Here is a 70564-nt window from a genome sequence, read left to right as displayed (position 1 = left end):
AGTACCTTGATTGGAAGAAAATGAAGAATTTAAAGCCCGAAGGTTCGTTGCATGACTACGTCCAATAATTGTTAGCTTGATGCTTGAGATCTCCAACGTGTTTGACAAGGATCTCTTGTTCAACTTCTCAACTTCGTGGACTGTGGCAGAGCAACATGTTGACTTAAAGAAGCTTGATGAAGCAGACCACTAGCCTAGTAGCCCCCATTCCAATGGCTTGAGTCGGGGAGAGTCATAATTGACTCCCATTCGAAAAGTAGCCAGCCCAAATAGTCTAGTTAATCAGTAACAAGGAAGGAAGAATGAAATGCATTAAACCAACAACTGTCCCATGTTAAAGAAAGTCAATGCCCTCGTTGCCATGAGTAGGTGCTTTACTACTCATAAATGCTATGGTAAAAATATAAGTCCATCTACATGGCTTAGGAAAGCCCACAAGGGATTTAAATAGGTAGACATCACCTTCACTGGGAGGCTAACTTAAGCCTTGGTGGATAATAGGACAACTCAGAAATTTATCTTCTTTGCCAAGGCAAAGCGACTCGACTTGACCACCAGTAAACAAACATATTGTTTCAAGGTCATCAACTCGAGGGCCGAGACGTTGGAAGGCATGGCCCATGGAGTCCAACCAGCCTGTTCGTGACGCCCATCTCAGCTTGGAGGGGCGAACAGAAGAGTCCAAGTGATCCACTCAGCGATTGTGACACCTATCACATCTTATATACGCCGTAGCACACTCCTACTTGTTATGTATATCTCTTTGTAAACTTATCTTTTAAACTCCCTGTAAATTAAGTTATTATAAATATATCAACCAGCCCAACCGTAAGGATCACTTGGGCTTTTCTTCAAACTCTATGTTTTTGTTTTAAGTAGTTACACACTTCCATTTAGCTTGAGCTATATATTTCCAAAATAGGTTCTGATAAAAATAAAAAATGTGATGCTGCCATTTTTGCACATTAACCAATTTTAATGAACATCACACGAGCATTTTAATTACAAAAAAAAAAAAATTAACAATTCATGTAGCTAACCCGATATAGTTGGGGCGGCAAGGTTTAATAGGTGGAGCTTCAACCTCTATATTAGTTCATATTTTCACTATGAGAGTGCAAAAGGTGCAGAGAAGTGTTTTTCATAAAACAACTTATCTTCTTATTAATTATTTATTATGATCTATGAGAATATTTTGTTGCTGCGGACAGCAATTAAAATACATGTTTTCTTATTTTGTTGCTGTGGACAGCAATAAAATTACTTTCCGAATAATCCATAAAAAGCCAATGTTCAAAGGGATTTTTGCATTATTGTATAAAGAGAATCAGGGTGAAATAGTCCAATGACTTTCTCAAGGTTCAAGCTGAGTGGGTTACACTTGCTTGAAGGACATCGCCACCTAGAACCTGCCCTGATCAAATTTATTACTATGTGTTCACACAATACTGTAGTGACGACATGCATGGTGTGGTGAGTGCCTGAACAGCCTCACTGTGATCACCTGAAAGGTGTCAAACACTAATCCATTTATTCCCACTATAAATACCCAACCATTCCTCTCGCCGCTTCACCTCAATTCATCTCTTTCCCGTCTCAACAACTTGTACACAATGGCCAAGTCTTCTCTGTTTACTATTTGTCTTTGCCTTTGCCTTCTTGTATTGTGTCATGTTTGTTTAGCTCAGACCTGGCAGCGACAATGGCAAGGCCATCCCCCAACACACCGCCGCTTCCGGGGCGGAGAACAAAACAGGTGCCAGGTCGACAACTTGGACGCCCTCGAACCTTCTCGCCGGAGAGAGGCCGAGGCTGGTTTCGTTGAGGAATGGGACGAAAACAACAACCAATTTCAGTGTGCGGGTGTTGCTGCTTCTCGTGTTACTATCCAACCCAGGGGCCTCTCTTTGCCCTCGTATTACAATGCACACAGGCTCATATATATTGTTGAAGGCAAGCTATCTCCTTCTCTTCCTGCTGATCTAAAACCATGCATCTTCATTCGTTACTATATATTCCAGTTTCGAATCCATACATGCATGTGCTGTGACTAATGAGCCTCTGATCCATGCACAGGGAAGGGAGTTTTAGGGTTATCCATTCCTGGTTGCCCCGAAACATATCAATCCTTCCTGCAATCTCAACATTCCGAAGAAGAAGAAGAAAACAGAAGCCGGAGATTCCAGGATCAGCATCAGAAGATCAGATTCGTGAAACAAGGAGACATGATTGCTGTGCCAGACGGGGTTCCACATTGGATGTACAACAATGGCGATGCACCCCTTGTTGCTGTTAGCATCTTTGACATTGCCAACAGCATCGACCGGCTTGATGATAGAAAAAGAGTAAAAATTCTAACTCATTCATTCAGCCTTATAATCATAAATTGGTTGCTTATTCATCCAAAAAACAAATAATAAAAAAAAGTAGAATAATATCATTTGCTTACAACTGACCATTTGATGTGTATGTTTAGCAATTTTACCTTGCTGGTAACTCACAACAACAACAAGAAGAAGAGCAGCAGCAACAGCAGCAACAACAAGGTGGTGAATCCTTCTCCAGGCGTGAGAAGGCTGGGCAGCAGAGCTCTTCACAAGAACAAAGACAACAACAAAAAGGAGGCAAGTCGTCATACCAACATGATCAGAAGGCCAGACAAGAGAACTCTGCTAACATCTTCAGCGGTTTTGACACTGAGACGTTGGCCCAAGCTTTCGGTGTAAGCACGGAGACGGCAAGAAAGCTACAAGGTGAAAATGATCAGAGGGGAGGAATTGTTAATGTTGAGAAAGAGCTTCGGATGATTATGCCAACTTCTAGCGAAGAGGACGAAGAATATGAGCAGGAACAACAAATGGGTGCAAATGGTGTAGAGGAGGCGATTTGCAACATGAGATTTAGACAGAACATTGAAAAACCCAAGCATGCTGATTTCTACAGTCCATATGGAGGACGCGTCACCATCCTCAATAGTCAAAGCCTCCCAATTCTGCAGACCCTCCAACTCAGTGCTGAGAGAGGAACTCTCTACCAGGTTACAATAAGCTTCTCTCTCTCTCTCTCTCTCTCCCTCTCTCTTTCTCTCTCTTTCTCTCTCTCTCCTTACTGATCAGTCTCTCGTATCTTTGTATGTGTGTTTCTCTTCTTCTTTGTTGCATTAATTAATTGTTGAATTTATATAATTGTGGCCTCGATCTATAATTTGCACAGAATGCTATGTTGTCCCCTCACTGGAACATCAATGCACACGGCATCATCTATGTTCTTAGTGGAGATGCTCGGGTTCAAGTTGTTGATAACTCTGGACAAGCAGTCTACAATGGCCAGCTTCGTCGTGATCAACTCTTGATCCTTCCACAAAACTTTGCCATAGCTATAGAAGCTGGAGAGAAGGGGTTCGAATGGGTATCATTCAAGACCAACGACAATGCAATGGTAAGCACTCTTGCCGGGAGAAATTCAGTCATTCGTGCCATGCCTGAAGAGGTCCTCACCAACTCATACCAGATTTCCAGAGAGGAAGCTAGGAGGTTGAAGTTCAATAGACAGGAAACACGGGTCTTGTCTTCAAGGTCGAGTTCGGCTAATTTGATGTGAAATAAGAGTCCAACTGTCCAACAAAAGGCAGGTAGGTTAGGAATAATATAAGCCGGCCCTGTGCGTGAGCTTTAATTATGTTAAGAACCATAATAAATAAAGTACAAATTCCTCAACTTTGAACATGGGATTCAGTGTCCCTTCCAGATGGCTTTCCTGCATTGGTTTATGGCGTTGCAAGGTATAGGCTCCATAAAAGAAATAGAAGCTATGTTCGATGAAAATTCCGAAAAGCCAATTAAGAAAAAACCATCCAAATCGAACTCTCAACTTGGATGCAATTGGGCCCTAAGGCGAGCAATAAGAGAAAGAATTAATGTAGAAAAACTGACTTTTGTTGGGTTGTTAACGCTTCTGCTTTGTCTCTACTACACCCAATTGATATGAGTTGCATCAACACGTAAAACAGAACAAATATGCCTGTTGAATTTGGATTTTTGAAAGTTCAAGTTGTTAAAGGGTCAACTTTAGATTAGCGGATTCGGGCCCCTCAAAGCTAATGGGGTAGGGGTGAGAATGAGTGAGTCATTAGGGTCCGTTTACTTTATAGCCGGAATTGGAATCAAAATGGGAGTGGTCTATTCCCATATTGTCTGTTTGGTTGAGACAGGGAATTAGAATAAAAAATGAGATTTTATTTCAGAGGGAGGGGCCGGGAATTCTCAATTGGGAAACGACTCCTATTCTAAAAACCTATATATATATATATATATATATATATTATTTGATGATTTTTTATTTATAATTAAAACGTTTTAATATGATCGCAAGGAGATGCATCTGCTTCATGTCTTAATTTATTTTATTTGTACTGCAATCAAACAAAATAAGCTAATAGGTTAGAAGTTACATTCAAATCATCACTGCCATACAAGTTTATTTGCATTGCCACCAAACAGTCTTAAGTAGCACAATATCACTAAATCTAGTGCAGTGAGATTATCCACCTGTTAAGTAAAAGTGACTACTTATTTTCTCGACTGACAGAATGTTAAAAGGAGGGGGAGGGGGGACGAGGGTGGCACAAAATGAAGTTGATAGTTAAATTAGGGGTGGTTATTTTCCCCAATCCCTCCCGAAACAACCGGTATGTAAATAAGGCGATGGCGGAACTAGGCATTTTCGAGGAAGGTGCCACGGCGGTGTGAGTGCAGAAAGGTTTGATTAAGGTCTTCATGGAGGAAGACGAGGTCCAAGAACGTGAGAGGTTCCTACGAAGGTGTTTGGTTCTTCGATTCTCTGGTGACACCCCTTCCAACGAAGAGGTCGAAACCTGGTCTTCCTTGCGATGGAGGAACCTGCAGAAGCCGGCGGTGAGAAGGTTGGACGGGAATAAGTGGCTCATCGTCTTTGCATCCAAGGAAGAAGCTAGCGGGTCCCTATTTTTCGATTTATCCTCGCTTAATGACATGCAAGTCTAGCTATTGTGTTGGTCCCAACTAGGTTGTTCGGTGAGACAAGCGAACGAATTTGGAAAATGGTGGATTAGAATCTTCTGCTTTCAAAGCCCTTCGTTTGCTGGTCTGGAGTAGGGTAGTGAAAGATATCCTTAAATCCTTAGAGCTGGTGGTGGGGGGCATTAGATACCTCTATGTGGAATGCCCTATAGGGCGTTCTTTTTTTTTTTTTTTTTTTGGATTTTGAGAGGGGGAGGTTGGTTAATGGTATATTTGATTTCCATTGTTCAAAAAACCCATGTTCATTTTTCAGAGTTATGTGGGAACTAGTGAAAGTTTATTTTCCTGGGTAAGTGATACTTATCTCTTAGGTGGTCATTGCCTATACTTGGATGTAATAAAAATGCCCATTTTAATAATGGAACTTTTATGGCTAAGATGGTCATTGCCTTATTTACATGGGAAATAGAAGAACATGGGTAAATGTACTTATCCGAATAAGTCTTTCCTGAGAAACAGTTCCCCAGGTAAGTGCATTTACCCGGGTAAGTGACTTACTCAAAAGCCAATGAGGCATAAATTTACCAACGAAGCCAAGTTGAATAATTCACGGGATGTTCCCAGTATTTTGTTAGACTTTGATTGAGAGACTAACTTCTCTTGGTCAGACTGCTCTTTTAATCTGGTGGGATTCCCTTTTAGAAGAAAGAAATCCAAACTTCTAGTTGATTGTTATGATGTAAAGTTGGTAGACCCCTTCCCATGGGGTACGAGGCTCCAGAGGGAGGGGCGGAAGAGGTTGAGGCGGGAAAATTGTGACTAAGTAGGGGGTCTTTCTAAGACTTACATGTTTTGTTGGTCGTGGTTCTTAGCTGTTGTGAGTTGTTTATAGGGTGGTTTTGTTTAAGCCATTCGAGAGGAGGTTTGGTGGTCTTTGATCGTGGCCTTTCTTGGCACCGGCCACAACACCGAGGAATGCTGCAAGTTGAATAACGAGATACCAGCAACAGTAGCAGCAGCACCATCAACAACAACTAGCTAGCGTCATCAACGTCATAGCCGAGAGCTTGAACTCGGGTGGAGCCTTGTCCTCGGCTCGCAAGGCTTACGCCTGGCAACTGAACATCTAGGGGACGGCTCCCAAAAAGCCGAAGCAACAACAAGACCTCACCTTCATGGACGAGGACTTAAAGGGGGTTATCGTCCCCCATGATAACGCGCTCGTAGTCTCGGTCTTCATAACGAACTTTATGGTAAAGAGGATACTAGTTGACAGTGGCTCTTTGGCCGACATCCTCTTCTATGACGCATTTGAGAAAATGAAACTGGTGCCTGAGTGCCTTCAGCTAGCCGACGTCCCCCTCGTTGGCTTCTCCAGCAACGTAGTTTGGCCGGAGGGAAGGATTACCCTACCTATCACAGTAAGGACAGGGCTTCGGCAAGTGATGAGGATAAATGAGTTCCTGATCGTAAGGATCGACTCCCTCTACAATGCCATCATCGAGAGGCCGACCCTCCATGCACTCAAGGCATCCATATCCTCCTACAACCTCATCCTCAAGTTCCCCACTGAGCATGGTATTGGAGTCGTTCGTGGGGATCAGCAAGCAGCCCGCTAGTGTTCTAGGATTATCGTATCATTTTTATGAAAATACTTTTATGAAAGCACTTTTATGAAAGTATATTTATGAAAACACTTTTACGAAAGTATTTTTATGAAAGCACTTTTAAGGTACTTTTATAAAGTGCTTTCATAAAAGTACTTTCGTAAAAGTGCTTTCATAAAAGTACTTCTATAAAAGTGATTTTGTAAAAATGCTTTCATAAAAGTACTTTTATAAAAGTGCTTTCGTAAAAGTGCATTCATAAAAGTGCTTTTGTTAAAATGCTTTCGTAAAAGTGCTTTCATAAAAGTACTTTTATAAAGTTCAACTAGGGATAATTTTATGTGGTATTTTAAAATTCAATTAGAGATAATTTTGAAAGTAAAAATTGAGTGTGTTTAATTGTTTATTGTATAAGCACTTGAAAAAAAGTTGGAAATTTGGGCTTAGAAAATAAGTTCTTATTTTTAAAATAAATAGTTATTTTAGGCTTATTTCTCAAATACCAATAAGTGCTTAATGTCCCAAATAAATACTTATTTTAAATAAACACTTATCTTTAAGCACTCCCAAATATGGCCTTAGTTTGGAAATACTATGAATTCTCGGAGAGGGTGTCCTCTGAAATTTTGTGTGGGTTTATTAATTATATGTATTTGGAAGGGGTGGAGAAGAAATGGATTTTTTTGCAACAACAAGGGATTCAAATAACTGTTGTTCTAGGTAAGGTTCAAAGTATCGATACGTATCAGCCCGTATCAGCCCATATTGGCTGATACGTATCGTACCGATGGCTTATGGATACGCCCCTCTAGGGGTTGTATCGGGTCAGCCACCGGTTCAGAGGGTAATCGAACCTGAAACCGATCCCTCTGAGCCAATTTAAAAAATAAATAAATAAAACTTAAAAAATTATACCAACACAGGCCGGCGTTTAGAACCTTGGTTCCAGGTACACTAGAGTAAGATTGTCTCTCCTAAAGGAATTGAAACTGTTAGTGAGAATGCAAATTTGATCTCTGTCTTTATTATTTATTCATGTATTATCATTGCTGCCTCAAGGATAGCAGCAGAGCTGAGAATCTCGTTGACCCATCGTGGTGTTGCAAATAATGTTCGGTTTCTAATAGGGCACTCAAGGAAGGGAAGTACTGATCCACTTTTTGTAGCAGACTATACAGCCGATCTTGATTCCACTCTGGTTGTCTAGATGGGCTTGGCGACTCTACCTTCTCTCACCTAAAAATTGTAATGGACTACTGCACAATACACCTGCTTTTCCAATAGAGCGAGGGACTACACCTCTGCAATAAATGGTGAGCAAACATGGTAACATTGCCTTGTCCAAATATGTTTCTATCACTCTCACCATTTTGGTCATGTTCTGAAGAATCACCCCTTATGGTGGAGACCAGTTAGTCACAAAGTTTTGTTTCAATGGATGAGGCTCCCTTCAATCATTAGTAATCCCATCCTTCAACAAGGAATAATTAGTTTTAGAGTAAATTATAGATAGGCACCCTGTACTTTGGGGATAGTGACAAATACGTATTCTGAACTTTCAATTGCAACACTTGAGTATCCTGAACTTTCAAAAATAGACATATACGTCCATCTGTTAGTATACCGACAGTTAAACATTACATAATGCAAAAAATACTCTTTTCGTGTATTTTTTAGATCATTCTTAGGTAATTGAATGTTGCCCCGATGACATTCTCACATGGACAGCAAATAACATATTCAAATTTTCCGATGACGGCATTCTTTAGTGATGATTTCACTCACTAAATCTGTAGAATGATCTTAAAAATACACAAGAAGGGTATTTTTGACATTATATAATGTTTAACTGACGGAATACTAACAGATGGACCCAAGTGCCTATTTTTGGGAGTTCAAGGCACTTGAATGTTGCAATTAAAAGTTCAGGATACCTATCTGTCACTAACATCAAAGTACAGGATACCTATATGTAATTTACCCTTAGTTTTATCCCTTGTTTTCAAGATGGCTGGACGCTTAGCTACTGCTAACAACATTTGGTTCGGTTACTAAACAGAAGATGTGGCCCTCAAGGCCTACACAGTGGAATGGCAGAGTATTCTTTAAGCTGATTCCAATGAGTTTGACATAGTTTTATTCATTATGATTACTAATATCAAATTGTTGTATGGTCCGATTCCGATTACCTTTGCTGGTTTTGTAATATAAACTATCAATTACTAATAAATTTGATTTGATTCTTCCATAAGGGAAGCACTTTTTGCATTTGTATTTTTCAACCTTGCACTATTTGTTTCTTTGACATGCAAATCTAAACTGGATATTAATTGTATCTGGTTCAGATTTGCATATGTTTGTTTATAACTATCATTAATTTGCAATCTTGCCTCTTGCTGCAAAATTTACATTTTTGATCATTTGTTGCCAATGGTAGTAGAAATTTTACATATAAAAAACTGATGCAAAATTTTCTTCTCTTAATTGGAGATTACATCACACACACACACACACACACACACACATACTAAAGTAGAGTTTGCCATGTCAGCAGCCCTCTCCTTGCTCCATTACCCATACCGAGTAATTCTAGAGGGTGCAAGATTCCCTCTAGAAGCACTAGGAAACTAACTATCCCTCACTTGCTCCTAAATTATCTCTATCTCTCCCAAACTCCTATTTATCTTCTAAATTATCTCTAATTCCTATTTATCATTTTCCTCACTTTTCATCTATATCTATCTAAAGAAAGTTTTAATTAAAACATTTAACAATTATTTAAATATTATAATAAAATTATGTAATAACTTTAAAATATTTATTAAAAACACAAAATGTAATTATAATAGGTTTAATAATATAACAATATAAATTATAATTTTATGGATTATTCAATGTAATAAATAAATAATATTTAAAAAAAATAAATAACATTTAAATAACAAAATATTAAAAATGGATAAATAATTATTTAACAAAATATTTAAAATTACATAATAACTTTAAATTAAATAAAAAGATTAAATATTTTACATATTATTTAAATATCAAAATAATGAAAAATTTAACATAGCTAAATTTTAAATAGTTAAAATAACAAAATTATGTAAAAATTAAAAAAAAAAGAGTAGAATAATAATAATTATTATAGATTTCATAACTTTTGAATTAATAACAATTTTATATTTTATAGAATCAAAAACAAAATTATGAAAGAATAGTATAAATTATAATTTCATGGATTACTAAATTTAATAAATAAATAATATTTTGTAATTTTAAATAATGGTATTATTTAAATAATTAAATAATATTGTAAACAACTAATCTTTAAATACTTTAAATATCAAAATATTAATAAATAAATCATATCTTTTATATTATTTCAAGAACAAAAAAAAGATTAAATAACAAAATCATGTTATATAACTTTTAAAAAATTATCAAAAGTACAAAAGTAACTAGCGGGGTCCCATGTGATGCACGAGATGTGCTACCCGATCCCCAGTGGCGGGGCAGGTTAGAGGAGAGGCACCCATTCCCATTAGAGATGGGGAATCCTGAAATTGTCCCCACCTCAAGGCAATCACATAAAAATAATATAATTTGTGAATATTTTACAAATAGGATTATGAGAATTTTGGGTGTTTTAGGAATTGGATTATGACAATTTGGGGGTATTTTATAAATGGAATTGTGGGATCCTAGGATTATAAGAATATGAGGAAAAACTTAGAGATATTTTAAAAGTCGATAATTATTGGAGACTAAACTATTGTTATTTGTTAGAAATTAGACTACTAATTTAGCAGAATTAGGAGTGTTCACTAGACAATTCAGTTTGGTTGGACATCATTTAGCTAATCAAATGATTTGGTCGATCAGGTTAGGGAGTTGGTCACTCAAAACTCACCAACGATTACTGAAAACTAACCTTTGGTTAGTTAATAAATGTTCAATTTTTTAATGTTTAGCATAATTTAAAATAATCATTGTAATTTAATAAATTTTCATTAAATTTGTACAACAATTATTTATTCAGAAAAGATATTACTAATTGGCGTATTTTACTAATTTCTACAAAATCAAGAGTTATAGTTAACAATTATCACAAAATTCAGGGAAACTCATTAGCTAATAATCCGTAATTTTTTAAATAAATAATAACTAAAAAATTAGGAAATTAATCTATGAAAACAATTATCCAAAACTATTTAAATAATAGTCCATTATTATTATTCAACTAAATAATTATTAAAAATTTTAGGAAAATAATCTATCAAAAATTGTTTCATATTTATTCAAATAGCAAACCATTGTTATTATTTTAATAAATAACTATAAAATAATTTATAAAATTTATTAAATCTATTCACACTGGTCTAGACCACTTGGTTGACTTTAGTAATACTTGGTTTTACATTAATTAACAACAAATGATTTACTTTTAATTAAAATTAAGGTAATTTACCATAATTACATTACTTTGATTAATAGTAAATAATTTAGGCTTAAAAAGTAAATAATATACATTAACTCACATTAATTTATTGTTATTATAAATACTAATTTATTGTACATTTTTTTTTCTAATCAACAACAATTTCAATAATTTTTGGAAATTATCATAACATGTTGTAATTTATTGTTATTTAATGTTCTGTTAGTTAATTATTTATAGAAAATTATTATAATTATAGGGATGGAAATTTTCTCTATAAAACTAGGGCCTTACCTTGCCCCACCCCGAATGAGGCAAGTTTTCTCAAATTTTAATTAGGAATGAGAAGAGACTGGGTGGGACGGGGAAAATAGTTTTGCTCCAAATAAAGGATGGGGTTTGCATATAATTCCCCAAACCTGATAGTAAATTAGTAATTAAAATGTTAGTAGATTTAATATTGATTTTTTGAACATTTTTATGTTTTATTCATACTCTTATAATCCTAGGATCACAAAATTCCATTTATAAAATACCCCCAAATTGTCATAATTCAATTCCTAAAATACCTCCAAATTCCCATAATCCTATTTGTAGAATATCCACAAATTAAATTATTTTTAGGTTGTTGCATCAAGATGGGGAAATTTTGGGGATTCCCCGTTCCCGACAAGGAATGGGTGCCTCGCCTCGAACCCGCCCCACCACCGAGGATGGGGCAGGGATGGGGTAGAGTGTCTTGACTACGGGTGCAAGTAGGGGTGGCCACGAGCTATTTGAGCTTAGCTCGTGAAAAGCTCAACTCGGTTTAATCTAAGCTTTGAGCTGAATTCAAGCCCGATACATAGGCTCGTTTGCGAATCGAGCTGAGCTCGAGGCCAATGAAGCTCGTCTCGTGAGGCTCGCAAGCCTCGTATTAAATAAATAATTTTTATTATATACATACATACACACGCATACATACATACATACATATAAATATATATAAATAATTTTATAATTATTTTTTGTATATAAAATATAAAATATTTTTATAATTCTTAATTATTTGTTTAAAAATTAAAAATATAATTTTATACATATAATTTTTATGTTTCAAAAAAAAATAAATTTATACATATTCGAACTCGACTCGTGAAAACCTCGGCTTGAGCTCGAACTTGCGAGCTATGAACCAAGTCGAGCTCAAGTCTCTAGCTTGAATTAAGCTCAAGCTCAAGCTATAGCTTGATACTATTCCTATGAGCTGGCTCGACTCAGCTCAAATCTACCCCTAGGTGCAAGGGAAATGGATGAGTGCTCCATTATGTGCATCTCATGGGACCCACTAGTATGAAATAAAATTGGATGGTTCATGTTAGCATGTCTTTGCTTTGAGATAAGCTATTTATTTATTTTTTGAACTTTTTGCATTTTTTGCATTTTCTTTTGTTTTAAAAATATAAAAAAAAAAATCATTACTTATCTTGATTAGATTAATAAAGCTGCACACTATTAGAGAGAAAAGACCTTTGGGTTTTCCAAGGTCCATTTCTATCTTTTGGTGCTTTGCTTTTATTTGCTTGGTGTCTTCGGGTTTACTGACGCCAACTTTGTTGCAGGTCCCATGGACGAGAAAGAAAGGATTATGGCTCCTAGGCTCCTCAACCAAATGAAAAAGAGGAAGAAGCGGGCTGCCAAGAAGGTTCTGTGGAGTCGCCGATGGCTCCTTCCCTCAAGCCCGATCATCCTCGGGTTCCCACCCCTGAGCCCCCTCCAGTGATAGATCTGGAGGGTAATTTTCCACCCCAAAAGCCTGAGGCTGCGGAGGGGTTGGTGGACGAGCCAGCCGGGGCTGCCGCTAAGGCTCCGAGTTTTGCTGGGGCAGCTGCTGAGGCCACCGAAGAGTCGGCTCACCGTGCTACAGATGTGACGACGTCTAGTTCCGGGACTGGAGAGGAGGAGGAGTCCATCTTGGATCCCGAGGTTAGCCTCGACCGAAGTAAGAGGGGCGTCATCAATGCAGAGGTTGTGAGTTGGGCCGAACTCTCCCCAGGTCAACTCGGGGGCTGCGCTGCAAACCACATCATGGTAGTAAGTTCGTATTCCGTGAGCCAACACTCTATCCTTTTTTTTTTGTACTGACCAGTTTCCTTCTGCTAGGCGAACACTACTGTGCACGCCTTGACTTTCCAATCTGACAAACACCTGAGGCGTGCTTTGGCTGCTGAGGAGTCATCCCACGTGGCTCATGCCGAGTTGAAGGCAACACAGGACAAGGTCCATTAGTTGGAGAGTGTTGTCGCCGCTTAGAGGAGCCTGAATGATGCCTTGGCATTAGAGAGGTAGGAGCTGGCCCGTGAATGAGACAGGCTAAAGGCCAAGGTGAATAGGCTCCGAGTTGGTCAGGAATCCCTGAAGCTCGAGGTGGAAAGCCTCAAAATGGCCCAGAAGGCTTCGTAGCTCGAGATGCAGGCCCTCAAGGGAACCAAGGAGGCCTTGGAGCACGAGGTGGAGCCTCTTAAGGCCGATATTAAGGAGAAGATGGAGATCTTCGACGATGCTCTGAAGCAAACCAAGGTTCAGTCCATCATCAACTACGTCAAGTCGTCGAGGTTTGATAACGTAATGTCAAAGGCCTACCGTAGGGGGTTCAAGCTCAGCCGGTGGTGGATAAGGCATGCCTATCCTAACCTGGATATAAGTGCCTTCACTTCTTTCAACATCACGGATGACATGGCATGCCAGGCCGTGGATGACCCAGACTCTGAAGATGATGGCGGCAATGGGGAGGTTGACGCTACCAATCTGACTGATTCTTCCGAGGGGACCCCTGAAGAAGCCCCGAGTAAGGTTGATGAGCCTCCCAAATAGTCAGGTGCTCCTTGTATTCTGAGCCTGTGAGCTCGAATTCCTTCTCCTTTGTACTGGGCCTGTGTGCTCAATTTTCTTCTCTTTTGTACTGAACATAGTTAGGTAATGAAATTTATGTAATGGAGCTTATGTAATGAAGGAATATTTTTTGCCAAGTGTTTGTGCAATTTACTTTTTCCGAAATGATTGTCTCACCCCAAGCTGTTAACTTATCGAGTTTAATTCCCGAAGTGGGTGTTCCTTAACTGCCATCACCCCGAATTGTTTCCTAATACTTAGTATGGGTGATGTGATAGGGAACAACGAGGTGCGTGACATAGTAGGGCATATGCCCGACCTGTCTTCATCTGGGTTAGGTGGACATCTATTGTCCCTATCGAGTTCAACCTATGATACACCAGGGCGGACTACACGCCGTAGGGTTTACACCTGAGCTGCCTATGCCTTGGGTATTTAGGGTACTTAGCCTATGCTGTTAAGGAGGCTAGATTTTATGTAGTGTCGAGGTGTTGGTTAGCTCGTTGCCTTAGCCCGTAAGCTGGGAGGTGACTTGTGGTCTGCCCTTGAAGTTCGCCCATGTCATGGAGACGACTGGGTCTTATTGCGCCGAGTCATGTTAGCTCGGTATTTTGGACCTTAGGCTTGGGGAGTGGCTCGTGGCCTACTTAGTTGTTACAGATAGTATTGTCTTAAGTTGACAATATTCCATGCCCGAGGTACTTGTTTTGTTTCGAGGGTCTCGAGCTCGTACGTTCCTTCCCCGAGCACTCGTTTCACTTGGTAAGGCCCTTCCCAGTTGGACCTGATCTTGCCAATGCCGGGCTCAGGTACCATGACTTTATGAAAGACCAGGTCACCAACGCGGAGGTTACGCTTCTTGACCCTGGCATTATAGTACCAAGCTACTCTCTGCTGGTAGGCTGCGGTCCTGATGTACGTGAGGTCCCTTACTTCGTTGAGTAGATCGAGGTTGGTACGCAACTCATCTTCGTTCGTTTGATCACTGTATACTTCTAGTCACAGCGTAGGACTATTTCGGCTCCGCTGCCCTATTGGTTCGAGGAGCCATCTACGTGAAGGATCCAGGGCTCCTCATCCCAGCTCGCTCTTGGCCGAACTAGGAGAGATGCCACACTGGCTGCTACCTCATGGGGCTCGGACTCAACCGGCCTGGGAGCTTCGGGCTCGGCCGAACTGGGGACCTTGTGCTCAACCAGCCTGGCAATTTCGGAATTGAATGTGCACTTGGCGATGAAATCTACTAAGGCTTCAGCATTAATGGCAGTTCACGGCTTGTACTGGAGGTCGTACTCGCTGAGCTCAATGGCCCACTTCGTCAACCGACCAGAGACCTCAGGCTTAAGTAAGACTTGCCTCAGAGGTTTATCGATGAGGACGATAACAGTGTGAGCTTGAAAGTACGGGTGGAGCTTCTGAGCTACAATTACTAGTGCGTATGCTAGCTTCTCTATCTCCGGTAGACCTATTCATGGGCCAGGTTGGACCGGGTTCGGGCCGGGCTTTTACTCTTCATTAACAGAAATATGTTAGGCCCGAGCCCAAGCCCGACTTTAATAAAAAGCCCAAAGCCCGAGCCTGAGCCCGAAGCCCGACCTAATAAAAAAAATTAGAAAATTTCCCTATTCAATAATCAATATAAATCAGAATTTATTTACATTAAAAATATATATAAATTCAAAATTTATTTATATTAAAAATATATATAAATAAGGGAAAGAGGATGTGGAGAAGAAGAATTTGGTTGGAGAAAGAAGGGAAAGAGGTGAAAAAAAGAGGGGTATTCAACTAGGGTTTTTAGGTTTATTTATAGGTCGGGTTGGGCTATTTTGGCAAATCCCGAGCTCGGCTCAAATTTATTACAGGCCGGGCTTTTTGGCCCGAGGTTAAGCCCACGGGCCTATATACCTGTTCAAGCCCGTCCGGTGACTGGGCCGGCCCGTCGGGCCACCCGACCCATGAACAGGTCTAATCTCCGGATATCTCATCTTTGCTCCTTGCAATACTTTACTTACATAATAGATGGGTTGCTGGACCCGATCTACTTCCTTTATTAGTACCGAACTGACCACTTCGTCGCTCACCGAGAGGTACAGTTCTAAAACATCGCCCTCCTCGGGCCGGGTTAAGATTGGCATACTTGCGAGGTATTTCTTGAGCTCGTAAAATGCGAGCTGACAGTCTTGGGTCCACTCGAACCCTTTGCTCTTAATTACCTTAAAGAATGGCAGGCAGCGGTCCGCTGATTTGGACATGAAGTGGCTTAGGGCGGCTATGCGGCCATTCAACCTCTGAACCTCCTTCAACTTCCGGGGTGGTCTCATATCTAAGATGACCTTAATCTTATCTGGGTTGGCTTTAATGCCGCGCCGGTTAACGATGTATCGTAGGAATTTACTCGAGGTCACACCGAATACACACTTGTTTGGGTTCAATCTCATATTGAACTTACGCAAAATTTCAAAAACAGAATGCAAGTCTTGTATTAATTCATGCAAAAATTGAGTTTTGACGACCATGTCGTCTACATAGCATTCTACTTTTTTGCCAATTAGTGGCACAAGCAACTTATTTACAAGCCTTTGAAAGGTTGCCCCTACGTTTTTCAACCTGAAGGGCATTACCTTGTAACAGTATAGACTGAACTCCGTGATGAAGGCAGTTTTTTCTTCGTCCGCCGGGTCCATCTTGATTTGGTTATAGCCCGAATAGGGATCTAAGAAACTCATCAATTTGTGCCCTGAGGTTGCATCCACCAAACGATCAATTCTAGGGAGCGGGAAGCAGTCTTTCGGGCAGGCTCGGTTTAGGTCGGTGTATTCGACGCACATGCGCCACTTGCCGTTAGCCTTCTTTACCAGAACAGGGTTAGCTACCCAGCTCGGGTAGTGGACTTCTCTTATGAAGTCAGCTACGAGGAGCTTCTCGACTTCCTCGTTGACCGCTTTCCAGTGCTTCGGGGCTAGGTTGCGTTTCTTCTATCTAACGGGCCTAACTATAGGATCAGTATTCAGCTTGTGAGTTATAAGGTTAGGGTCTATACCGGGCATCTCCGTCGCAGACCATGCAAAAACATCTAAATTTTGAAGCAAAAAACTTACTAGCTCAGATCGTAAAGGTTCTTGGATGGAAGCACCAATCTGAAGCATCCGAGCTAGGTCTGCGGCTGAGGTTGGAACAACGACTGTTTCTTTCGTGGGTGCAGCTCGTTCTTCGCCTTGCTCTGTGGACCGCTCCAGTTTGAGGTCGTCGGCCACCTTGGTCTTTCCCTTTATGGCGGTGACATAGCACTTATGGGACTCGAGCTGGTCGCCCCGCGCTACCCCCACACCGAAGTCTGTAGAGAACTTCAGTGCCAAACGATAAGTGGAGACCACCGCCCGTAGGACATGGGTCATAGGGTAGGAGAAAAGTAGAAGAAGAGGCGGCTACTCTTGTTCTAGACATAGAGAAAAGGGGGCAGCGGTGCGTGAATTTTGTTGATAGAGAACCAAAGGCCAAAAGTTTTGTGTATAATCTAGTCGAGTGAGAAATCCAACTGGCAATGACTTGTGCGCTATTCTTTATAGGTGGTGAAGCCCAGGTAAGAGAAGCGCTGTGAAGTTTATAATTAGCGTCGAGGAAAGATAGGGAAAGGGAAAAGGAAGGGAGTGTTACAAAAGGATGACCAAGAGGAAAACGCTTTGCTCGAATAGGATGACATAGTGTTCAAGTTCGATGGCCTCCCTAGAAGAAGAAAGCTGAGAAGTTTGGTACATTATTAGGTCAATGCTTCAATTAAAGAAGATTTGAGGAAGGGTAAGTCGATTAGAGGCAAAAGCATGGGTGATAGAGGTCGGGTTTCGTGCTAGAATGTCAGTCGCTACAAGGTGTGTAGGCTAGAGTCTTAATCCTAGGGAGAGCACAAGAAATTTTTCTTGATGTTGGTTTTCTTCTTCATGAGCAGTTTGTTTTGTTGTGTGGAGTTGGGTGAGATTTTGAGTCTCGTTTTACCTGGTTTTGTTTTCAGGTTTTTGAGTCTCCTTTTCTCTAGGGCAGAATTTTGATCCCCATTGTATTTCTCCTTTCTCTCTTTGTTTTGTTTTATTTAAGTCATTTATAAAAAATTAGACTACAAGATAAAGAAGGGCATGACACTTCACATGATGCTTCATCAGAAGTAGATGATGATCAAGATCAAGGAGATGGAGGTGTTACTTAAAGAAAATAGTGAAGTCAATAATTTTCTTGTATACTCAATGATTGTATTTAAAGCTATTGTAAATTTTGCTTTTCAATTTTATTTAATTATTTGTTTATTTAATACCAGCGTGATTTTTTATTTTTATTTTTATATTTTATTCCATTTCCAATATTCCATTGTATTGTTTAAATTCAAATGAAATAAAATTTCTTAATTTTCCTTTCCAATTTGCTGTCTACTTTGTATTTTGTTAAGTATGTGTTGTTAAATTTTTATTTTTACTAAAATTTGTATCACTTAGAAAAAAATGAAAAAGAAAAAGTAATAGAAATGCCAAAAAAAGACTGGCTTGGATTGACACAAGTCCATAAACCAGCCTATAGCCTACCCGGCCCAGGCCCATCTAGGCTCGTGTCATTGATCGTGCCAGGTCTGACCTATGAAGGATCCCCGAGGAGGCAAGCACAACCCATGAAGGGCCGTGGACCAATACAGCACGACTCGCTAAAGGATGGGTGGCCCATAAAATCGTGTCAGGTTGGCCCGACACATTCCGATTTGCACCTCCATAGGCGAGTCTCAGATTTGATTTGGGCCCATCAAATGTTCACTGCACAATCATATGGGCTTGTGTGAAGGAATTTTCAAGCAAGATGAATTAATAATCACTTGCAAGTGGTCTTTTGTGAAGATGTAGTGGTTACGATTCAGAAGTTAATTGCTTATGATGCAGCCATAGTTAGTTTGATGGTTGGAGGTGATGTGAGCTTACAAACAGATTATAATAATTTAGTGTTTGTGCGGAATCGTCAATGATGAAAAGTTCTGATGAGATACCAGTCTGGTCCAAAAGGAACCCTGATCTTGAACGTAGAGGGCTTATGATCTCAGACCTATTGTGGATATCAGGGAAGAACTTAATGATCATAACCCTAGTTTCATTAAAAAAAGGGTGGAATTTGGGAAATTCCTTGGAGTTACATTTAGGATGGGAAGGACAATGCTTGAGAATGGCTTAGTGTCACAAGTGAACTCTTCACCTCGCCATCAAGTGCTCTCCATCGTGCCTACAGCTTGTTGTTTATGTCTTCGGTGGGGCTATGCATGTAATTCTTATGGGGGAAATGTCAATGGCATTTTTTTAATTATTAATATAATTTTTCAACATCCTTGATGTATCCTTTTGTCTCTCCCCCAAAAGTTAAAGTTACTATATGAGGGGAGGTAGGTAGTTGAGAGGATTTCAGAACGTGTAAAGGTTACACATGAGGTCCTTTCGACACGAATTTGTGTACTTATGCTTGCCATTGCAAGTGACATACAAAGAGCCTTTTGACTAATTTGTGTGCCATTTTTTTTGCATTTTCTTGTGTTGTTGATTTGTCGATTAGGCTTACTTGACACATTTGGGTGCCACACGGGGCCTTGATGACTAGCACCGTGATAGTTGGTATTAGAGCAGGAACTCCTCAACCCCCTTGGACCTTGCTGATCATCCCTCAACTAGCATGAGGCATGGAAGAGAAACTCCGACATTTCCGACAAGATACTACATCTGTTGTCCCAAGCCCACGACACCGATAAGCGATGAGGCTCCAATTGATGAATCCTCCAAGAGCCACTCCCCAAAGGGCCGTATAACCAAAACAAACAAGCAACATAAATCAATCGATCAGATGGAATGCATGGACATACATGTCTTGCGTTGCGAGGTAATTGTAGGTGGAAATAGAAAGCCTTTTCAATGGAGCCCTGAGGGAGATTCATGACACGCTGCAACATTGAGTAGCTAGTTCCTCCCAAAGTAGCCTTTAATGTATGGTGTTGTTTACAAGCACAATTAGACGAGATAAGTGGTGAAAGTTAACACTCAATAAAAAGGGTAATGGCCAACTTTGCTGGCCCCTTGTCTACTCCAAGTCCTACACATGTTAAGATACGATAACCGATGCCATACTCGGGTGCTTGAGACACTTGAGAGCTTGACAACTTCTTGTTGCAACTTAAGCAGTATTTTTCTACAACTGGCCTCCATGATGACCAAATTCAGGTATGTATACCCTCCATGTATTTAAATAATATTGCAATGTTATGGTCGTGTAAGAGTTGTTAGGACATTGAGCACAACACACGTACCCTCACCACTTGGGCTGATTTCAAGTGTGAGATCAAGTGACAATTTTACCCTGAGAACATTGAGTACCTTGATTGGAAGAAAATGAAGAATTTAAAGCCCGAAGGTTCGTTGCATGACTACGTCCAATAATTGTTAGCTTGATGCTTGAGATCTCCAACGTGTTTGACAAGGATCTCTTGTTCAACTTCTCAACTTCGTGGACTGTGGCAGAGCAACATGTTGACTTAAAGAAGCTTGATGAAGCAGACCACTAGCCTAGTAGCCCCCATTCCAATGGCTTGAGTCGGGGAGAGTCATAATTGACTCCCATTCGAAAAGTAGCCAGCCCAAATAGTCTAGTTAATCAGTAACAAGGAAGGAAGAATGAAATGCATTAAACCAACAACTGTCCCATGTTAAAGAAAGTCAATGCCCTCGTTGCCATGAGTAGGTGCTTTACTACTCATAAATGCTATGGTAAAAATATAAGTCCATCTACATGGCTTAGGAAAGCCCACAAGGGATTTAAATAGGTAGACATCACCTTCACTGGGAGGCTAACTTAAGCCTTGGTGGATAATAGGACAACTCAGAAATTTATCTTCTTTGCCAAGGCAAAGCGACTCGACTTGACCACCAGTAAACAAACATATTGTTTCAAGGTCATCAACTCGAGGGCCGAGACGTTGGAAGGCATGGCCCATGGAGTCCAACCAGCCTGTTCGTGACGCCCATCTCAGCTTGGAGGGGCGAACAGAAGAGTCCAAGTGATCCACTCAGCGATTGTGACACCTATCACATCTTATATACGCCGTAGCACACTCCTACTTGTTATGTATATCTCTTTGTAAACTTATCTTTTAAACTCCCTGTAAATTAAGTTATTATAAATATATCAACCAGCCCAACCGTAAGGATCACTTGGGCTTTTCTTCAAACTCTATGTTTTTGTTTTAAGTAGTTACACACTTCCATTTAGCTTGAGCTATATATTTCCAAAATAGGTTCTGATAAAAATAAAAAATGTGATGCTGCCATTTTTGCACATTAACCAATTTTAATGAACATCACACGAGCATTTTAATTACAAAAAAAAAAAAAATTAACAATTCATGTAGCTAACCCGATATAGTTGGGGCGGCAAGGTTTAATAGGTGGAGCTTCAACCTCTATATTAGTTCATATTTTCACTATGAGAGTGCAAAAGGTGCAGAGAAGTGTTTTTCATAAAACAACTTATCTTCTTATTAATTATTTATTATGATCTATGAGAATATTTTGTTGCTGCGGACAGCAATTAAAATACATGTTTTCTTATTTTGTTGCTGTGGACAGCAATAAAATTACTTTCCGAATAATCCATAAAAAGCCAATGTTCAAAGGGATTTTTGCATTATTGTATAAAGAGAATCAGGGTGAAATAGTCCAATGACTTTCTCAAGGTTCAAGCTGAGTGGGTTACACTTGCTTGAAGGACATCGCCACCTAGAACCTGCCCTGATCAAATTTATTACTATGTGTTCACACAATACTGTAGTGACGACATGCATGGTGTGGTGAGTGCCTGAACAGCCTCACTGTGATCACCTGAAAGGTGTCAAACACTAATCCATTTATTCCCACTATAAATACCCAACCATTCCTCTCGCCGCTTCACCTCAATTCATCTCTTTCCCGTCTCAACAACTTGTACACAATGGCCAAGTCTTCTCTGTTTTCTATTTGTCTTTGCCTTTGCCTTCTTGTATTGTGTCATGTTTGTTTAGCTCAGACCTGGCAGCGACAATGGCAAGGCCATCCCCCAACACACCGCCGCTTCCGGGGCGGAGAACAAAACAGGTGCCAGGTCGACAACTTGGACGCCCTCGAACCTTCTCGCCGGAGAGAGGCCGAGGCTGGTTTCGTTGAGGAATGGGACGAAAACAACAACCAATTTCAGTGTGCGGGTGTTGCTGCTTCTCGTGTTACTATCCAACCCAGGGGCCTCTCTTTGCCCTCGTATTACAATGCACACAGGCTCATATATATTGTTGAAGGCAAGCTATCTCCTTCTCTTCCTGCTGATCTAAAACCATGCATCTTCATTCGTTACTATATATTCCAGTTTCGAATCCATACATGCATGTGCTGTGACTAATGAGCCTCTGATCCATGCACAGGGAAGGGAGTTTTAGGGTTATCCATTCCTGGTTGCCCCGAAACATATCAATCCTTCCTGCAATCTCAACATTCCGAAGAAGAAGAAGAAAACAGAAGCCGGAGATTCCAGGATCAGCATCAGAAGATCAGATTCGTGAAACAAGGAGACATGATTGCTGTGCCAGACGGGGTTCCACATTGGATGTACAACAATGGCGATGCACCCCTTGTTGCTGTTAGCATCTTTGACATTGCCAACAGCATCGACCGGCTTGATGATAGAAAAAGAGTAAAAATTCTAACTCATTCATTCAGCCTTATAATCATAAATTGGTTGCTTATTCATCCAAAAAACAAATAATAAAAAAAAGTAGAATAATATCATTTGCTTACAACTGACCATTTGATGTGTATGTTTAGCAATTTTACCTTGCTGGTAACTCACAACAACAACAAGAAGAAGAGCAGCAGCAACAGCAGCAACAACAAGGTGGTGAATCCTTCTCCAGGCGTGAGAAGGCTGGGCAGCAGAGCTCTTCACAAGAACAAAGACAACAACAAAAAGGAGGCAAGTCGTCATACCAACATGATCAGAAGGCCAGACAAGAGAACTCTGCTAACATCTTCAGCGGTTTTGACACTGAGACGTTGGCCCAAGCTTTCGGTGTAAGCACGGAGACGGCAAGAAAGCTACAAGGTGAAAATGATCAGAGGGGAGGAATTGTTAATGTTGAGAAAGAGCTTCGGATGATTATGCCAACTTCTAGCGAAGAGGACGAAGAATATGAGCAGGAACAACAAATGGGTGCAAATGGTGTAGAGGAGGCGATTTGCAACATGAGATTTAGACAGAACATTGAAAAACCCAAGCATGCTGATTTCTACAGTCCATATGGAGGACGCGTCACCATCCTCAATAGTCAAAGCCTCCCAATTCTGCAGACCCTCCAACTCAGTGCTGAGAGAGGAACTCTCTACCAGGTTACAATAAGCTTCTCTCTCTCTCTCTCTCTCTCCCTCTCTCTTTCTCTCTCTTTCTCTCTCTCTCCTTACTGATCAGTCTCTCGTATCTTTGTATGTGTGTTTCTCTTCTTCTTTGTTGCATTAATTAATTGTTGAATTTATATAATTGTGGCCTCGATCTATAATTTGCACAGAATGCTATGTTGTCCCCTCACTGGAACATCAATGCACACGGCATCATCTATGTTCTTAGTGGAGATGCTCGGGTTCAAGTTGTTGATAACTCTGGACAAGCAGTCTACAATGGCCAGCTTCGTCGTGATCAACTCTTGATCCTTCCACAAAACTTTGCCATAGCTATAGAAGCTGGAGAGAAGGGGTTCGAATGGGTATCATTCAAGACCAACGACAATGCAATGGTAAGCACTCTTGCCGGGAGAAATTCAGTCATTCGTGCCATGCCTGAAGAGGTCCTCACCAACTCATACCAGATTTCCAGAGAGGAAGCTAGGAGGTTGAAGTTCAATAGACAGGAAACACGGGTCTTGTCTTCAAGGTCGAGTTCGGCTAATTTGATGTGAAATAAGAGTCCAACTGTCCAACAAAAGGCAGGTAGGTTAGGAATAATATAAGCCGGCCCTGTGCGTGAGCTTTAATTATGTTAAGAACCATAATAAATAAAGTACAAATTCCTCAACTTTGAACATGGGATTCAGTGTCCCTTCCAGATGGCTTTCCTGCATTGGTTTATGGCGTTGCAAGGTATAGGCTCCATAAAAGAAATAGAAGCTATGTTCGATGAAAATTCCGAAAAGCCAATTAAGAAAAAACCATCCAAATCGAACTCTCAACTTGGATGCAATTGGGCCCTAAGGCGAGCAATAAGAGAAAGAATTAATGTAGAAAAACTGACTTTTGTTGGGTTGTTAACGCTTCTGCTTTGTCTCTACTACACCCAATTGATATGAGTTGCATCAACACGTAAAACAGAACAAATATGCCTGTTGAATTTGGATTTTTGAAAGTTCAAGTTGTTAAAGGGTCAACTTTAGATTAGCGGATTCGGGCCCCTCAAAGCTAATGGGGTAGGGGTGAGAATGAGTGAGTCATTAGGGTCCGTTTACTTTATAGCCGGAATTGGAATCAAAATGGGAGTGGTCTATTCCCATATTGTCTGTTTGGTTGAGACAGGGAATTAGAATAAAAAATGAGATTTTATTTCAGAGGGAGGGGCCGGGAATTCTCAATTGGGAAACGACTCCTATTCTAAAAACCTATATATATATATATATATATATATATATTATTTGATGATTTTTTATTTATAATTAAAACGTTTTAATATGATCGCAAGGAGATGCATCTGCTTCATGTCTTAATTTATTTTATTTGTACTGCAATCAAACAAAATAAGCTAATAGGTTAGAAGTTACATTCAAATCATCACTGCCATACAAGTTTATTTGCATTGCCACCAAACAGTCTTAAGTAGCACAATATCACTAAATCTAGTGCAGTGAGATTATCCACCTGTTAAGTAAAAGTGACTACTTATTTTCTCGACTGACAGAATGTTAAAAGGAGGGGGAGGGGGGACGAGGGTGGCACAAAATGAAGTTGATAGTTAAATTAGGGGTGGTTATTTTCCCCAATCCCTCCCGAAACAACCGGTATGTAAATAAGGCGATGGCGGAACTAGGCATTTTCGAGGAAGGTGCCACGGCGGTGTGAGTGCAGAAAGGTTTGATTAAGGTCTTCATGGAGGAAGACGAGGTCCAAGAACGTGAGAGGTTCCTACGAAGGTGTTTGGTTCTTCGATTCTCTGGTGACACCCCTTCCAACGAAGAGGTCGAAACCTGGTCTTCCTTGCGATGGAGGAACCTGCAGAAGCCGGCGGTGAGAAGGTTGGACGGGAATAAGTGGCTCATCGTCTTTGCATCCAAGGAAGAAGCTAGCGGGTCCCTATTTTTCGATTTATCCTCGCTTAATGACATGCAAGTCTCGCTATTGTGTTGGTCCCAACTAGGTTGTTCGGTGAGACAAGCGAACGAATTTGGAAAATGGTGGATTAGAATCTTCTGCTTTCAAAGCCCTTCGTTTGCTGGTCTGGAGTAGGGTAGTGAAAGATATCCTTAAATCCTTAGAGCTGGTGGTGGGGGGCATTAGATACCTCTATGTGGAATGCCCTATAGGGCGTTCTTCTTTTTTTTTTTTTTTTTTGGATTTTGAGAGGGGGAGGTTGGTTAATGGTATATTTGATTTCCATTGTTCAAAAAACCCATGTTCATTTTTCAGAGTTATGTGGGAACTAGTGAAAGTTTATTTTCCTGGGTAAGTGATACTTATCTCTTAGGTGGTCATTGCCTATACTTGGATGTAATAAAAATGCCCATTTTAATAATGGAACTTTTATGGCTAAGATGGTCATTGCCTTATTTACATGGGAAATAGAAGAACATGGGTAAATGTACTTATCCGAATAAGTCTTTCCTGAGAAACAGTTCCCCAGGTAAGTGCATTTACCCGGGTAAGTGACTTACTCAAAAGCCAATGAGGCATAAATTTACCAACGAAGCCAAGTTGAATAATTCACGGGATGTTCCCAGTATTTTGTTAGACTTTGATTGAGAGACTAACTTCTCTTGGTCAGACTGCTCTTTTAATCTGGTGGGATTCCCTTTTAGAAGAAAGAAATCCAAACTTCTAGTTGATTGTTATGATGTAAAGTTGGTAGACCCCTTCCCATGGGGTACGAGGCTCCAGAGGGAGGGGCGGAAGAGGTTGAGGCGGGAAAATTGTGACTAAGTAGGGGGTCTTTCTAAGACTTACATGTTTTGTTGGTCGTGGTTCTTAGCTGTTGTGAGTTGTTTATAGGGTGGTTTTGTTTAAGCCATTCGAGAGGAGGTTTGGTGGTCTTTGATCGTGGCCTTTCTTGGCACCGGCCACAACACCGAGGAATGCTGCAAGTTGAATAACGAGATACCAGCAACAGTAGCAGCAGCACCATCAACAACAACTAGCTAGCGTCATCAACGTCATAGCCGAGAGCTTGAACTCGGGTGGAGCCTTGTCCTCGGCTCGCAAGGCTTACGCCTGGCAACTGAACATCTAGGGGACGGCTCCCAAAAAGCCGAAGCAACAACAAGACCTCACCTTCATGGACGAGGACTTAAAGGGGGTTATCGTCCCCCATGATAACGCGCTCGTAGTCTCGGTCTTCATAACGAACTTTATGGTAAAGAGGATACTAGTTGACAGTGGCTCTTTGGCCGACATCCTCTTCTATGACGCATTTGAGAAAATGAAACTGGTGCCTGAGTGCCTTCAGCTAGCCGACGTCCCCCTCGTTGGCTTCTCCAGCAACGTAGTTTGGCCGGAGGGAAGGATTACCCTACCTATCACAGTAAGGACAGGGCTTCGGCAAGTGATGAGGATAAATGAGTTCCTGATCGTAAGGATCGACTCCCTCTACAATGCCATCATCGAGAGGCCGACCCTCCATGCACTCAAGGCATCCATATCCTCCTACAACCTCATCCTCAAGTTCCCCACTGAGCATGGTATTGGAGTCGTTCGTGGGGATCAGCAAGCAGCCCGCTAGTGTTCTAGGATTATCGTATCATTTTTATGAAAATACTTTTATGAAAGCACTTTTATGAAAGTATATTTATGAAAACACTTTTACGAAAGTATTTTTATGAAAGCACTTTTAAGGTACTTTTATAAAGTGCTTTCATAAAAGTACTTTCGTAAAAGTGCTTTCATAAAAGTACTTCTATAAAAGTGATTTTGTAAAAATGCTTTCATAAAAGTACTTTTATAAAAGTGCTTTCGTAAAAGTGCATTCATAAAAGTGCTTTTGTTAAAATGCTTTCGTAAAAGTGCTTTCATAAAAGTACTTTTATAAAGTTCAACTAGGGATAATTTTATGTGGTATTTTAAAATTCAATTAGAGATAATTTTGAAAGTAAAAATTGAGTGTGTTTAATTGTTTATTGTATAAGCACTTGAAAAAAAGTTGGAAATTTGGGCTTAGAAAATAAGTTCTTATTTTTAAAATAAATAGTTATTTTAGGCTTATTTCTCAAATACCAATAAGTGCTTAATGGCCCAAATAAATACTTATTTTAAATAAACACTTATCTTTAAGCACTCCCAAATATGGCCTTAGTTTGGAAATACTATGAATTCTCGGAGAGGGTGTCCTCTGAAATTTTGTGTGGGTTTATTAATTATATGTATTTGGAAGGGGTGGAGAAGAAATGGATTTTTTTGCAACAACAAGGGATTCAAATAACTGTTGTTCTAGGTAAGGTTCAAAGTATCGATACGTATCAGCCCGTATCAGCCCATATTGGCTGATACGTATCGTACCGATGGCTTATGGATACGCCCCTCTAGGGGTTGTATCGGGTCAGCCACCGGTTCAGAGGGTAATCGAACCTGAAACCGATCCCTCTGAGCCAATTTAAAAAATAAATAAATAAAACTTAAAAAATTATACCAACACAGGCCGGCGTTTAGAACCTTGGTTCCAGGTACACTAGAGTAAGATTGTCTCTCCTAAAGGAATTGAAACTGTTAGTGAGAATGCAAATTTGATCTCTGTCTTTATTATTTATTCATGTATTATCATTGCTGCCTCAAGGATAGCAGCAGAGCTGAGAATCTCGTTGACCCATCGTGGTGTTGCAAATAATGTTCGGTTTCTAATAGGGCACTCAAGGAAGGGAAGTACTGATCCACTTTTTGTAGCAGACTATACAGCCGATCTTGATTCCACTCTGGTTGTCTAGATGGGCTTGGCGACTCTACCTTCTCTCACCTAAAAATTGTAATGGACTACTGCACAATACACCTGCTTTTCCAATAGAGCGAGGGACTACACCTCTGCAATAAATGGTGAGCAAACATGGTAACATTGCCTTGTCCAAATATGTTTCTATCACTCTCACCATTTTGGTCATGTTCTGAAGAATCACCCCTTATGGTGGAGACCAGTTAGTCACAAAGTTTTGTTTCAATGGATGAGGCTCCCTTCAATCATTAGTAATCCCATCCTTCAACAAGGAATAATTAGTTTTAGAGTAAATTATAGATAGGCACCCTGTACTTTGGGGATAGTGACAAATACGTATTCTGAACTTTCAATTGCAACACTTGAGTATCCTGAACTTTCAAAAATAGACATATACGTCCATCTGTTAGTATACCGACAGTTAAACATTACATAATGCAAAAAATACTCTTTTCGTGTATTTTTTAGATCATTCTTAGGTAATTGAATGTTGCCCCGATGACATTCTCACATGGACAGCAAATAACATATTCAAATTTTCCGATGACGGCATTCTTTAGTGATGATTTCACTCACTAAATCTGTAGAATGATCTTAAAAATACACAAGAAGGGTATTTTTGACATTATATAATGTTTAACTGACGGAATACTAACAGATGGACCCAAGTGCCTATTTTTGGGAGTTCAAGGCACTTGAATGTTGCAATTAAAAGTTCAGGATACCTATCTGTCACTAACATCAAAGTACAGGATACCTATATGTAATTTACCCTTAGTTTTATCCCTTGTTTTCAAGATGGCTGGACGCTTAGCTACTGCTAACAACATTTGGTTCGGTTACTAAACAGAAGATGTGGCCCTCAAGGCCTACACAGTGGAATGGCAGAGTATTCTTTAAGCTGATTCCAATGAGTTTGACATAGTTTTATTCATTATGATTACTAATATCAAATTGTTGTATGGTCCGATTCCGATTACCTTTGCTGGTTTTGTAATATAAACTATCAATTACTAATAAATTTGATTTGATTCTTCCATAAGGGAAGCACTTTTTGCATTTGTATTTTTCAACCTTGCACTATTTGTTTCTTTGACATGCAAATCTAAACTGGATATTAATTGTATCTGGTTCAGATTTGCATATGTTTGTTTATAACTATCATTAATTTGCAATCTTGCCTCTTGCTGCAAAATTTACATTTTTGATCATTTGTTGCCAATGGTAGTAGAAATTTTACATATAAAAAACTGATGCAAAATTTTCTTCTCTTAATTGGAGATTACATCACACACACACACACACACACACACACATACTAAAGTAGAGTTTGCCATGTCAGCAGCCCTCTCCTTGCTCCATTACCCATACCGAGTAATTCTAGAGGGTGCAAGATTCCCTCTAGAAGCACTAGGAAACTAACTATCCCTCACTTGCTCCTAAATTATCTCTATCTCTCCCAAACTCCTATTTATCTTCTAAATTATCTCTAATTCCTATTTATCATTTTCCTCACTTTTCATCTATATCTATCTAAAGAAAGTTTTAATTAAAACATTTAACAATTATTTAAATATTATAATAAAATTATGTAATAACTTTAAAATATTTATTAAAAACACAAAATGTAATTATAATAGGTTTAATAATATAACAATATAAATTATAATTTTATGGATTATTCAATGTAATAAATAAATAATATTTAAAAAAAATAAATAACATTTAAATAACAAAATATTAAAAATGGATAAATAATTATTTAACAAAATATTTAAAATTACATAATAACTTTAAATTAAATAAAAAGATTAAATATTTTACATATTATTTAAATATCAAAATAATGAAAAATTTAACATAGCTAAATTTTAAATAGTTAAAATAACAAAATTATGTAAAAATTAAAAAAAAAAGAGTAGAATAATAATAATTATTATAGATTTCATAACTTTTGAATTAATAACAATTTTATATTTTATAGAATCAAAAACAAAATTATGAAAGAATAGTATAAATTATAATTTCATGGATTACTAAATTTAATAAATAAATAATATTTTGTAATTTTAAATAATGGTATTATTTAAATAATTAAATAATATTGTAAACAACTAATCTTTAAATACTTTAAATATCAAAATATTAATAAATAAATCATATCTTTTATATTATTTCAAGAACAAAAAAAAGATTAAATAACAAAATCATGTTATATAACTTTTAAAAAATTATCAAAAGTACAAAAGTAACTAGCGGGGTCCCATGTGATGCACGAGATGTGCTACCCGATCCCCAGTGGCGGGGCAGGTTAGAGGAGAGGCACCCATTCCCATTAGAGATGGGGAATCCTGAAATTGTCCCCACCTCAAGGCAATCACATAAAAATAATATAATTTGTGAATATTTTACAAATAGGATTATGAGAATTTTGGGTGTTTTAGGAATTGGATTATGACAATTTGGGGGTATTTTATAAATGGAATTGTGGGATCCTAGGATTATAAGAATATGAGGAAAAACTTAGAGATATTTTAAAAGTCGATAATTATTGGAGACTAAACTATTGTTATTTGTTAGAAATTAGACTACTAATTTAGCAGAATTAGGAGTGTTCACTAGACAATTCAGTTTGGTTGGACATCATTTAGCTAATCAAATGATTTGGTCGATCAGGTTAGGGAGTTGGTCACTCAAAACTCACCAACGATTACTGAAAACTAACCTTTGGTTAGTTAATAAATGTTCAATTTTTTAATGTTTAGCATAATTTAAAATAATCATTGTAATTTAATAAATTTTCATTAAATTTGTACAACAATTATTTATTCAGAAAAGATATTACTAATTGGCGTATTTTACTAATTTCTACAAAATCAAGAGTTATAGTTAACAATTATCACAAAATTCAGGGAAACTCATTAGCTAATAATCCGTAATTTTTTAAATAAATAATAACTAAAAAATTAGGAAATTAATCTATGAAAACAATTATCCAAAACTATTTAAATAATAGTCCATTATTATTATTCAACTAAATAATTATTAAAAATTTTAGGAAAATAATCTATCAAAAATTGTTTCATATTTATTCAAATAGCAAACCATTGTTATTATTTTAATAAATAACTATAAAATAATTTATAAAATTTATTAAATCTATTCACACTGGTCTAGACCACTTGGTTGACTTTAGTAATACTTGGTTTTACATTAATTAACAACAAATGATTTACTTTTAATTAAAATTAAGGTAATTTACCATAATTACATTACTTTGATTAATAGTAAATAATTTAGGCTTAAAAAGTAAATAATATACATTAACTCACATTAATTTATTGTTATTATAAATACTAATTTATTGTACATTTTTTTTTTCTAATCAACAACAATTTCAATAATTTTTGGAAATTATCATAACATGTTGTAATTTATTGTTATTTAATGTTCTGTTAGTTAATTATTTATAGAAAATTATTATAATTATAGGGATGGAAATTTTCTCTATAAAACTAGGGCCTTACCTTGCCCCACCCCGAATGAGGCAAGTTTTCTCAAATTTTAATTAGGAATGAGAAGAGACTGGGTGGGACGGGGAAAATAGTTTTGCTCCAAATAAAGGATGGGGTTTGCATATAATTCCCCAAACCTGATAGTAAATTAGTAATTAAAATGTTAGTAGATTTAATATTGATTTTTTGAACATTTTTATGTTTTATTCATACTCTTATAATCCTAGGATCACAAAATTCCATTTATAAAATACCCCCAAATTGTCATAATTCAATTCCTAAAATACCTCCAAATTCCCATAATCCTATTTGTAGAATATCCACAAATTAAATTATTTTTAGGTTGTTGCATCAAGATGGGGAAATTTTGGGGATTCCCCGTTCCCGACAAGGAATGGGTGCCTCGCCTCGAACCCGCCCCACCACCGAGGATGGGGCAGGGATGGGGTAGAGTGTCTTGACTACGGGTGCAAGTAGGGGTGGCCACGAGCTATTTGAGCTTAGCTCGTGAAAAGCTCAACTCGGTTTAATCTAAGCTTTGAGCTGAATTCAAGCCCGATACATAGGCTCGTTTGCGAATCGAGCTGAGCTCGAGGCCAATGAAGCTCGTCTCGTGAGGCTCGCAAGCCTCGTATTAAATAAATAATTTTTATTATATACATACATACACACGCATACATACATACATACATATAAATATATATAAATAATTTTATAATTATTTTTTGTATATAAAATATAAAATATTTTTATAATTCTTAATTATTTGTTTAAAAATTAAAAATATAATTTTATACATATAATTTTTATGTTTCAAAAAAAAATAAATTTATACATATTCGAACTCGACTCGTGAAAACCTCGGCTTGAGCTCGAACTTGCGAGCTATGAACCAAGTCGAGCTCAAGTCTCTAGCTTGAATTAAGCTCAAGCTCAAGCTATAGCTTGATACTATTCCTATGAGCTGGCTCGACTCAGCTCAAATCTACCCCTAGGTGCAAGGGAAATGGATGAGTGCTCCATTATGTGCATCTCATGGGACCCACTAGTATGAAATAAAATTGGATGGTTCATGTTAGCATGTCTTTGCTTTGAGATAAGCTATTTATTTATTTTTTGAACTTTTTGCATTTTTTGCATTTTCTTTTGTTTTAAAAATATAAAAAAAAAAATCATTACTTATCTTGATTAGATTAATAAAGCTGCACACTATTAGAGAGAAAAGACCTTTGGGTTTTCCAAGGTCCATTTCTATCTTTTGGTGCTTTGCTTTTATTTGCTTGGTGTCTTCGGGTTTACTGACGCCAACTTTGTTGCAGGTCCCATGGACGAGAAAGAAAGGATTATGGCTCCTAGGCTCCTCAACCAAATGAAAAAGAGGAAGAAGCGGGCTGCCAAGAAGGTTCTGTGGAGTCGCCGATGGCTCCTTCCCTCAAGCCCGATCATCCTCGGGTTCCCACCCCTGAGCCCCCTCCAGTGATAGATCTGGAGGGTAATTTTCCACCCCAAAAGCCTGAGGCTGCGGAGGGGTTGGTGGACGAGCCAGCCGGGGCTGCCGCTAAGGCTCCGAGTTTTGCTGGGGCAGCTGCTGAGGCCACCGAAGAGTCGGCTCACCGTGCTACAGATGTGACGACGTCTAGTTCCGGGACTGGAGAGGAGGAGGAGTCCATCTTGGATCCCGAGGTTAGCCTCGACCGAAGTAAGAGGGGCGTCATCAATGCAGAGGTTGTGAGTTGGGCCGAACTCTCCCCAGGTCAACTCGGGGGCTGCGCTGCAAACCACATCATGGTAGTAAGTTCGTATTCCGTGAGCCAACACTCTATCCTTTTTTTTTTGTACTGACCAGTTTCCTTCTGCTAGGCGAACACTACTGTGCACGCCTTGACTTTCCAATCTGACAAACACCTGAGGCGTGCTTTGGCTGCTGAGGAGTCATCCCACGTGGCTCATGCCGAGTTGAAGGCAACACAGGACAAGGTCCATCAGTTGGAGAGTGTTGTCGCCGCTTAGAGGAGCCTGAATGATGCCTTGGCATTAGAGAGGTAGGAGCTGGCCCGTGAATGAGACAGGCTAAAGGCCAAGGTGAATAGGCTCCGAGTTGGTCAGGAATCCCTGAAGCTCGAGGTGGAAAGCCTCAAAATGGCCCAGAAGGCTTCGTAGCTCGAGATGCAGGCCCTCAAGGGAACCAAGGAGGCCTTGGAGCACGAGGTGGAGCCTCTTAAGGCCGATATTAAGGAGAAGATGGAGATCTTCGACGATGCTCTGAAGCAAACCAAGGTTCAGTCCATCATCAACTACGTCAAGTCGTCGAGGTTTGATAACGTAATGTCAAAGGCCTACCGTAGGGGGTTCAAGCTCAGCCGGTGGTGGATAAGGCATGCCTATCCTAACCTGGATATAAGTGCCTTCACTTCTTTCAACATCACGGATGACATGGCATGCCAGGCCGTGGATGACCCAGACTCTGAAGATGATGGCGGCAATGGGGAGGTTGACGCTACCAATCTGACTGATTCTTCCGAGGGGACCCCTGAAGAAGCCCCGAGTAAGGTTGATGAGCCTCCCAAATAGTCAGGTGCTCCTTGTATTCTGAGCCTGTGAGCTCGAATTCCTTCTCCTTTGTACTGGGCCTGTGTGCTCAATTTTCTTCTCTTTTGTACTGAACATAGTTAGGTAATGAAATTTATGTAATGGAGCTTATGTAATGAAGGAATATTTTTTGCCAAGTGTTTGTGCAATTTACTTTTTCCGAAATGATTGTCTCACCCCAAGCTGTTAACTTATCGAGTTTAATTCCCGAAGTGGGTGTTCCTTAACTGCCATCACCCCGAATTGTTTCCTAATACTTAGTATGGGTGATGTGATAGGGAACAACGAGGTGCGTGACATAGTAGGGCATATGCCCGACCTGTCTTCATCTGGGTTAGGTGGACATCTATTGTCCCTATCGAGTTCAACCTATGATACACCAGGGCGGACTACACGCCGTAGGGTTTACACCTGAGCTGCCTATGCCTTGGGTATTTAGGGTACTTAGCCTATGCTGTTAAGGAGGCTAGATTTTATGTAGTGTCGAGGTGTTGGTTAGCTCGTTGCCTTAGCCCGTAAGCTGGGAGGTGACTTGTGGTCTGCCCTTGAAGTTCGCCCATGTCATGGAGACGACTGGGTCTTATTGCGCCGAGTCATGTTAGCTCGGTATTTTGGACCTTAGGCTTGGGGAGTGGCTCGTGGCCTACTTAGTTGTTACAGATAGTATTGTCTTAAGTTGACAATATTCCATGCCCGAGGTACTTGTTTTGTTTCGAGGGTCTCGAGCTCGTACGTTCCTTCCCCGAGCACTCGTTTCACTTGGTAAGGCCCTTCCCAGTTGGACCTGATCTTGCCAATGCCGGGCTCAGGTACCATGACTTTATGAAAGACCAGGTCACCAACGCGGAGGTTACGCTTCTTGACCCTGGCATTATAGTACCAAGCTACTCTCTGCTGGTAGGCTGCGGTCCTGATGTACGTGAGGTCCCTTACTTCGTTGAGTAGATCGAGGTTGGTACGCAACTCATCTTCGTTCGTTTGATCACTGTATACTTCTAGTCACAGCGTAGGACTATTTCGGCTCCGCTGCCCTATTGGTTCGAGGAGCCATCTACGTGAAGGATCCAGGGCTCCTCATCCCAGCTCGCTCTTGGCCGAACTAGGAGAGATGCCACACTGGCTGCTACCTCATGGGGCTCGGACTCAACCGGCCTGGGAGCTTCGGGCTCGGCCGAACTGGGGACCTTGTGCTCAACCAGCCTGGCAATTTCGGAATTGAATGTGCACTTGGCGATGAAATCTACTAAGGCTTCAGCATTAATGGCAGTTCACGGCTTGTACTGGAGGTCGTACTCGCTGAGCTCAATGGCCCACTTCGTCAACCGACCAGAGACCTCAGGCTTAAGTAAGACTTGCCTCAGAGGTTTATCGATGAGGACGATAACAGTGTGAGCTTGAAAGTACGGGTGGAGCTTCTGAGCTACAATTACTAGTGCGTATGCTAGCTTCTCTATCTCCGGTAGACCTATTCATGGGCCAGGTTGGACCGGGTTCGGGCCGGGCTTTTACTCTTCATTAACAGAAATATGTTAGGCCCGAGCCCAAGCCCGACTTTAATAAAAAGCCCAAAGCCCGAGCCTGAGCCCGAAGCCCGACCTAATAAAAAAAATTAGAAAATTTCCCTATTCAATAATCAATATAAATCAGAATTTATTTACATTAAAAATATATATAAATTCAAAATTTATTTATATTAAAAATATATATAAATAAGGGAAAGAGGATGTGGAGAAGAAGAATTTGGTTGGAGAAAGAAGGGAAAGAGGTGAAAAAAAGAGGGGTATTCAACTAGGGTTTTTAGGTTTATTTATAGGTCGGGTTGGGCTATTTTGGCAAATCCCGAGCTCGGCTCAAATTTATTACAGGCCGGGCTTTTTGGCCCGAGGTTAAGCCCACGGGCCTATATACCTGTTCAAGCCCGTCCGGTGACTGGGCCGGCCCGTCGGGCCACCCGACCCATGAACAGGTCTAATCTCCGGATATCTCATCTTTGCTCCTTGCAATACTTTACTTACATAATAGATGGGTTGCTGGACCCGATCTACTTCCTTTATTAGTACCGAACTGACCACTTCGTCGCTCACCGAGAGGTACAGTTCTAAAACATCGCCCTCCTCGGGCCGGGTTAAGATTGGCATACTTGCGAGGTATTTCTTGAGCTCGTAAAATGCGAGCTGACAGTCTTGGGTCCACTCGAACCCTTTGCTCTTAATTACCTTAAAGAATGGCAGGCAGCGGTCCGCTGATTTGGACATGAAGTGGCTTAGGGCGGCTATGCGGCCATTCAACCTCTGAACCTCCTTCAACTTCCGGGGTGGTCTCATATCTAAGATGACCTTAATCTTATCTGGGTTGGCTTTAATGCCGCGCCGGTTAACGATGTATCGTAGGAATTTACTCGAGGTCACACCGAATACACACTTGTTTGGGTTCAATCTCATATTGAACTTACGCAAAATTTCAAAAACAGAATGCAAGTCTTGTATTAATTCATGCAAAAATTGAGTTTTGACGACCATGTCGTCTACATAGCATTCTACTTTTTTGCCAATTAGTGGCACAAGCAACTTATTTACAAGCCTTTGAAAGGTTGCCCCTACGTTTTTCAACCTGAAGGGCATTACCTTGTAACAGTATAGACTGAACTCCGTGATGAAGGCAGTTTTTTCTTCGTCCGCCGGGTCCATCTTGATTTGGTTATAGCCCGAATAGGGATCTAAGAAACTCATCAATTTGTGCCCTGAGGTTGCATCCACCAAACGATCAATTCTAGGGAGCGGGAAGCAGTCTTTCGGGCAGGCTCGGTTTAGGTCGGTGTATTCGACGCACATGCGCCACTTGCCGTTAGCCTTCTTTACCAGAACAGGGTTAGCTACCCAGCTCGGGTAGTGGACTTCTCTTATGAAGTCAGCTACGAGGAGCTTCTCGACTTCCTCGTTGACCGCTTTCCAGTGCTTCGGGGCTAGGTTGCGTTTCTTCTATCTAACGGGCCTAACTATAGGATCAGTATTCAGCTTGTGAGTTATAAGGTTAGGGTCTATACCGGGCATCTCCGTCGCAGACCATGCAAAAACATCTAAATTTTGAAGCAAAAAACTTACTAGCTCAGATCGTAAAGGTTCTTGGATGGAAGCACCAATCTGAAGCATCCGAGCTAGGTCTGCGGCTGAGGTTGGAACAACGACTGTTTCTTTCGTGGGTGCAGCTCGTTCTTCGCCTTGCTCTGTGGACCGCTCCAGTTTGAGGTCGTCGGCCACCTTGGTCTTTCCCTTTATGGCGGTGACATAGCACTTATGGGACTCGAGCTGGTCGCCCCGCGCTACCCCCACACCGAAGTCTGTAGAGAACTTCAGTGCCAAACGATAAGTGGAGACCACCGCCCGTAGGACATGGGTCATAGGGTAGGAGAAAAGTAGAAGAAGAGGCGGCTACTCTTGTTCTAGACATAGAGAAAAGGGGGCAGCGGTGCGTGAATTTTGTTGATAGAGAACCAAAGGCCAAAAGTTTTGTGTATAATCTAGTCGAGTGAGAAATCCAACTGGCAATGACTTGTGCGCTATTCTTTATAGGTGGTGAAGCCCAGGTAAGAGAAGCGCTGTGAAGTTTATAATTAGCGTCGAGGAAAGATAGGGAAAGGGAAAAGGAAGGGAGTGTTACAAAAGGATGACCAAGAGGAAAACGCTTTGCTCGAATAGGATGACATAGTGTTCAAGTTCGATGGCCTCCCTAGAAGAAGAAAGCTGAGAAGTTTGGTACATTATTAGGTCAATGCTTCAATTAAAGAAGATTTGAGGAAGGGTAAGTCGATTAGAGGCAAAAGCATGGGTGATAGAGGTCGGGTTTCGTGCTAGAATGTCAGTCGCTACAAGGTGTGTAGGCTAGAGTCTTAATCCTAGGGAGAGCACAAGAAATTTTTCTTGATGTTGGTTTTCTTCTTCATGAGCAGTTTGTTTTGTTGTGTGGAGTTGGGTGAGATTTTGAGTCTCGTTTTACCTGGTTTTGTTTTCAGGTTTTTGAGTCTCCTTTTCTCTAGGGCAGAATTTTGATCCCCATTGTATTTCTCCTTTCTCTCTTTGTTTTGTTTTATTTAAGTCATTTATAAAAAATTAGACTACAAGATAAAGAAGGGCATGACACTTCACATGATGCTTCATCAGAAGTAGATGATGATCAAGATCAAGGAGATGGAGGTGTTACTTAAAGAAAATAGTGAAGTCAATAATTTTCTTGTATACTCAATGATTGTATTTAAAGCTATTGTAAATTTTGCTTTTCAATTTTATTTAATTATTTGTTTATTTAATACCAGCGTGATTTTTTATTTTTATTTTTATATTTTATTCCATTTCCAATATTCCATTGTATTGTTTAAATTCAAATGAAATAAAATTTCTTAATTTTCCTTTCCAATTTGCTGTCTACTTTGTATTTTGTTAAGTATGTGTTGTTAAATTTTTATTTTTACTAAAATTTGTATCACTTAGAAAAAAATGAAAAAGAAAAAGTAATAGAAATGCCAAAAAAAGACTGGCTTGGATTGACACAAGTCCATAAACCAGCCTATAGCCTACCCGGCCCAGGCCCATCTAGGCTCGTGTCATTGATCGTGCCAGGTCTGACCTATGAAGGATCCCCGAGGAGGCAAGCACAACCCATGAAGGGCCGTGGACCAATACAGCACGACTCGCTAAAGGATGGGTGGCCCATAAAATCGTGTCAGGTTGGCCCGACACATTCCGATTTGCACCTCCATAGGCGAGTCTCAGATTTGATTTGGGCCCATCAAATGTTCACTGCACAATCATATGGGCTTGTGTGAAGGAATTTTCAAGCAAGATGAATTAATAATCACTTGCAAGTGGTCTTTTGTGAAGATGTAGTGGTTACGATTCAGAAGTTAATTGCTTATGATGCAGCCATAGTTAGTTTGATGGTTGGAGGTGATGTGAGCTTACAAACAGATTATAATAATTTAGTGTTTGTGCGGAATCGTCAATGATGAAAAGTTCTGATGAGATACCAGTCTGGTCCAAAAGGAACCCTGATCTTGAACGTAGAGGGCTTATGATCTCAGACCTATTGTGGATATCAGGGAAGAACTTAATGATCATAACCCTAGTTTCATTAAAAAAAGGGTGGAATTTGGGAAATTCCTTGGAGTTACATTTAGGATGGGAAGGACAATGCTTGAGAATGGCTTAGTGTCACAAGTGAACTCTTCACCTCGCCATCAAGTGCTCTCCATCGTGCCTACAGCTTGTTGTTTATGTCTTCGGTGGGGCTATGCATGTAATTCTTATGGGGGAAATGTCAATGGCATTTTTTTAATTATTAATATAATTTTTCAACATCCTTGATGTATCCTTTTGTCTCTCCCCCAAAAGTTAAAGTTACTATATGAGGGGAGGTAGGTAGTTGAGAGGATTTCAGAACGTGTAAAGGTTACACATGAGGTCCTTTCGACACGAATTTGTGTACTTATGCTTGCCATTGCAAGTGACATACAAAGAGCCTTTTGACTAATTTGTGTGCCATTTTTTTTGCATTTTCTTGTGTTGTTGATTTGTCGATTAGGCTTACTTGACACATTTGGGTGCCACACGGGGCCTTGATGACTAGCACCGTGATAGTTGGTATTAGAGCAGGAACTCCTCAACCCCCTTGGACCTTGCTGATCATCCCTCAACTAGCATGAGGCATGGAAGAGAAACTCCGACATTTCCGACAAGATACTACATCTGTTGTCCCAAGCCCACGACACCGATAAGCGATGAGGCTCCAATTGATGAATCCTCCAAGAGCCACTCCCCAAAGGGCCGTATAACCAAAACAAACAAGCAACATAAATCAATCGATCAGATGGAATGCATGGACATACATGTCTTGCGTTGCGAGGTAATTGTAGGTGGAAATAGAAAGCCTTTTCAATGGAGTCCTGAGGGAGATTCATGACACGCTGCAACATTGAGTAGCTAGTTCCTCCCAAAGTAGCCTTTAATGTATGGTGTTGTTTACAAGCACAATTAGACGAGATAAGTGGTGAAAGTTAACACTCAATAAAAAGGGTAATGGCCAACTTTGCTGGCCCCTTGTCTACTCCAAGTCCTACACATGTTAAGATACGATAACCGATGCCATACTCGGGTGCTTGAGACACTTGAGAGCTTGACAACTTCTTGTTGCAACTTAAGCAGTATTTTTCTACAACTGGCCTCCATGATGACCAAATTCAGGTATGTATACCCTCCATGTATTTAAATAATATTGCAATGTTATGGTCGTGTAAGAGTTGTTAGGACATTGAGCACAACACACGTACCCTCACCACTTGGGCTGATTTCAAGTGTGAGATCAAGTGACAATTTTACCCTGAGAACATTGAGTACCTTGATTGGAAGAAAATGAAGAATTTAAAGCCCGAAGGTTCGTTGCATGACTACGTCCAATAATTGTTAGCTTGATGCTTGAGATCTCCAACGTGTTTGACAAGGATCTCTTGTTCAACTTCTCAACTTCGTGGACTGTGGCAGAGCAACATGTTGACTTAAAGAAGCTTGATGAAGCAGACCACTAGCCTAGTAGCCCCCATTCCAATGGCTTGAGTCGGGGAGAGTCATAATTGACTCCCATTCGAAAAGTAGCCAGCCCAAATAGTCTAGTTAATCAGTAACAAGGAAGGAAGAATGAAATGCATTAAACCAACAACTGTCCCATGTTAAAGAAAGTCAATGCCCTCGTTGCCATGAGTAGGTGCTTTACTACTCATAAATGCTATGGTAAAAATATAAGTCCATCTACATGGCTTAGGAAAGCCCACAAGGGATTTAAATAGGTAGACATCACCTTCACTGGGAGGCTAACTTAAGCCTTGGTGGATAATAGGACAACTCAGAAATTTATCTTCTTTGCCAAGGCAAAGCGACTCGACTTGACCACCAGTAAACAAACATATTGTTTCAAGGTCATCAACTCGAGGGCCGAGACGTTGGAAGGCATGGCCCATGGAGTCCAACCAGCCTGTTCGTGACGCCCATCTCAGCTTGGAGGGGCGAACAGAAGAGTCCAAGTGATCCACTCAGCGATTGTGACACCTATCACATCTTATATACGCCGTAGCACACTCCTACTTGTTATGTATATCTCTTTGTAAACTTATCTTTTAAACTCCCTGTAAATTAAGTTATTATAAATATATCAACCAGCCCAACCGTAAGGATCACTTGGGCTTTTCTTCAAACTCTATGTTTTTGTTTTAAGTAGTTACACACTTCCATTTAGCTTGAGCTATATATTTCCAAAATAGGTTCTGATAAAAATAAAAAATGTGATGCTGCCATTTTTGCACATTAACCAATTTTAATGAACATCACACGAGCATTTTAATTACAAAAAAAAAAAAATTAACAATTCATGTAGCTAACCCGATATAGTTGGGGCGGCAAGGTTTAATAGGTGGAGCTTCAACCTCTATATTAGTTCATATTTTCACTATGAGAGTGCAAAAGGTGCAGAGAAGTGTTTTTCATAAAACAACTTATCTTCTTATTAATTATTTATTATGATCTATGAGAATATTTTGTTGCTGCGGACAGCAATTAAAATACATGTTTTCTTATTTTGTTGCTGTGGACAGCAATAAAATTACTTTCCGAATAATCCATAAAAAGCCAATGTTCAAAGGGATTTTTGCATTATTGTATAAAGAGAATCAGGGTGAAATAGTCCAATGACTTTCTCAAGGTTCAAGCTGAGTGGGTTACACTTGCTTGAAGGACATCGCCACCTAGAACCTGCCCTGATCAAATTTATTACTATGTGTTCACACAATACTGTAGTGACGACATGCATGGTGTGGTGAGTGCCTGAACAGCCTCACTGTGATCACCTGAAAGGTGTCAAACACTAATCCATTTATTCCCACTATAAATACCCAACCATTCCTCTCGCCGCTTCACCTCAATTCATCTCTTTCCCGTCTCAACAACTTGTACACAATGGCCAAGTCTTCTCTGTTTTCTATTTGTCTTTGCCTTTGCCTTCTTGTATTGTGTCATGTTTGTTTAGCTCAGACCTGGCAGCGACAATGGCAAGGCCATCCCCCAACACACCGCCGCTTCCGGGGCGGAGAACAAAACAGGTGCCAGGTCGACAACTTGGACGCCCTCGAACCTTCTCGCCGGAGAGAGGCCGAGGCTGGTTTCGTTGAGGAATGGGACGAAAACAACAACCAATTTCAGTGTGCGGGTGTTGCTGCTTCTCGTGTTACTATCCAACCCAGGGGCCTCTCTTTGCCCTCGTATTACAATGCACACAGGCTCATATATATTGTTGAAGGCAAGCTATCTCCTTCTCTTCCTGCTGATCTAAAACCATGCATCTTCATTCGTTACTATATATTCCAGTTTCGAATCCATACATGCATGTGCTGTGACTAATGAGCCTCTGATCCATGCACAGGGAAGGGAGTTTTAGGGTTATCCATTCCTGGTTGCCCCGAAACATATCAATCCTTCCTGCAATCTCAACATTCCGAAGAAGAAGAAGAAAACAGAAGCCGGAGATTCCAGGATCAGCATCAGAAGATCAGATTCGTGAAACAAGGAGACATGATTGCTGTGCCAGACGGGGTTCCACATTGGATGTACAACAATGGCGATGCACCCCTTGTTGCTGTTAGCATCTTTGACATTGCCAACAGCATCGACCGGCTTGATGATAGAAAAAGAGTAAAAATTCTAACTCATTCATTCAGCCTTATAATCATAAATTGGTTGCTTATTCATCCAAAAAACAAATAATAAAAAAAAGTAGAATAATATCATTTGCTTACAACTGACCATTTGATGTGTATGTTTAGCAATTTTACCTTGCTGGTAACTCACAACAACAACAAGAAGAAGAGCAGCAGCAACAGCAGCAACAACAAGGTGGTGAATCCTTCTCCAGGCGTGAGAAGGCTGGGCAGCAGAGCTCTTCACAAGAACAAAGACAACAACAAAAAGGAGGCAAGTCGTCATACCAACATGATCAGAAGGCCAGACAAGAGAACTCTGCTAACATCTTCAGCGGTTTTGACACTGAGACGTTGGCCCAAGCTTTCGGTGTAAGCACGGAGACGGCAAGAAAGCTACAAGGTGAAAATGATCAGAGGGGAGGAATTGTTAATGTTGAGAAAGAGCTTCGGATGATTATGCCAACTTCTAGCGAAGAGGACGAAGAATATGAGCAGGAACAACAAATGGGTGCAAATGGTGTAGAGGAGGCGATTTGCAACATGAGATTTAGACAGAACATTGAAAAACCCAAGCATGCTGATTTCTACAGTCCATATGGAGGACGCGTCACCATCCTCAATAGTCAAAGCCTCCCAATTCTGCAGACCCTCCAACTCAGTGCTGAGAGAGGAACTCTCTACCAGGTTACAATAAGCTTCTCTCTCTCTCTCTCTCTCTCCCTCTCTCTTTCTCTCTCTTTCTCTCTCTCTCCTTACTGATCAGTCTCTCGTATCTTTGTATGTGTGTTTCTCTTCTTCTTTGTTGCATTAATTAATTGTTGAATTTATATAATTGTGGCCTCGATCTATAATTTGCACAGAATGCTATGTTGTCCCCTCACTGGAACATCAATGCACACGGCATCATCTATGTTCTTAGTGGAGATGCTCGGGTTCAAGTTGTTGATAACTCTGGACAAGCAGTCTACAATGGCCAGCTTCGTCGTGATCAACTCTTGATCCTTCCACAAAACTTTGCCATAGCTATAGAAGCTGGAGAGAAGGGGTTCGAATGGGTATCATTCAAGACCAACGACAATGCAATGGTAAGCACTTTTGCCGGGAGAAATTCAGTCATTCGTGCCATGCCTGAAGAGGTCCTCACCAACTCATACCAGATTTCCAGAGAGGAAGCTAGGAGGTTGAAGTTCAATAGACAGGAAACACGGGTCTTGTCTTCAAGGTCGAGTTCGGCTAATTTGATGTGAAATAAGAGTCCAACTGTCCAACAAAAGGCAGGTAGGTTAGGAATAATATAAGCCGGCCCTGTGCGTGAGCTTTAATTATGTTAAGAACCATAATAAATAAAGTACAAATTCCTCAACTTTGAACATGGGATTCAGTGTCCCTTCCAGATGGCTTTCCTGCATTGGTTTATGGCGTTGCAAGGTATAGGCTCCATAAAAGAAATAGAAGCTATGTTCGATGAAAATTCCGAAAAGCCAATTAAGAAAAAACCATCCAAATCGAACTCTCAACTTGGATGCAATTGGGCCCTAAGGCGAGCAATAAGAGAAAGAATTAATGTAGAAAAACTGACTTTTGTTGGGTTGTTAACGCTTCTGCTTTGTCTCTACTACACCCAATTGATATGAGTTGCATCAACACGTAAAACAGAACAAATATGCCTGTTGAATTTGGATTTTTGAAAGTTCAAGTTGTTAAAGGGTCAACTTTAGATTAGCGGATTCGGGCCCCTCAAAGCTAATGGGGTAGGGGTGAGAATGAGTGAGTCATTAGGGTCCGTTTACTTTATAGCCGGAATTGGAATCAAAATGGGAGTGGTCTATTCCCATATTGTCTGTTTGGTTGAGACAGGGAATTAGAATAAAAAATGAGATTTTATTTCAGAGGGAGGGGCCGGGAATTCTCAATTGGGAAACGACTCCTATTCTAAAAACCTATATATATATATATATATATATATATTATTTGATGATTTTTTATTTATAATTAAAACGTTTTAATATGATCGCAAGGAGATGCATCTGCTTCATGTCTTAATTTATTTTATTTGTACTGCAATCAAACAAAATAAGCTAATAGGTTAGAAGTTACATTCAAATCATCACTGCCATACAAGTTTATTTGCATTGCCACCAAACAGTCTTAAGTAGCACAATATCACTAAATCTAGTGCAGTGAGATTATCCACCTGTTAAGTAAAAGTGACTACTTATTTTCTCGACTGACAGAATGTTAAAAGGAGGGGGAGGGGGGACGAGGGTGGCACAAAATGAAGTTGATAGTTAAATTAGGGGTGGTTATTTTCCCCAATCCCTCCCGAAACAACCGGTATGTAAATAAGGCGATGGCGGAACTAGGCATTTTCGAGGAAGGTGCCACGGCGGTGTGAGTGCAGAAAGGTTTGATTAAGGTCTTCATGGAGGAAGACGAGGTCCAAGAACGTGAGAGGTTCCTACGAAGGTGTTTGGTTCTTCGATTCTCTGGTGACACCCCTTCCAACGAAGAGGTCGAAACCTGGTCTTCCTTGCGATGGAGGAACCTGCAGAAGCCGGCGGTGAGAAGGTTGGACGGGAATAAGTGGCTCATCGTCTTTGCATCCAAGGAAGAAGCTAGCGGGTCCCTATTTTTCGATTTATCCTCGCTTAATGACATGCAAGTCTCGCTATTGTGTTGGTCCCAACTAGGTTGTTCGGTGAGACAAGCGAACGAATTTGGAAAATGGTGGATTAGAATCTTCTGCTTTCAAAGCCCTTCGTTTGCTGGTCTGGAGTAGGGTAGTGAAAGATATCCTTAAATCCTTAGAGCTGGTGGTGGGGGGCATTAGATACCTCTATGTGGAATGCCCTATAGGGCGTTCTTCTTTTTTTTTTTTTTTTTGGATTTTGAGAGGGGGAGGTTGGTTAATGGTATATTTGATTTCCATTGTTCAAAAAACCCATGTTCATTTTTCAGAGTTATGTGGGAACTAGTGAAAGTTTATTTTCCTGGGTAAGTGATACTTATCTCTTAGGTGGTCATTGCCTATACTTGGATGTAATAAAAATGCCCATTTTAATAATGGAACTTTTATGGCTAAGATGGTCATTGCCTTATTTACATGGGAAATAGAAGAACATGGGTAAATGTACTTATCCGAATAAGTCTTTCCTGAGAAACAGTTCCCCAGGTAAGTGCATTTACCCGGGTAAGTGACTTACTCAAAAGCCAATGAGGCATAAATTTACCAACGAAGCCAAGTTGAATAATTCACGGGATGTTCCCAGTATTTTGTTAGACTTTGATTGAGAGACTAACTTCTCTTGGTCAGACTGCTCTTTTAATCTGGTGGGATTCCCTTTTAGAAGAAAGAAATCCAAACTTCTAGTTGATTGTTATGATGTAAAGTTGGTAGACCCCTTCCCATGGGGTACGAGGCTCCAGAGGGAGGGGCGGAAGAGGTTGAGGCGGGAAAATTGTGACTAAGTAGGGGGTCTTTCTAAGACTTACATGTTTTGTTGGTCGTGGTTCTTAGCTGTTGTGAGTTGTTTATAGGGTGGTTTTGTTTAAGCCATTCGAGAGGAGGTTTGGTGGTCTTTGATCGTGGCCTTTCTTGGCACCGGCCACAACACCGAGGAATGCTGCAAGTTGAATAACGAGATACCAGCAACAGTAGCAGCAGCACCATCAACAACAACTAGCTAGCGTCATCAACGTCATAGCCGAGAGCTTGAACTCGGGTGGAGCCTTGTCCTCGGCTCGCAAGGCTTACGCCTGGCAACTGAACATCTAGGGGACGGCTCCCAAAAAGCCGAAGCAACAACAAGACCTCACCTTCATGGACGAGGACTTAAAGGGGGTTATCGTCCCCCATGATAACGCGCTCGTAGTCTCGGTCTTCATAACGAACTTTATGGTAAAGAGGATACTAGTTGACAGTGGCTCTTTGGCCGACATCCTCTTCTATGACGCATTTGAGAAAATGAAACTGGTGCCTGAGTGCCTTCAGCTAGCCGACGTCCCCCTCGTTGGCTTCTCCAGCAACGTAGTTTGGCCGGAGGGAAGGATTACCCTACCTATCACAGTAAGGACAGGGCTTCGGCAAGTGATGAGGATAAATGAGTTCCTGATCGTAAGGATCGACTCCCTCTACAATGCCATCATCGAGAGGCCGACCCTCCATGCACTCAAGGCATCCATATCCTCCTACAACCTCATCCTCAAGTTCCCCACTGAGCATGGTGTTGGAGTCGTTCGTGGGGATCAGCAAGCAGCCCGCTAGTGTTCTAGGATTATCGTATCATTTTTATGAAAATACTTTTATGAAAGCACTTTTATGAAAGTATATTTATGAAAACACTTTTACGAAAGTATTTTTATGAAAGCACTTTTAAGGTACTTTTATAAAGTGCTTTCATAAAAGTACTTTCGTAAAAGTGCTTTCATAAAAGTACTTCTATAAAAGTGATTTTGTAAAAATGCTTTCATAAAAGTACTTTTATAAAAGTGCTTTCGTAAAAGTGCATTCATAAAAGTGCTTTTGTTAAAATGCTTTCGTAAAAGTGCTTTCATAAAAGTACTTTTATAAAGTTCAACTAGGGATAATTTTATGTGGTATTTTAAAATTCAATTAGAGATAATTTTGAAAGTAAAAATTGAGTGTGTTTAATTGTTTATTGTATAAGCACTTGAAAAAAAGTTGGAAATTTGGGCTTAGAAAATAAGTTCTTATTTTTAAAATAAATAGTTATTTTAGGCTTATTTCTCAAATACCAATAAGTGCTTAATGGCCCAAATAAATACTTATTTTAAATAAACACTTATCTTTAAGCACTCCCAAATATGGCCTTAGTTTGGAAATACTATGAATTCTCGGAGAGGGTGTCCTCTGAAATTTTGTGTGGGTTTATTAATTATATGTATTTGGAAGGGGTGGAGAAGAAATGGATTTTTTTGCAACAACAAGGGATTCAAATAACTGTTGTTCTAGGTAAGGTTCAAAGTATCGATACGTATCAGCCCGTATCAGCCCATATTGGCTGATACGTATCGTACCGATGGCTTATGGATACGCCCCTCTAGGGGTTGTATCGGGTCAGCCACCGGTTCAGAGGGTAATCGAACCTGAAACCGATCCCTCTGAGCCAATTTAAAAAATAAATAAATAAAACTTAAAAAATTATACCAACACAGGCCGGCGTTTAGAACCTTGGTTCCAGGTACACTAGAGTAAGATTGTCTCTCCTAAAGGAATTGAAACTGTTAGTGAGAATGCAAATTTGATCTCTGTCTTTATTATTTATTCATGTATTATCATTGCTGCCTCAAGGATAGCAGCAGAGCTGAGAATCTCGTTGACCCATCGTGGTGTTGCAAATAATGTTCGGTTTCTAATAGGGCACTCAAGGAAGGGAAGTACTGATCCACTTTTTGTAGCAGACTATACAGCCGATCTTGATTCCACTCTGGTTGTCTAGATGGGCTTGGCGACTCTACCTTCTCTCACCTAAAAATTGTAATGGACTACTGCACAATACACCTGCTTTTCCAATAGAGCGAGGGACTACACCTCTGCAATAAATGGTGAGCAAACATGGTAACATTGCCTTGTCCAAATATGTTTCTATCACTCTCACCATTTTGGTCATGTTCTGAAGAATCACCCCTTATGGTGGAGACCAGTTAGTCACAAAGTTTTGTTTCAATGGATGAGGCTCCCTTCAATCATTAGTAATCCCATCCTTCAACAAGGAATAATTAGTTTTAGAGTAAATTATAGATAGGCACCCTGTACTTTGGGGATAGTGACAAATACGTATTCTGAACTTTCAATTGCAACACTTGAGTATCCTGAACTTTCAAAAATAGACATATACGTCCATCTGTTAGTATACCGACAGTTAAACATTACATAATGCAAAAAATACTCTTTTCGTGTATTTTTTAGATCATTCTTAGGTAATTGAATGTTGCCCCGATGACATTCTCACATGGACAGCAAATAACATATTCAAATTTTCCGATGACGGCATTCTTTAGTGATGATTTCACTCACTAAATCTGTAGAATGATCTTAAAAATACACAAGAAGGGTATTTTTGACATTATATAATGTTTAACTGACGGAATACTAACAGATGGACCCAAGTGCCTATTTTTGGGAGTTCAAGGCACTTGAATGTTGCAATTAAAAGTTCAGGATACCTATCTGTCACTAACATCAAAGTACAGGATACCTATATGTAATTTACCCTTAGTTTTATCCCTTGTTTTCAAGATGGCTGGACGCTTAGCTACTGCTAACAACATTTGGTTCGGTTACTAAACAGAAGATGTGGCCCTCGAGGCCTACACAGTGGAATGGCAGAGTATTCTTTAAGCTGATTCCAATGAGTTTGACATAGTTTTATTCATTATGATTACTAATATCAAATTGTTGTATGGTCCGATTCCGATTACCTTTGCTGGTTTTGTAATATAAACTATCAATTACTAATAAATTTGATTTGATTCTTCCATAAGGGAAGCACTTTTTGCATTTGTATTTTTCAACCTTGCACTATTTGTTTCTTTGACATGCAAATCTAAACTGGATATTAATTGTATCTGGTTCAGATTTGCATATGTTTGTTTATAACTATCATTAATTTGCAATCTTGCCTCTTGCTGCAAAATTTACATTTTTGATCATTTGTTGCCAATGGTAGTAGAAATTTTACATATAAAAAACTGATGCAAAATTTTCTTCTCTTAATTGGAGATTACATCACACACACACACACACACACACACACATACTAAAGTAGAGTTTGCCATGTCAGCAGCCCTCTCCTTGCTCCATTACCCATACCGAGTAATTCTAGAGGGTGCAAGATTCCCTCTAGAAGCACTAGGAAACTAACTATCCCTCACTTGCTCCTAAATTATCTCTATCTCTCCCAAACTCCTATTTATCTTCTAAATTATCTCTAATTCCTATTTATCATTTTCCTCACTTTTCATCTATATCTATCTAAAGAAAGTTTTAATTAAAACATTTAACAATTATTTAAATATTATAATAAAATTATGTAATAACTTTAAAATATTTATTAAAAACACAAAATGTAATTATAATAGGTTTAATAATATAACAATATAAATTATAATTTTATGGATTATTCAATGTAATAAATAAATAATATTTAAAAAAAATAAATAACATTTAAATAACAAAATATTAAAAATGGATAAATAATTATTTAACAAAATATTTAAAATTACATAATAACTTTAAATTAAATAAAAAGATTAAATATTTTACATATTATTTAAATATCAAAATAATGAAAAATTTAACATAGCTAAATTTTAAATAGTTAAAATAACAAAATTATGTAAAAATTAAAAAAAAAAAGAGTAGAATAATAATAATTATTATAGATTTCATAACTTTTGAATTAATAACAATTTTATATTTTATAGAATCAAAAACAAAATTATGAAAGAATAGTATAAATTATAATTTCATGGATTACTAAATTTAATAAATAAATAATATTTTGTAATTTTAAATAATGGTATTATTTAAATAATTAAATAATATTGTAAACAACTAATCTTTAAATACTTTAAATATCAAAATATTAGTAAATAAATCATATCTTTTATATTATTTCAAGAACAAAAAAAAGATTAAATAACAAAATCATGTTATATAACTTTTAAAAAATTATCAAAAGTACAAAAGTAATTATAACTAGCGGGGTCCCATGTGATGCACGAGATGTGCTACCCGATCCCCAGTGGCGGGGCAGGTTAGAGGAGAGGCACCCATTCCCATTAGAGATGGGGAATCCTGAAATTGTCCCCACCTCAAGGCAATCACATAAAAATAATATAATTTGTGAATATTTTACAAATAGGATTATGAGAATTTTGGGTGTTTTAGGAATTGGATTATGACAATTTGGGGGTATTTTATAAATGGAATTGTGGGATCCTAGGATTATAAGAATATGAGGAAAAACTTAGAGATATTTTAAAAGTCGATAATTATTGGAGACTAAACTATTGTTATTTGTTAGAAATTAGACTACTAATTTAGCAGAATTAGGAGTGTTCACTAGACAATTCAGTTTGGTTGGACATCATTTAGCTAATCAAATGATTTGGTCGATCAGGTTAGGGAGTTGGTCACTCAAAACTCACCAACGATTACTGAAAACTAACCTTTGGTTAGTTAATAAATGTTCAATTTTTTAATGTTTAGCATAATTTAAAATAATCATTGTAATTTAATAAATTTTCATTAAATTTGTACAACAATTATTTATTCAGAAAAGATATTACTAATTGGCGTATTTTACTAATTTCTACAAAATCAAGAGTTATAGTTAACAATTATCACAAAATTCAGGGAAACTCATTAGCTAATAATCCGTAATTTTTTAAATAAATAATAACTAAAAAATTAGGAAATTAATCTATGAAAACAATTATCCAAAACTATTTAAATAATAGTCCATTATTATTATTCAACTAAATAATTATTAAAAATTTTAGGAAAATAATCTATCAAAAATTGTTTCATATTTATTCAAATAGCAAACCATTGTTATTATTTTAATAAATAACTATAAAATAATTTATAAAATTTATTAAATCTATTCACACTGGTCTAGACCACTTGGTTGACTTTAGTAATACTTGGTTTTACATTAATTAACAACAAATGATTTACTTTTAATTAAAATTAAGGTAATTTACCATAATTACATTACTTTGATTAATAGTAAATAATTTAGGCTTAAAAAGTAAATAATATACATTAACTCACATTAATTTATTGTTATTATAAATACTAATTTATTGTACATTTTTTTTTTCTAATCAACAACAATTTCAATAATTTTTGGAAATTATCATAACATGTTGTAATTTATTGTTATTTAATGTTCTGTTAGTTAATTATTTATAGAAAATTATTATAATTATAGGGATGGAAATTTTCTCTATAAAACTAGGGCCTTACCTTGCCCCACCCCGAATGAGGCAAGTTTTCTCAAATTTTAATTAGGAATGAGAAGAGACTGGGTGGGACGGGGAAAATAGTTTTGCTCCAAATAAAGGATGGGGTTTGCATATAATTCCCCAAACCTGATAGTAAATTAGTAATTAAAATGTTAGTAGATTTAATATTGATTTTTTGAACATTTTTATGTTTTATTCATACTCTTATAATCCTAGGATCACAAAATTCCATTTATAAAATACCCCCAAATTGTCATAATTCAATTCCTAAAATACCTCCAAATTCCCATAATCCTATTTGTAGAATATCCACAAATTAAATTATTTTTAGGTTGTTGCATCAAGATGGGGAAATTTTGGGGATTCCCCGTTCCCGACAAGGAATGGGTGCCTCGCCTCGAACCCGCCCCACCACCGAGGATGGGGCAGGGATGGGGTAGAGTGTCTTGACTACGGGTGCAAGTAGGGGTGGCCACGAGCTATTTGAGCTTAGCTCGTGAAAAGCTCAACTCGGTTTAATCTAAGCTTTGAGCTGAATTCAAGCCCGATACATAGGCTCGTTTGCGAATCGAGCTGAGCTCGAGGCCAATGAAGCTCGTCTCGTGAGGCTCGCAAGCCTCGTATTAAATAAATAATTTTTATTATATACATACATACACACGCATACATACATACATACATATAAATATATATAAATAATTTTATAATTATTTTTTGTATATAAAATATAAAATATTTTTATAATTCTTAATTATTTGTTTAAAAATTAAAAATATAATTTTATACATATAATTTTTATGTTTCAAAAAAAAATAAATTTATACATATTCGAACTCGACTCGTGAAAACCTCGGCTTGAGCTCGAACTTGCGAGCTATGAACCAAGTCGAGCTCAAGTCTCTAGCTTGAATTAAGCTCAAGCTCAAGCTATAGCTTGATACTATTCCTATGAGCTGGCTCGACTCAGCTCAAATCTACCCCTAGGTGCAAGGGAAATGGATGAGTGCTCCATTATGTGCATCTCATGGGACCCACTAGTATGAAATAAAATTGGATGGTTCATGTTAGCATGTCTTTGCTTTGAGATAAGCTATTTATTTATTTTTTGAACTTTTTGCATTTTTTGCATTTTCTTTTGTTTTAAAAATATAAAAAAAAAAATCATTACTTATCTTGATTAGATTAATAAAGCTGCACACTATTAGAGAGAAAAGACCTTTGGGTTTTCCAAGGTCCATTTCTATCTTTTGGTGCTTTGCTTTTATTTGCTTGGTGTCTTCGGGTTTACTGACGCCAACTTTGTTGCAGGTCCCATGGACGAGAAAGAAAGGATTATGGCTCCTAGGCTCCTCAACCAAATGAAAAAGAGGAAGAAGCGGGCTGCCAAGAAGGTTCTGTGGAGTCGCCGATGGCTCCTTCCCTCAAGCCCGATCATCCTCGGGTTCCCACCCCTGAGCCCCCTCCAGTGATAGATCTGGAGGGTAATTTTCCACCCCAAAAGCCTGAGGCTGCGGAGGGGTTGGTGGACGAGCCAGCCGGGGCTGCCGCTAAGGCTCCGAGTTTTGCTGGGGCAGCTGCTGAGGCCACCGAAGAGTCGGCTCACCGTGCTACAGATGTGACGACGTCTAGTTCCGGGACTGGAGAGGAGGAGGAGTCCATCTTGGATCCCGAGGTTAGCCTCGACCGAAGTAAGAGGGGCGTCATCAATGCAGAGGTTGTGAGTTGGGCCGAACTCTCCCCAGGTCAACTCGGGGGCTGCGCTGCAAACCACATCATGGTAGTAAGTTCGTATTCCGTGAGCCAACACTCTATCCTTTTTTTTTTGTACTGACCAGTTTCCTTCTGCTAGGCGAACACTACTGTGCACGCCTTGACTTTCCAATCTGACAAACACCTGAGGCGTGCTTTGGCTGCTGAGGAGTCATCCCACGTGGCTCATGCCGAGTTGAAGGCAACACAGGACAAGGTCCATCAGTTGGAGAGTGTTGTCGCCGCTTAGAGGAGCCTGAATGATGCCTTGGCATTAGAGAGGTAGGAGCTGGCCCGTGAATGAGACAGGCTAAAGGCCAAGGTGAATAGGCTCCGAGTTGGTCAGGAATCCCTGAAGCTCGAGGTGGAAAGCCTCAAAATGGCCCAGAAGGCTTCGTAGCTCGAGATGCAGGCCCTCAAGGGAACCAAGGAGGCCTTGGAGCACGAGGTGGAGCCTCTTAAGGCCGATATTAAGGAGAAGATGGAGATCTTCGACGATGCTCTGAAGCAAACCAAGGTTCAGTCCATCATCAACTACGTCAAGTCGTCGAGGTTTGATAACGTAATGTCAAAGGCCTACCGTAGGGGGTTCAAGCTCAGCCGGTGGTGGATAAGGCATGCCTATCCTAACCTGGATATAAGTGCCTTCACTTCTTTCAACATCACGGATGACATGGCATGCCAGGCCGTGGATGACCCAGACTCTGAAGATGATGGCGGCAATGGGGAGGTTGACGCTACCAATCTGACTGATTCTTCCGAGGGGACCCCTGAAGAAGCCCCGAGTAAGGTTGATGAGCCTCCCAAATAGTCAGGTGCTCCTTGTATTCTGAGCCTGTGAGCTCGAATTCCTTCTCCTTTGTACTGGGCCTGTGTGCTCAATTTTCTTCTCTTTTGTACTGAACATAGTTAGGTAATGAAATTTATGTAATGGAGCTTATGTAATGAAGGAATATTTTTTGCCAAGTGTTTGTGCAATTTACTTTTTCCGAAATGATTGTCTCACCCCAAGCTGTTAACTTATCGAGTTTAATTCCCGAAGTGGGTGTTCCTTAACTGCCATCACCCCGAATTGTTTCCTAATACTTAGTATGGGTGATGTGATAGGGAACAACGAGGTGCGTGACATAGTAGGGCATATGCCCGACCTGTCTTCATCTGGGTTAGGTGGACATCTATTGTCCCTATCGAGTTCAACCTATGATACACCAGGGCGGACTACACGCCGTAGGGTTTACACCTGAGCTGCCTATGCCTTGGGTATTTAGGGTACTTAGCCTATGCTGTTAAGGAGGCTAGATTTTATGTAGTGTCGAGGTGTTGGTTAGCTCGTTGCCTTAGCCCGTAAGCTGGGAGGTGACTTGTGGTCTGCCCTTGAAGTTCGCCCATGTCATGGAGACGACTGGGTCTTATTGCGCCGAGTCATGTTAGCTCGGTATTTTGGACCTTAGGCTTGGGGAGTGGCTCGTGGCCTACTTAGTTGTTACAGATAGTATTGTCTTAAGTTGACAATATTCCATGCCCGAGGTACTTGTTTTGTTTCGAGGGTCTCGAGCTCGTACGTTCCTTCCCCGAGCACTCGTTTCACTTGGTAAGGCCCTTCCCAGTTGGACCTGATCTTGCCAATGCCGGGCTCAGGTACCATGACTTTATGAAAGACCAGGTCACCAACGCGGAGGTTACGCTTCTTGACCCTGGCATTATAGTACCAAGCTACTCTCTGCTGGTAGGCTGCGGTCCTGATGTACGTGAGGTCCCTTACTTCGTTGAGTAGATCGAGGTTGGTACGCAACTCATCTTCGTTCGTTTGATCACTGTATACTTCTAGTCACAGCGTAGGACTATTTCGGCTCCGCTGCCCTATTGGTTCGAGGAGCCATCTACGTGAAGGATCCAGGGCTCCTCATCCCAGCTCGCTCTTGGCCGAACTAGGAGAGATGCCACACTGGCTGCTACCTCATGGGGCTCGGACTCAACCGGCCTGGGAGCTTCGGGCTCGGCCGAACTGGGGACCTTGTGCTCAACCAGCCTGGCAATTTCGGAATTGAATGTGCACTTGGCGATGAAATCTACTAAGGCTTCAGCATTAATGGCAGTTCACGGCTTGTACTGGAGGTCGTACTCGCTGAGCTCAATGGCCCACTTCGTCAACCGACCAGAGACCTCAGGCTTAAGTAAGACTTGCCTCAGAGGTTTATCGATGAGGACGATAACAGTGTGAGCTTGAAAGTACGGGTGGAGCTTCTGAGCTACAATTACTAGTGCGTATGCTAGCTTCTCTATCTCCGGTAGACCTATTCATGGGCCAGGTTGGACCGGGTTCGGGCCGGGCTTTTACTCTTCATTAACAGAAATATGTTAGGCCCGAGCCCAAGCCCGACTTTAATAAAAAGCCCAAAGCCCGAGCCTGAGCCCGAAGCCCGACCTAATAAAAAAAATTAGAAAATTTCCCTATTCAATAATCAATATAAATCAGAATTTATTTACATTAAAAATATATATAAATTCAAAATTTATTTATATTAAAAATATATATAAATAAGGGAAAGAGGATGTGGAGAAGAAGAATTTGGTTGGAGAAAGAAGGGAAAGAGGTGAAAAAAAGAGGGGTATTCAACTAGGGTTTTTAGGTTTATTTATAGGTCGGGTTGGGCTATTTTGGCAAATCCCGAGCTCGGCTCAAATTTATTACAGGCCGGGCTTTTTGGCCCGAGGTTAAGCCCACGGGCCTATATACCTGTTCAAGCCCGTCCGGTGACTGGGCCGGCCCGTCGGGCCACCCGACCCATGAACAGGTCTAATCTCCGGATATCTCATCTTTGCTCCTTGCAATACTTTACTTACATAATAGATGGGTTGCTGGACCCGATCTACTTCCTTTATTAGTACCGAACTGACCACTTCGTCGCTCACCGAGAGGTACAGTTCTAAAACATCGCCCTCCTCGGGCCGGGTTAAGATTGGCATACTTGCGAGGTATTTCTTGAGCTCGTAAAATGCGAGCTGACAGTCTTGGGTCCACTCGAACCCTTTGCTCTTAATTACCTTAAAGAATGGCAGGCAGCGGTCCGCTGATTTGGACATGAAGTGGCTTAGGGCGGCTATGCGGCCATTCAACCTCTGAACCTCCTTCAACTTCCGGGGTGGTCTCATATCTAAGATGACCTTAATCTTATCTGGGTTGGCTTTAATGCCGCGCCGGTTAACGATGTATCGTAGGAATTTACTCGAGGTCACACCGAATACACACTTGTTTGGGTTCAATCTCATATTGAACTTACGCAAAATTTCAAAAACAGAATGCAAGTCTTGTATTAATTCATGCAAAAATTGAGTTTTGACGACCATGTCGTCTACATAGCATTCTACTTTTTTGCCAATTAGTGGCACAAGCAACTTATTTACAAGCCTTTGAAAGGTTGCCCCTACGTTTTTCAACCTGAAGGGCATTACCTTGTAACAGTATAGACTGAACTCCGTGATGAAGGCAGTTTTTTCTTCGTCCGCCGGGTCCATCTTGATTTGGTTATAGCCCGAATAGGGATCTAAGAAACTCATCAATTTGTGCCCTGAGGTTGCATCCACCAAACGATCAATTCTAGGGAGCGGGAAGCAGTCTTTCGGGCAGGCTCGGTTTAGGTCGGTGTATTCGACGCACATGCGCCACTTGCCGTTAGCCTTCTTTACCAGAACAGGGTTAGCTACCCAGCTCGGGTAGTGGACTTCTCTTATGAAGTCAGCTACGAGGAGCTTCTCGACTTCCTCGTTGACCGCTTTCCAGTGCTTCGGGGCTAGGTTGCGTTTCTTCTATCTAACGGGCCTAACTATAGGATCAGTATTCAGCTTGTGAGTTATAAGGTTAGGGTCTATATCGGGCATCTCCGTCGCAGACCATGCAAAAACATCTAAATTTTGAAGCAAAAAACTTACTAGCTCAGATCGTAAAGGTTCTTGGATGGAAGCACCAATCTGAAGCATCCGAGCTAGGTCTGCGGCTGAGGTTGGAACAACGACTGTTTCTTTCGTGGGTGCAGCTCGTTCTTCGCCTTGCTCTGTGGACCGCTCCAGTTTGAGGTCGTCGGCCACCTTGGTCTTTCCCTTTATGGCGGTGACATAGCACTTATGGGACTCGAGCTGGTCGCCCCGCGCTACCCCCACACCGAAGTCTGTAGAGAACTTCAGTGCCAAACGATAAGTGGAGACCACCGCCCGTAGGACATGGGTCATAGGGTAGGAGAAAAGTAGAAGAAGAGGCGGCTACTCTTGTTCTAGACATAGAGAAAAGGGGGCAGCGGTGCGTGAATTTTGTTGATAGAGAACCAAAGGCCAAAAGTTTTGTGTATAATCTAGTCGAGTGAGAAATCCAACTGGCAATGACTTGTGCGCTATTCTTTATAGGTGGTGAAGCCCAGGTAAGAGAAGCGCTGTGAAGTTTATAATTAGCGTCGAGGAAAGATAGGGAAAGGGAAAAGGAAGGGAGTGTTACAAAAGGATGACCAAGAGGAAAACGCTTTGCTCGAATAGGATGACATAGTGTTCAAGTTCGATGGCCTCCCTAGAAGAAGAAAGCTGAGAAGTTTGGTACATTATTAGGTCAATGCTTCAATTAAAGAAGATTTGAGGAAGGGTAAGTCGATTAGAGGCAAAAGCATGGGTGATAGAGGTCGGGTTTCGTGCTAGAATGTCAGTCGCTACAAGGTGTGTAGGCTAGAGTCTTAATCCTAGGGAGAGCACAAGAAATTTTTCTTGATGTTGGTTTTCTTCTTCATGAGCAGTTTGTTTTGTTGTGTGGAGTTGGGTGAGATTTTGAGTCTCGTTTTACCTGGTTTTGTTTTCAGGTTTTTGAGTCTCCTTTTCTCTAGGGCAGAATTTTGATCCCCATTGTATTTCTCCTTTCTCTCTTTGTTTTGTTTTATTTAAGTCATTTATAAAAAATTAGACTACAAGATAAAGAAGGGCATGACACTTCACATGATGCTTCATCAGAAGTAGATGATGATCAAGATCAAGGAGATGGAGGTGTTACTTAAAGAAAATAGTGAAGTCAATAATTTTCTTGTATACTCAATGATTGTATTTAAAGCTATTGTAAATTTTGCTTTTCAATTTTATTTAATTATTTGTTTATTTAATACCAGCGTGATTTTTTATTTTTATTTTTATATTTTATTCCATTTCCAATATTCCATTGTATTGTTTAAATTCAAATGAAATAAAATTTCTTAATTTTCCTTTCCAATTTGCTGTCTACTTTGTATTTTGTTAAGTATGTGTTGTTAAATTTTTATTTTTACTAAAATTTGTATCACTTAGAAAAAAATGAAAAAGAAAAAGTAATAGAAATGCCAAAAAAAGACTGGCTTGGATTGACACAAGTCCATAAACCAGCCTATAGCCTACCCGGCCCAGGCCCATATAGGCTCGTGTCATTGATCGTGCCAGGTCTGACCTATGAAGGATCCCCGAGGAGGCAAGCACAACCCATGAAGGGCCGTGGACCAATACAGCACGACTCGCTAAAGGATGGGTGGCCCATAAAATCGTGTCAGGTTGGCCCGACACATTCCGATTTGCACCTCCATAGGCGAGTCTCAGATTTGATTTGGGCCCATCAAATGTTCACTGCACAATCATATGGGCTTGTGTGAAGGAATTTTCAAGCAAGATGAATTAATAATCACTTGCAAGTGGTCTTTTGTGAAGATGTAGTGGTTACGATTCAGAAGTTAATTGCTTATGATGCAGCCATAGTTAGTTTGATGGTTGGAGGTGATGTGAGCTTACAAACAGATTATAATAATTTAGTGTTTGTGCGGAATCGTCAATGATGAAAAGTTCTGATGAGATACCAGTCTGGTCCAAAAGGAACCCTGATCTTGAACGTAGAGGGCTTATGATCTCAGACCTATTGTGGATATCAGGGAAGAACTTAATGATCATAACCCTAGTTTCATTAAAAAAAGGGTGGAATTTGGGAAATTCCTTGGAGTTACATTTAGGATGGGAAGGACAATGCTTGAGAATGGCTTAGTGTCACAAGTGAACTCTTCACCTCGCCATCAAGTGCTCTCCATCGTGCCTACAGCTTGTTGTTTATGTCTTCGGTGGGGCTATGCATGTAATTCTTATGGGGGAAATGTCAATGGCATTTTTTTAATTATTAATATAATTTTTCAACATCCTTGATGTATCCTTTTGTCTCTCCCCCAAAAGTTAAAGTTACTATATGAGGGGAGGTAGGTAGTTGAGAGGATTTCAGAACGTGTAAAGGTTACACATGAGGTCCTTTCGACACGAATTTGTGTACTTATGCTTGCCATTGCAAGTGACATACAAAGAGCCTTTTGACTAATTTGTGTGCCATTTTTTTTGCATTTTCTTGTGTTGTTGATTTGTCGATTAGGCTTACTTGACACATTTGGGTGCCACACGGGGCCTTGATGACTAGCACCGTGATAGTTGGTATTAGAGCAGGAACTCCTCAACCCCCTTGGACCTTGCTGATCATCCCTCAACTAGCATGAGGCATGGAAGAGAAACTCCGACATTTCCGACAAGATACTACATCTGTTGTCCCAAGCCCACGACACCGATAAGCGATGAGGCTCCAATTGATGAATCCTCCAAGAGCCACTCCCCAAAGGGCCGTATAACCAAAACAAACAAGCAACATAAATCAATCGATCAGATGGAATGCATGGACATACATGTCTTGCGTTGCGAGGTAATTGTAGGTGGAAATAGAAAGCCTTTTCAATGGAGCCCTGAGGGAGATTCATGACACGCTGCAACATTGAGTAGCTAGTTCCTCCCAAAGTAGCCTTTAATGTATGGTGTTGTTTACAAGCACAATTAGACGAGATAAGTGGTGAAAGTTAACACTCAATAAAAAGGGTAATGGCCAACTTTGCTGGCCCCTTGTCTACTCCAAGTCCTACACATGTTAAGATACGATAACCGATGCCATACTCGGGTGCTTGAGACACTTGAGAGCTTGACAACTTCTTGTTGCAACTTAAGCAGTATTTTTCTACAACTGGCCTCCATGATGACCAAATTCAGGTATGTATACCCTCCATGTATTTAAATAATATTGCAATGTTATGGTCGTGTAAGAGTTGTTAGGACATTGAGCACAACACACGTACCCTCACCACTTGGGCTGATTTCAAGTGTGAGATCAAGTGACAATTTTACCCTGAGAACATTGAGTACCTTGATTGGAAGAAAATGAAGAATTTAAAGCCCGAAGGTTCGTTGCATGACTACGTCCAATAATTGTTAGCTTGATGCTTGAGATCTCCAACGTGTTTGACAAGGATCTCTTGTTCAACTTCTCAACTTCGTGGACTGTGGCAGAGCAACATGTTGACTTAAAGAAGCTTGATGAAGCAGACCACTAGCCTAGTAGCCCCCATTCCAATGGCTTGAGTCGGGGAGAGTCATAATTGACTCCCATTCGAAAAGTAGCCAGCCCAAATAGTCTAGTTAATCAGTAACAAGGAAGGAAGAATGAAATGCATTAAACCAACAACTGTCCCATGTTAAAGAAAGTCAATGCCCTCGTTGCCATGAGTAGGTGCTTTACTACTCATAAATGCTATGGTAAAAATATAAGTCCATCTACATGGCTTAGGAAAGCCCACAAGGGATTTAAATAGGTAGACATCACCTTCACTGGGAGGCTAACTTAAGCCTTGGTGGATAATAGGACAACTCAGAAATTTATCTTCTTTGCCAAGGCAAAGCGACTCGACTTGACCACCAGTAAACAAACATATTGTTTCAAGGTCATCAACTCGAGGGCCGAGACGTTGGAAGGCATGGCCCATGGAGTCCAACCAGCCTGTTCGTGACGCCCATCTCAGCTTGGAGGGGCGAACAGAAGAGTCCAAGTGATCCACTCAGCGATTGTGACACCTATCACATCTTATATACGCCGTAGCACACTCCTACTTGTTATGTATATCTCTTTGTAAACTTATCTTTTAAACTCCCTGTAAATTAAGTTATTATAAATATATCAACCAGCCCAACCGTAAGGATCACTTGGGCTTTTCTTCAAACTCTATGTTTTTGTTTTAAGTAGTTACACACTTCCATTTAGCTTGAGCTATATATTTCCAAAATAGGTTCTGATAAAAATAAAAAATGTGATGCTGCCATTTTTGCACATTAACCAATTTTAATGAACATCACACGAGCATTTTAATTACAAAAAAAAAAAAATTAACAATTCATGTAGCTAACCCGATATAGTTGGGGCGGCAAGGTTTAATAGGTGGAGCTTCAACCTCTATATTAGTTCATATTTTCACTATGAGAGTGCAAAAGGTGCAGAGAAGTGTTTTTCATAAAACAACTTATCTTCTTATTAATTATTTATTATGATCTATGAGAATATTTTGTTGCTGCGGACAGCAATTAAAATACATGTTTTCTTATTTTGTTGCTGTGGACAGCAATAAAATTACTTTCCGAATAATCCATAAAAAGCCAATGTTCAAAGGGATTTTTGCATTATTGTATAAAGAGAATCAGGGTGAAATAGTCCAATGACTTTCTCAAGGTTCAAGCTGAGTGGGTTACACTTGCTTGAAGGACATCGCCACCTAGAACCTGCCCTGATCAAATTTATTACTATGTGTTCACACAATACTGTAGTGACGACATGCATGGTGTGGTGAGTGCCTGAACAGCCTCACTGTGATCACCTGAAAGGTGTCAAACACTAATCCATTTATTCCCACTATAAATACCCAACCATTCCTCTCGCCGCTTCACCTCAATTCATCTCTTTCCCGTCTCAACAACTTGTACACAATGGCCAAGTCTTCTCTGTTTTCTATTTGTCTTTGCCTTTGCCTTCTTGTATTGTGTCATGTTTGTTTAGCTCAGACCTGGCAGCGACAATGGCAAGGCCATCCCCCAACACACCGCCGCTTCCGGGGCGGAGAACAAAACAGGTGCCAGGTCGACAACTTGGACGCCCTCGAACCTTCTCGCCGGAGAGAGGCCGAGGCTGGTTTCGTTGAGGAATGGGACGAAAACAACAACCAATTTCAGTGTGCGGGTGTTGCTGCTTCTCGTGTTACTATCCAACCCAGGGGCCTCTCTTTGCCCTCGTATTACAATGCACACAGGCTCATATATATTGTTGAAGGCAAGCTATCTCCTTCTCTTCCTGCTGATCTAAAACCATGCATCTTCATTCGTTACTATATATTCCAGTTTCGAATCCATACATGCATGTGCTGTGACTAATGAGCCTCTGATCCATGCACAGGGAAGGGAGTTTTAGGGTTATCCATTCCTGGTTGCCCCGAAACATATCAATCCTTCCTGCAATCTCAACATTCCGAAGAAGAAGAAGAAAACAGAAGCCGGAGATTCCAGGATCAGCATCAGAAGATCAGATTCGTGAAACAAGGAGACATGATTGCTGTGCCAGACGGGGTTCCACATTGGATGTACAACAATGGCGATGCACCCCTTGTTGCTGTTAGCATCTTTGACATTGCCAACAGCATCGACCGGCTTGATGATAGAAAAAGAGTAAAAATTCTAACTCATTCATTCAGCCTTATAATCATAAATTGGTTGCTTATTCATCCAAAAAACAAATAATAAAAAAAAGTAGAATAATATCATTTGCTTACAACTGACCATTTGATGTGTATGTTTAGCAATTTTACCTTGCTGGTAACTCACAACAACAACAAGAAGAAGAGCAGCAGCAACAGCAGCAACAACAAGGTGGTGAATCCTTCTCCAGGCGTGAGAAGGCTGGGCAGCAGAGCTCTTCACAAGAACAAAGACAACAACAAAAAGGAGGCAAGTCGTCATACCAACATGATCAGAAGGCCAGACAAGAGAACTCTGCTAACATCTTCAGCGGTTTTGACACTGAGACGTTGGCCCAAGCTTTCGGTGTAAGCACGGAGACGGCAAGAAAGCTACAAGGTGAAAATGATCAGAGGGGAGGAATTGTTAATGTTGAGAAAGAGCTTCGGATGATTATGCCAACTTCTAGCGAAGAGGACGAAGAATATGAGCAGGAACAACAAATGGGTGCAAATGGTGTAGAGGAGGCGATTTGCAACATGAGATTTAGACAGAACATTGAAAAACCCAAGCATGCTGATTTCTACAGTCCATATGGAGGACGCGTCACCATCCTCAATAGTCAAAGCCTCCCAATTCTGCAGACCCTCCAACTCAGTGCTGAGAGAGGAACTCTCTACCAGGTTACAATAAGCTTCTCTCTCTCTCTCTCTCTCTCCCTCTCTCTTTCTCTCTCTTTCTCTCTCTCTCCTTACTGATCAGTCTCTCGTATCTTTGTATGTGTGTTTCTCTTCTTCTTTGTTGCATTAATTAATTGTTGAATTTATATAATTGTGGCCTCGATCTATAATTTGCACAGAATGCTATGTTGTCCCCTCACTGGAACATCAATGCACACGGCATCATCTATGTTCTTAGTGGAGATGCTCGGGTTCAAGTTGTTGATAACTCTGGACAAGCAGTCTACAATGGCCAGCTTCGTCGTGATCAACTCTTGATCCTTCCACAAAACTTTGCCATAGCTATAGAAGCTGGAGAGAAGGGGTTCGAATGGGTATCATTCAAGACCAACGACAATGCAATGGTAAGCACTTTTGCCGGGAGAAATTCAGTCATTCGTGCCATGCCTGAAGAGGTCCTCACCAACTCATACCAGATTTCCAGAGAGGAAGCTAGGAGGTTGAAGTTCAATAGACAGGAAACACGGGTCTTGTCTTCAAGGTCGAGTTCGGCTAATTTGATGTGAAATAAGAGTCCAACTGTCCAACAAAAGGCAGGTAGGTTAGGAATAATATAAGCCGGCCCTGTGCGTGAGCTTTAATTATGTTAAGAACCATAATAAATAAAGTACAAATTCCTCAACTTTGAACATGGGATTCAGTGTCCCTTCCAGATGGCTTTCCTGCATTGGTTTATGGCGTTGCAAGGTATAGGCTCCATAAAAGAAATAGAAGCTATGTTCGATGAAAATTCCGAAAAGCCAATTAAGAAAAAACCATCCAAATCGAACTCTCAACTTGGATGCAATTGGGCCCTAAGGCGAGCAATAAGAGAAAGAATTAATGTAGAAAAACTGACTTTTGTTGGGTTGTTAACGCTTCTGCTTTGTCTCTACTACACCCAATTGATATGAGTTGCATCAACACGTAAAACAGAACAAATATGCCTGTTGAATTTGGATTTTTGAAAGTTCAAGTTGTTAAAGGGTCAACTTTAGATTAGCGGATTCGGGCCCCTCAAAGCTAATGGGGTAGGGGTGAGAATGAGTGAGTCATTAGGGTCCGTTTACTTTATAGCCGGAATTGGAATCAAAATGGGAGTGGTCTATTCCCATATTGTCTGTTTGGTTGAGACAGGGAATTAGAATAAAAAATGAGATTTTATTTCAGAGGGAGGGGCCGGGAATTCTCAATTGGGAAACGACTCCTATTCTAAAAACCTATATATATATATATATATATATATATATTATTTGATGATTTTTTATTTATAATTAAAACGTTTTAATATGATCGCAAGGAGATGCATCTGCTTCATGTCTTAATTTATTTTATTTGTACTGCAATCAAACAAAATAAGCTAATAGGTTAGAAGTTACATTCAAATCATCACTGCCATACAAGTTTATTTGCATTGCCACCAAACAGTCTTAAGTAGCACAATATCACTAAATCTAGTGCAGTGAGATTATCCACCTGTTAAGTAAAAGTGACTACTTATTTTCTCGACTGACAGAATGTTAAAAGGAGGGGGAGGGGGGACGAGGGTGGCACAAAATGAAGTTGATAGTTAAATTAGGGGTGGTTATTTTCCCCAATCCCTCCCGAAACAACCGGTATGTAAATAAGGCGATGGCGGAACTAGGCATTTTCGAGGAAGGTGCCACGGCGGTGTGAGTGCAGAAAGGTTTGATTAAGGTCTTCATGGAGGAAGACGAGGTCCAAGAACGTGAGAGGTTCCTACGAAGGTGTTTGGTTCTTCGATTCTCTGGTGACACCCCTTCCAACGAAGAGGTCGAAACCTGGTCTTCCTTGCGATGGAGGAACCTGCAGAAGCCGGCGGTGAGAAGGTTGGACGGGAATAAGTGGCTCATCGTCTTTGCATCCAAGGAAGAAGCTAGCGGGTCCCTATTTTTCGATTTATCCTCGCTTAATGACATGCAAGTCTCGCTATTGTGTTGGTCCCAACTAGGTTGTTCGGTGAGACAAGCGAACGAATTTGGAAAATGGTGGATTAGAATCTTCTGCTTTCAAAGCCCTTCGTTTGCTGGTCTGGAGTAGGGTAGTGAAAGATATCCTTAAATCCTTAGAGCTGGTGGTGGGGGGCATTAGATACCTCTATGTGGAATGCCCTATAGGGCGTTCTTCTTTTTTTTTTTTTTTTTGGATTTTGAGAGGGGGAGGTTGGTTAATGGTATATTTGATTTCCATTGTTCAAAAAACCCATGTTCATTTTTCAGAGTTATGTGGGAACTAGTGAAAGTTTATTTTCCTGGGTAAGTGATACTTATCTCTTAGGTGGTCATTGCCTATACTTGGATGTAATAAAAATGCCCATTTTAATAATGGAACTTTTATGGCTAAGATGGTCATTGCCTTATTTACATGGGAAATAGAAGAACATGGGTAAATGTACTTATCCGAATAAGTCTTTCCTGAGAAACAGTTCCCCAGGTAAGTGCATTTACCCGGGTAAGTGACTTACTCAAAAGCCAATGAGGCATAAATTTACCAACGAAGCCAAGTTGAATAATTCACGGGATGTTCCCAGTATTTTGTTAGACTTTGATTGAGAGACTAACTTCTCTTGGTCAGACTGCTCTTTTAATCTGGTGGGATTCCCTTTTAGAAGAAAGAAATCCAAACTTCTAGTTGATTGTTATGATGTAAAGTTGGTAGACCCCTTCCCATGGGGTACGAGGCTCCAGAGGGAGGGGCGGAAGAGGTTGAGGCGGGAAAATTGTGACTAAGTAGGGGGTCTTTCTAAGACTTACATGTTTTGTTGGTCGTGGTTCTTAGCTGTTGTGAGTTGTTTATAGGGTGGTTTTGTTTAAGCCATTCGAGAGGAGGTTTGGTGGTCTTTGATCGTGGCCTTTCTTGGCACCGGCCACAACACCGAGGAATGCTGCAAGTTGAATAACGAGATACCAGCAACAGTAGCAGCAGCACCATCAACAACAACTAGCTAGCGTCATCAACGTCATAGCCGAGAGCTTGAACTCGGGTGGAGCCTTGTCCTCGGCTCGCAAGGCTTACGCCTGGCAACTGAACATCTAGGGGACGGCTCCCAAAAAGCCGAAGCAACAACAAGACCTCACCTTCATGGACGAGGACTTAAAGGGGGTTATCGTCCCCCATGATAACGCGCTCGTAGTCTCGGTCTTCATAACGAACTTTATGGTAAAGAGGATACTAGTTGACAGTGGCTCTTTGGCCGACATCCTCTTCTATGACGCATTTGAGAAAATGAAACTGGTGCCTGAGTGCCTTCAGCTAGCCGACGTCCCCCTCGTTGGCTTCTCCAGCAACGTAGTTTGGCCGGAGGGAAGGATTACCCTACCTATCACAGTAAGGACAGGGCTTCGGCAAGTGATGAGGATAAATGAGTTCCTGATCGTAAGGATCGACTCCCTCTACAATGCCATCATCGAGAGGCCGACCCTCCATGCACTCAAGGCATCCATATCCTCCTACAACCTCATCCTCAAGTTCCCCACTGAGCATGGTGTTGGAGTCGTTCGTGGGGATCAGCAAGCAGCCCGCTAGTGTTCTAGGATTATCGTATCATTTTTATGAAAATACTTTTATGAAAGCACTTTTATGAAAGTATATTTATGAAAACACTTTTACGAAAGTATTTTTATGAAAGCACTTTTAAGGTACTTTTATAAAGTGCTTTCATAAAAGTACTTTCGTAAAAGTGCTTTCATAAAAGTACTTCTATAAAAGTGATTTTGTAAAAATGCTTTCATAAAAGTACTTTTATAAAAGTGCTTTCGTAAAAGTGCATTCATAAAAGTGCTTTTGTTAAAATGCTTTCGTAAAAGTGCTTTCATAAAAGTACTTTTATAAAGTTCAACTAGGGATAATTTTATGTGGTATTTTAAAATTCAATTAGAGATAATTTTGAAAGTAAAAATTGAGTGTGTTTAATTGTTTATTGTATAAGCACTTGAAAAAAAGTTGGAAATTTGGGCTTAGAAAATAAGTTCTTATTTTTAAAATAAATAGTTATTTTAGGCTTATTTCTCAAATACCAATAAGTGCTTAATGGCCCAAATAAATACTTATTTTAAATAAACACTTATCTTTAAGCACTCCCAAATATGGCCTTAGTTTGGAAATACTATGAATTCTCGGAGAGGGTGTCCTCTGAAATTTTGTGTGGGTTTATTAATTATATGTATTTGGAAGGGGTGGAGAAGAAATGGATTTTTTTGCAACAACAAGGGATTCAAATAACTGTTGTTCTAGGTAAGGTTCAAAGTATCGATACGTATCAGCCCGTATCAGCCCATATTGGTTGATACGTATCGTACCGATGGCTTATGGATACGCCCCTCTAGGGGTTGTATCGGGTCAGCCACCGGTTCAGAGGGTAATCGAACCTGAAACCGATCCCTCTGAACCAATTTAAAAAATAAATAAATAAAACTTAAAAAATTATACCAACACAGGCCGGCGTTTAGAACCTTGGTTCCAGGTACACTAGAGTAAGATTGTCTCTCCTAAAGGAATTGAAACTGTTAGTGAGAATGCAAATTTGATCTCTGTCTTTATTATTTATTCATGTATTATCATTGCTGCCTCAAGGATAGCAGCAGAGCTGAGAATCTCGTTGACCCATCGTGGTGTTGCAAATAATGTTCGGTTTCTAATAGGGCACTCAAGGAAGGGAAGTACTGATCCACTTTTTGTAGCAGACTATACAGCCGATCTTGATTCCACTCTGGTTGTCTAGATGGGCTTGGCGACTCTACCTTCTCTCACCTAAAAATTGTAATGGACTACTGCACAATACACCTGCTTTTCCAATAGAGCGAGGGACTACACCTCTGCAATAAATGGTGAGCAAACATGGTAACATTGCCTTGTCCAAATATGTTTCTATCACTCTCACCATTTTGGTCATGTTCTGAAGAATCACCCCTTATGGTGGAGACCAGTTAGTCACAAAGTTTTGTTTCAATGGATGAGGCTCCCTTCAATCATTAGTAATCCCATCCTTCAACAAGGAATAATTAGTTTTAGAGTAAATTATAGATAGGCACCCTGTACTTTGGGGATAGTGACAAATACGTATTCTGAACTTTCAATTGCAACACTTGAGTATCCTGAACTTTCAAAAATAGACATATACGTCCATCTGTTAGTATACCGACAGTTAAACATTACATAATGCAAAAAATACTCTTTTCGTGTATTTTTTAGATCATTCTTAGGTAATTGAATGTTGCCCCGATGACATTCTCACATGGACAGCAAATAACATATTCAAATTTTCCGATGACGGAATTCTTTAGTGATGATTTCACTCACTAAATCTGTAGAATGATCTTAAAAATACACAAGAAGGGTATTTTTGACATTATATAATGTTTAACTGACGGAATACTAACAGATGGACCCAAGTGCCTATTTTTGGGAGTTCAAGGCACTTGAATGTTGCAATTAAAAGTTCAGGATACCTATCTGTCACTAACATCAAAGTACAGGATACCTATATGTAATTTACCCTTAGTTTTATCCCTTGTTTTCAAGATGGCTGGACGCTTAGCTACTGCTAACAACATTTGGTTCGGTTACTAAACAGAAGATGTGGCCCTCGAGGCCTACACAGTGGAATGGCAGAGTATTCTTTAAGCTGATTCCAATGAGTTTGACATAGTTTTATTCATTATGATTACTAATATCAAATTGTTGTATGGTCCGATTCCGATTACCTTTGCTGGTTTTGTAATATAAACTATCAATTACTAATAAATTTGATTTGATTCTTCCATAAGGGAAGCACTTTTTGCATTTGTATTTTTCAACCTTGCACTATTTGTTTCTTTGACATGCAAATCTAAACTGGATATTAATTGTATCTGGTTCAGATTTGCATATGTTTGTTTATAACTATCATTAATTTGCAATCTTGCCTCTTGCTGCAAAATTTACATTTTTGATCATTTGTTGCCAATGGTAGTAGAAATTTTACATATAAAAAACTGATGCAAAATTTTCTTCTCTTAATTGGAGATTACATCACACACACACACACACACACACACACACATACTAAAGTAGAGTTTGCCATGTCAGCAGCCCTCTCCTTGCTCCATTACCCATACCGAGTAATTCTAGAGGGTGCAAGATTCCCTCTAGAAGCACTAGGAAACTAACTATCCCTCACTTGCTCCTAAATTATCTCTATCTCTCCCAAACTCCTATTTATCTTCTAAATTATCTCTAATTCCTATTTATCATTTTCCTCACTTTTCATCTATATCTATCTAAAGAAAGTTTTAATTAAAACATTTAACAATTATTTAAATATTATAATAAAATTATGTAATAACTTTAAAATATTTATTAAAAACACAAAATGTAATTATAATAGGTTTAATAATATAACAATATAAATTATAATTTTATGGATTATTCAATGTAATAAATAAATAATATTTAAAAAAAATAAATAACATTTAAATAACAAAATATTAAAAATGGATAAATAATTATTTAACAAAATATTTAAAATTACATAATAACTTTAAATTAAATAAAAAGATTAAATATTTTACATATTATTTAAATATC

At 39.8% G+C, this 70564-nt stretch overlaps 8 protein-coding genes across 8 annotated transcripts; all 8 read left to right on the top strand.

Moving 5' to 3' along the window:
* The first annotated feature begins 1577 nt into the window (after nt 1-1577).
* Nucleotides 1578-3725, top strand: LOC148864993 (11S globulin seed storage protein Ana o 2.0101-like). The gene is made up of 4 exons (XM_088975619.1): nt 1578-1953; nt 2077-2345; nt 2477-3037; nt 3214-3725. The coding sequence occupies exons 1-4, from the start codon at nt 1614-1616 to the stop codon at nt 3598-3600; spliced, it is 1557 nt and encodes a 518-aa protein (XP_088831745.1). The 5' UTR covers nt 1578-1613; the 3' UTR covers nt 3601-3725.
* Nucleotides 3726-6172: 2447 nt separating this feature from the next.
* On the top strand, nt 6173-6616 carry LOC148864992 (uncharacterized). Its single transcript, XM_088976347.1, has one exon. It carries the CDS (start codon nt 6173-6175, stop codon nt 6614-6616), a length of 444 nt encoding a protein of 147 aa, XP_088832473.1.
* A 15250-nt stretch (nt 6617-21866) lies between these two features.
* On the top strand, nt 21867-24023 carry LOC148864991 (11S globulin seed storage protein Ana o 2.0101-like). Its single transcript, XM_088975232.1, has 4 exons — nt 21867-22251; nt 22375-22643; nt 22775-23335; nt 23512-24023. Exons 1-4 carry the CDS (start codon nt 21912-21914, stop codon nt 23896-23898), a joined length of 1557 nt encoding a protein of 518 aa, XP_088831358.1. The 5' UTR covers nt 21867-21911; the 3' UTR covers nt 23899-24023.
* Nucleotides 24024-26474: 2451 nt separating this feature from the next.
* Nucleotides 26475-26918, top strand: LOC148864990 (uncharacterized). The gene has a single exon (XM_088976346.1). The coding sequence runs from the start codon at nt 26475-26477 to the stop codon at nt 26916-26918; it is 444 nt and encodes a 147-aa protein (XP_088832472.1).
* Nucleotides 26919-42166: 15248 nt separating this feature from the next.
* Nucleotides 42167-44325, top strand: LOC148864989 (11S globulin seed storage protein Ana o 2.0101-like). Its single transcript, XM_088975585.1, has 4 exons — nt 42167-42553; nt 42677-42945; nt 43077-43637; nt 43814-44325. The coding sequence occupies exons 1-4, from the start codon at nt 42214-42216 to the stop codon at nt 44198-44200; spliced, it is 1557 nt and encodes a 518-aa protein (XP_088831711.1). The 5' UTR covers nt 42167-42213; the 3' UTR covers nt 44201-44325.
* Nucleotides 44326-46773: 2448 nt separating this feature from the next.
* LOC148864988 (uncharacterized) lies at nt 46774-47217 on the top strand. Its single transcript, XM_088976345.1, has one exon. It carries the CDS (start codon nt 46774-46776, stop codon nt 47215-47217), a length of 444 nt encoding a protein of 147 aa, XP_088832471.1.
* A 15255-nt stretch (nt 47218-62472) lies between these two features.
* Nucleotides 62473-64631, top strand: LOC148864987 (11S globulin seed storage protein Ana o 2.0101-like). The gene is made up of 4 exons (XM_088975618.1): nt 62473-62859; nt 62983-63251; nt 63383-63943; nt 64120-64631. Exons 1-4 carry the CDS (start codon nt 62520-62522, stop codon nt 64504-64506), a joined length of 1557 nt encoding a protein of 518 aa, XP_088831744.1. The 5' UTR covers nt 62473-62519; the 3' UTR covers nt 64507-64631.
* Nucleotides 64632-67081: 2450 nt separating this feature from the next.
* LOC148864986 (uncharacterized) lies at nt 67082-67525 on the top strand. The gene has a single exon (XM_088976344.1). The coding sequence runs from the start codon at nt 67082-67084 to the stop codon at nt 67523-67525; it is 444 nt and encodes a 147-aa protein (XP_088832470.1).
* The last annotated feature ends 3039 nt before the right edge of the window (nt 67526-70564 follow it).

The sequence above is a fragment of the Nelumbo lutea genome, chromosome 3 (assembly GCF_056320005.1).
Source record: "Nelumbo lutea isolate HS-2025 chromosome 3, American lotus-T2T, whole genome shotgun sequence".
Lineage (NCBI taxonomy): Eukaryota > Viridiplantae > Streptophyta > Magnoliopsida > Proteales > Nelumbonaceae > Nelumbo > Nelumbo lutea.
Note: the sequence above shows the minus strand (reverse complement) of the source record. Positions and strands in the feature narration are given on the sequence as shown.

Coding starts and splice junctions, on each gene's coding strand:
- LOC148864993 (XM_088975619.1), top strand. CDS start 1,614: ATGGCCAAGTCTTCTCTGTTTACTATTTGTCTTTGCCTTTGCCTTCTT. Junction 1,954..2,076: donor GCTCATATATATTGTTGAAG/GCAAGCTATCTC, acceptor ATCCATGCACAG/GGAAGGGAGTTTTAGGGTTA. Junction 2,346..2,476: donor GGCTTGATGATAGAAAAAGA/GTAAAAATTCTA, acceptor GTGTATGTTTAG/CAATTTTACCTTGCTGGTAA.
- LOC148864992 (XM_088976347.1), top strand. CDS start 6,173: ATGGACGAGGACTTAAAGGGGGTTATCGTCCCCCATGATAACGCGCTC.
- LOC148864991 (XM_088975232.1), top strand. CDS start 21,912: ATGGCCAAGTCTTCTCTGTTTTCTATTTGTCTTTGCCTTTGCCTTCTT. Junction 22,644..22,774: donor GGCTTGATGATAGAAAAAGA/GTAAAAATTCTA, acceptor GTGTATGTTTAG/CAATTTTACCTTGCTGGTAA. Junction 23,336..23,511: donor AGAGAGGAACTCTCTACCAG/GTTACAATAAGC, acceptor TAATTTGCACAG/AATGCTATGTTGTCCCCTCA.
- LOC148864990 (XM_088976346.1), top strand. CDS start 26,475: ATGGACGAGGACTTAAAGGGGGTTATCGTCCCCCATGATAACGCGCTC.
- LOC148864989 (XM_088975585.1), top strand. CDS start 42,214: ATGGCCAAGTCTTCTCTGTTTTCTATTTGTCTTTGCCTTTGCCTTCTT. Junction 42,946..43,076: donor GGCTTGATGATAGAAAAAGA/GTAAAAATTCTA, acceptor GTGTATGTTTAG/CAATTTTACCTTGCTGGTAA. Junction 43,638..43,813: donor AGAGAGGAACTCTCTACCAG/GTTACAATAAGC, acceptor TAATTTGCACAG/AATGCTATGTTGTCCCCTCA.
- LOC148864988 (XM_088976345.1), top strand. CDS start 46,774: ATGGACGAGGACTTAAAGGGGGTTATCGTCCCCCATGATAACGCGCTC.
- LOC148864987 (XM_088975618.1), top strand. CDS start 62,520: ATGGCCAAGTCTTCTCTGTTTTCTATTTGTCTTTGCCTTTGCCTTCTT. Junction 62,860..62,982: donor GCTCATATATATTGTTGAAG/GCAAGCTATCTC, acceptor ATCCATGCACAG/GGAAGGGAGTTTTAGGGTTA. Junction 63,252..63,382: donor GGCTTGATGATAGAAAAAGA/GTAAAAATTCTA, acceptor GTGTATGTTTAG/CAATTTTACCTTGCTGGTAA.
- LOC148864986 (XM_088976344.1), top strand. CDS start 67,082: ATGGACGAGGACTTAAAGGGGGTTATCGTCCCCCATGATAACGCGCTC.